This window comes from Erpetoichthys calabaricus, chromosome 12, assembly GCF_900747795.2.
Source record: "Erpetoichthys calabaricus chromosome 12, fErpCal1.3, whole genome shotgun sequence".
Lineage (NCBI taxonomy): Eukaryota > Metazoa > Chordata > Cladistia > Polypteriformes > Polypteridae > Erpetoichthys > Erpetoichthys calabaricus.
Window position 1 is genome coordinate 44,883,703 of NC_041405.2, and position 59,336 is coordinate 44,943,038.

At 39.4% G+C, this 59,336-nt stretch overlaps 1 protein-coding gene across 1 annotated transcript; it reads left to right on the forward strand.

The window, feature by feature from the left end:
• Positions 1-35,482: 35,482 nt before the first annotated feature.
• LOC114662116 (SH2 domain-containing protein 1A-like) lies at positions 35,483-55,322 on the forward strand. Its single transcript, XM_028815456.2, has 3 exons — positions 35,483-35,698; positions 52,263-52,326; positions 54,707-55,322. Exons 1-3 carry the CDS (start codon positions 35,562-35,564, stop codon positions 54,824-54,826), a joined length of 321 nt encoding a protein of 106 aa, XP_028671289.1. The 5' UTR covers positions 35,483-35,561; the 3' UTR covers positions 54,827-55,322.
• Positions 55,323-59,336: the final 4,014 nt, after the last annotated feature.

The window sequence follows — 59,336 nt, forward strand, 5'->3', positions numbered from 1 at the left end:
CACACTACTTCTCTGCTGCGAAGCGCGGGTATTTTGCTATATGTATATATATATATATATATATATATATATATATATATATATATATATATGTGAATGTATGTATATATATGTGAATGTATGTATATATGTATGTCTATATTTATATATATATATATATATATATATATATATATATATATATATGTGTGCATATGTATATATATATATGTGTATATATATGTAGATATGTATATATTTATATGTATATATATGTACATATGTATATATATATGTAGATGTGTAAATTTGTATATGTATATATATGTATATGTGGATGTGTATATGTATGTATATATATGTATATGTAGATATGTGTATATGTAGATATGTATATATATGTATATGTATATATATGTTTTCATAACCTCTTTAACACACTACTTCTCCGCTGCGAAGCGCGGGTATTTTGCTAGTCTATACTAATAAAAGGCAAAGCCCTCACTGACTCACTCATCACTAATTCTCCAACTTCTCGTGTAGGTAGAAGGCTGAAATTTGGCAGGCTCATTCCTTACAGCTTACTTACAAAAGTTAAGCAGGTTTCATTTCGAAATTCTACGCGTAACGGTTGACAACGTCCGCCATGTTAAACTTTCTCATTTATGACCCCATGTTCACGAAATTTGGTAGGCGGCTTCCCTGCACTAACCGAAACTGATGTACGTACTTATTTCGGTGGTATGATGCCACTGTCAGCCGCCATATTGAACTTTCCAATGGTCTTTGTTACTTATGGGCCCATCTTCAAGAAATTTGGTACGCGAGTTCCCAACACTAACTGAATCCTACTTACGTACATATATACGTCCATAGCCTGCAGCTCGGTCACCGTGTAGGGCGGTGTTGGGTCTCCCATCCCCACGCCTCCCATGTAGTTGGCTGCCTGCCTATATAAGAACGTCCGTCGTTCCAGTCTCTTCATTCCCTTCCTTGCTTCGCCACGGTATTCACTGCTAATAACTGCAGCCTTTTTATTTAATCCAAGGCTACTCTGCTGTTTCATTGTTCGTTTATTATGATTAAAGTTATTGTGTAGGTATTTTAGACTTAGTTAACATTGTTCATGTACCCATTTCCTTTTATCGTTCCAACCGTACCCCCACTAACATGTCTATCGAGGTGATCACCATCGATCAAAGAACTGTCACTTACCGAGTGGTTTCCATGCCTGGAGATGGCGACTGCCTTTTTCATTCTCTCTGTTACATATTGCACGGCCATATCAGGCTCACTCTTGATATACGGAGGAACATTGTGTCTTATGTATTGAATGACTGGGACAGGTTCAAGGTGTGGACTGATGACGGTACAGGAGATAATTATACTACACAGGAGCACTATAAGAGTGAAATGCTTAAGCCCTTCACCTATGGTTCTGCATGTGAGTTGATGACTGCCACTGAATTGTTCAGTTGTCGCTTTCAAGTGCACCAAAATGGCCAAATATTTTACACCTTTGGACAACCGCCAATGCCTCTTAAACATCTTAGATTCACAGGTGATGATTTGAGTAGTGGACACTTTGATGTTTATGAATGTTTAAACTCTCAAAAGCTGGATGCGAAGTTATCGATGAAACCCATTTCAATTCAAACGCCTCCAATTTCCAGTAAGGCTCTGCTTTGCAATGACAATTCATAAGTCTCAGGGACAGACCCTACAAAAGGTTGGCATTGACTTGAGGCAAGATTGCTTTTCACATGGCCAACTATACGTTGCATGCTCAAGAGTAAGCTCCGCGCACAGCTTGGTCATATTACAACCGGAGGGCCGAACTGACAACGTGGTATACAAAGAGATCCTTAACAAATAATTATTGGTATATTTTCCCTAAGTTTAAAAAGGTTTACTTTTCCTCTTAATAAAAATTTTAAAGTACAGTAGTACTTCACCGCTGCGAAGCGCTGGTATTTTGCTAGTATATAATATATATATTGTGATGGATGGCTGGGTATCCTGCCCGGACAGGACGCCCTTTCCAGGAGAAGACCGGTGGAATGGGCATACTGTCAGGAGTACCTCCCCCGGGACACAAGAGGGCAGCACCGTTGGTTTACATCAGGGCCATGGAATTGGGGCTTGGAGGCTCAACCCAGTAGCGGTCCGTGGCCACCGCCAGGGGGTGCCTGGACAGCTCCAGAGTCTGGACATGCAGCACTTCTGCCACACCTGGAAGTGCTGCCGGATGTTAATCAAGGGACACCTGGAGCACTTCCGGGTGCTCTATAAAGGAGGACATCTCACTCCATTCCTGGGCCAGAGTCGGGAGGAGGAAGGCAAAGCTTGGGAAGAAAGAAGTAGAGGAGAGTTGGGAAGAGAAGGACTGAGTACTGCTTTTGGAGCACTGTGTTGTGTGCAGGATATTAGTGTAAATAAACGTGTGTGTTTTGGACATACGGTGTCTGTTGTCTGTGCCCGGGGCCTGGTCTTCTACAATATATATATATATATATATATATATATATATATATATATATATATACACATACACTATCTACTATATATCTTGTCATACACGTACACATGGGAGGCAGCTAAAGGGCTTGAGTAAGGGCAGTTCCGAGTCATACCGGGATGTGGCAGAGTGCACTGACTCTTTTTCTCCCTTTCCTGTAGACCATTCATGGGAGATTCCACCTGGCTCTCTTGACGTCACTTCTAGGTCCGAGCCTATGGAAGGAGTCCTTACCGGGCCCGACCCCTTTGACCTCACTTCCTGTCTTCCCCTTTAAAAGCCTCCACCTTTTCTCTATTCCCTCAGTTCTGTTTTGGACTCGGTTTTCTGCATATCAGTGCTGTGTAAGATTTTTATGATTTTGCAGCCAGGGTAGCAATTATACGGGTGGCTGCCCCAAACCTTGCTATGACTTGTGGTCAAGTTTGTGACAATATATAGATATATACACACACAGTCAGTATATAGTATAATATAAAGTTAACTGACTATCTGACTCACTTTCCGTTCAGTTAAAATGCTGAATGCAGGATTATACATCTAAGGAGGAAGGTATCCACTAAGAAATGATATGTCAATATATCAGTATTTAGGGTTTAACCCCCACTCCCACAACGGAAAAACGAAATACCCCAAAAATGTCAGAAAAGCTTTAATTGAAGTTTGGTGATGTTATAGAAAAAAGAAAATTAGTCAATACCTTTTTTATTTGTCAATATTCATTGACATTACACTTCCTTACATGCTCTGTGCTGTGCTGAGAGTGTTTTTTATGAAAAAGCTGAGGCACCAAGAAAAGCAAGAATTGGTCTAACGCAGGAATGTTTACTCCCGGGCAGTCATATATAGCATGTTCAAGAGTAAGCAGCTCCGGTGACATAATAACACTGTACTGTTACTATGACTCGTCTGATATATTTAACCAAGGTGACTTATAACATATGAGTTGGTTCCATTTCTTTTGGTTTTCCAATTGGAGCACAAGCGGGTGACGTGACTTGCTCAGGGTCACACAATGTCAGTAGCAGGGACCGAAGTCCTGCGTCCAAAGCTGTAACCACAATGCCACACTGCCTGTCAACAATAACAAAAAAAAAAATCTAAAAATATTTCATACAAAAAAGTACTTCGCTACATTGTACTTCTGTTGCACCGATTTACCAGCGGCACTAAAACTGATGCTCACTGTTGAGTAGAATGCCCAATTGGCTTTGGGGGGTCTTTTGACCTTGGAATCCCTGCAGATTTTTTTTCCTTTTTTTTTTCTCCAACTTTTCTGTTTTTTCTTTTTTCTTTCATGTCCTCCTGGTCATCTGACCTCATCATTGGACTTATTTTTAGAGTCTCAGAATACAATCTTAATACATAATTCTCCTGCCTCCTCACTCACTCACTCATGTCCATCCAAAGCCGAATGCGCAGTTGCCTTCTGCGCAGCTGCCCGAAAAACCTTTCGAGACCGACATCCAACCCCAACATCGCGGCAGGCGTTGGATTTACGGCCGCAAAAATTCAAAGAGAAAGGCGACTTCGATTAAAGCTCTAGAGGCCTGAAAGGCGATTTCGACTACAGCTCGAGGCCTAATTACGCATTCTGATTCAATTATGCATTCATTCAGTACACCTATATCAGGTTTGTGGTGCTTATACTTATTACTGTTCCATATTGTACTGGAACATTCATCATTCAATATTATACTATAGGCCTGGAAAATTCATCAACTAACAGTACAAGCCTGTACAGTAATGAGTAAAGCGGACTACAATCATTACAAAACAACTTCTTCGTTACTTATCATTTGTTCTTCATACACTGCTGACACAAACTCTTACGTTGTCGAAACGGGCTCTTTGTCTAGTATTTCATAAAAGTACTCTGCTTTGCTACTAATTATATATTTGTTATTTAAGCTTGTATTTACTTTTGATTACCTATTTATTATTATTCTTTCCTAATATAACTTATTTTTCACTTCATGTAACTAGATCTTTGGCATCTTGTAAAGCACATTGAGCTACATTCCGGGTATGAAAGTGTGCTATTTAACTAAATGTTGTTGTCGTGGTCTTCTGAAATTTTGAGGACAAAGCTGGTGTGAGATGGATTGCCTCAACACACAAAAAGGTTTGGGGCAACCACCTGTAAACTTGAACCCTGCTGCAAAAAGGCAAAGTTTTCAGCACAAGTGAATACAGTGTTGAGTCCAAAACAGAACTGATCAAAGGAGGGAAGATGTCTGGTTTTAAAGGCAGGTCAGGGGAAGTGATGTCTTTGGATTCAGGCAGAATTTCCTGTGTCTGGTCTGCAGGGATAAAAGGAGAAGGTTTACTGCACCTACCACCCACCGGCCTGGCGTGAAATTCCCTTCTTTTGGTTCAAGTACCTGGATCCCATGCGCACGTGTGTGACACAGCTAGATCATGTGTGTGTGTGTGTATGTATATATATATATAATATTTTCACACACGTGCAAGTAGGGGGACGTTGTGTGGACCAAGTAAAGGTAATTCCATGCCAGGCCAGGAGAGGGCGGGGTGCACTAAACCTTCTCCTGTTGTCTCTGCAGACCAGCCGCGGGAAAACCTATCTGAATCAAGAAGGTCACTTCCAGTTCCGGTCCCCAGGCTGATGCCAGAAAAACATCACTTCCGGTTACCCTACATTACTTTCTGTCTGACCACTTAAAACCGTCATCTTCTCCAACCTTCATCAGTTCTGTCTTGGACTCTGTACTGTCAACAACTCTGTTGAAAAACAAAAGAAAATCCTTTGCAGCTAGGGACATTATACGGGAGGCTGCCCCAAACCTTTTTTACGTGTGTCGAGTCTGTTCCTTTTACTATATATATATATATATATATATATATATATATATATATATATATATATATATATATATATATATTTTGTATGTGTGTGTGCATCAATGCAGTCTGGCTTCATTGTCCAGGAAAGCAAGCAGAAATGGTGGTGGTGATCTTTGTTGTGTGATGAATGCAGGAAAAGCATCAAGTGAATTGAAAGAAGTAATCACACCATAATACACCATATTACAGATCCAAAATGGTTTCAACTGTGTGTCTCAAGAGGCAATCAAAATAAGTGATCAATGTGGTCAGACCTGCAAATTGGCTTACTGGATATCTGGAAGCGAATGTGTGGATACACAGGAACATTTTGTTAACTGACACAGTAAGCAAAGACTTGCATTAGGGACTTTTGTAGACAATGTTATCTGCCAGTGATGAAAACAATGCAAAGTAAAGTGTCAAGGTGAAGATGATACTGAAAATAGAATAGCTATATGAGGTGAAGGTTGAGTGTGAAGAGGTTTGTGCATCACTGTGTGCAATAAACATGGCACAACAAAATCCATTCAGTGTATGGCCTGCTTGAAATGCATTTGCCAAGGGTGTTAAATGTTAATGTGCAGCAAGCACAACCTTGCTGGAATTGTGTGTGAATGAGGTTGGTTTTGGGGGTGCTGGATTGGTGTTCTAGTTACCCTGCAAGGCTGACATTGATAGAAATAATGGATTTTGATAAGTTATCCAAAATGAGGTTTACAAGTCAAAGTCCTAGATGATGTCCATGCTTCAGACCTTTTAAAGGAGATGAAGATGTGGAACAGCTTTTGAAAGTGGTGTCATGGAAGTGACACATTATTAATCAAAACGCATTTCTGAAGGAATGGGGAAAGGATGATGACGGAGGCCAGACATCAGGAGGAGAAAGGCTGAGAACTTATGGATGAAAGGCAAGATGAGGGCAATAAGTCAGCTTGGATTAAACTCATCCCATATAATAGCCGTTAATACGGTTGGGATAATTGTTGGAAATAAGGGGAATATTAATAACTGTTTTCTTTTATTGAAAAGTGCTTGTGGTGGAATAAGCCACTTGCCAAAACGTTAAAAATGATGAGGCAAATAGAAAGAGTCGTTCTCTGCACGTGGCGGGGTGCACTGCAGGCACGTGTGATATTTCCAGTTGTCAGCCGAGGTCACTGACTCATAATGTGGTAACTGAGTTTAAGCTTCCAGCCTGATTGTTTTAGTCATTTGCAGTTTTTTATGAAGAAGAGTAAACAGCCATAAAAAGGAAACTGACAAGCACAGTGTTCCTCTTTACTGCTGTATTTGTGCAACCACTTATTTAACTACAAATTTACAGTACTATAATAATGAAAAGAATCTGTAAAGTAAGCCAATTAAAGAAAACGAAGAATACATTTTATTTTTAGTATCTTTCTGATAGTCAAATCACTTCATGAGAGCAGATTCTTACTAGAACAGGAGAACAGGAAAGTTTTAAAGGCTTGCCAAATCTGTGTAAGACTTCGGTGAGTCGGTAACCTGCTGCCTCAAAAGAAAACTATAAAATTTCTGGTCTATTTTTTTTTTGTTTTATTTATTTTTCAAACCATTAGGTTTTAGGGTAAACTATAAACAACTTTACAAATTGTCATGTGAGTGAGAAACCGAGCCCATCATGTTGCTCTTTCAGCACAAAAGTAGAAGTTGACAAGACAGACATGACAATGAAAGTGAACTGTCAGCAGTTGCAGAAGACATTTGAAAGCTTAAATGGGATCTCTGGCGTGTTACTGCTGGTAACAATGAACATGGCTGCTAACGATTTACCGAACAGCTTATGACTGAGCAGATCTTTCAGGTGCTTCCTGTTCACAGGCTTTTTTTCTGAGCTACATTTTCATTGCTGTCTTGCCTAATTGCTTAGGGGTCTTTTTCTCCATGTGGTTGGTGAGGTCACCATTGTTCAGTTGAATGTGTGACTTTTAATCACAAGTGTTGCTTTTTTGCTAGTGTTAGTAAAAAAAGGGTAAGCACACAGACAAGAAAATAAATAACCAACACCTATTTGTGCTTTTGTTCCCTAGTCTACTTGGTTCATGTTCACACTTCTATACTTTCTTGCATTATTTCTGCAGCTGCTTAACACAGGTAATCCAGGGCACCCCAATAAAGCCAATTATATTCTATGGCCCGCATTCACTGTGCAGAGTAATTTTTTTTGTAAAAATTGTGACAAACTTTGTAAAACATGAATGAATGTAGAGATACCCTTCTGCACATTAGTGTATTTGGGCTACAGGAAAATGCATGACAAAGACGCAAGGCCCTTACAGTTCTAAGCAACCCCTGTTAAAAGCTGATGAGAATGAACAACCACAACATACGGCTCAACAAATGTCTTCTCATGACAGGATATGATTCTATCATTGTTTTTTTTTGTTTTGCGCCCTCCCCACCATAATCTATCATTTATGGGGGAGAAGCGAAAACATTAGATTTGTAAAAAATTTCCAGTTATTGACAGATCACGACATTTTAGGGTCCCCTGATACCGAAAACATCAATATCTCGCTGGTGTGTGTCTGTGTGTTTGTCTACATGTGCGTGTCAATTTCTTGAGGACGGTCTCAAACTCCAGTCCTGGAGGGCTGCACTGGCTGCAGGTTTTCATTCTAACCCTTTTCTTAATTAGTGACCTGTTTTTGTTGTTAATTTACTTCTTTTGAATTAATTTTATTTGACTTGTTTTTGAAGACTCAGACCCCTCAATTGTTTCTTTTTCCTTAATTAGCAGTAAAACAATAACAAGATACAAAATGAACCAGCAAACTGTGTCCATCACATAATCTATATATATAATTCACTAAAGCAGTCGACCATGGCAGGCAAGACGCAAGACAGAGCCTCGCCCGCCAACAATTCACTAAGCAGCCGTGCGCGCCGATGATTTCCGCACGTCTTCAGTCTCTCTCTGTGCATTCCCTGTACAGCGAGAGAGAGAGACACACAGACACAGACACAGGCAGGCAGGCAGACAGGTGAGAGAGAGACACACACACACACACACACACACACACACACACACACGAGACCATGGCAGGCAAGACGCAAGACAGAGCCCCGCCCACCAACATAATTCACTAAAGCAGCCGACCACGGCAGGCAAGATGCAAGACAGAGCCACGCCCGCCAACAATTCACTAAGCAGCCGTGTGCGCTGATGATTTCTGCACGTCTTCAGTCTCTCTCTGTGCATTCCCTGTACAGCGAGAGAGAGAGACACACACAGACACAGGCAGGCAGGCGAGAGAGAGACACACACACACACACACACACACACACACACACACACACACGAGACCATGGCAGGCAAGACGCAAGACAGAGCCACGCCCACCAACTCACAGAGCCACGCCCACCAACAATTCACTAAGCAGCTGTGTGCGCCGATGATTTCCGCACGTGTTCAGTCTCTCCCTGTGCATTCCCTGTACAGCGAGAGAGAGAGAGACACAGACACAGACACAGACACAGGCAGGCAGGCAGGCGAGAGAGAGACACACACATATACACACCCACACACACACACACACGAGACCATGGCAGGCAAGATGCAAGACAGAGCCACGCCCACCAACAATTCACTAAGCAGCCGTGTGCGCTGATGATTTCTGTACGTGTTCATTCTCTCCCTGTGCATTCCCTGTGCAGAGAGAGAGAGAGAGAGAGACAGACACACACACACACACACACGGGAGAGAGAGAGAGAGACACACACACACACACACACACACACACACAGGCTGGACGCATATGGCAGAGAAGGCAGTTAAAGAATGCACTGGGTTTGATTTTGTTTTCACTTCTGTTTACAGCGATCGGTTCGTAGAGTGCATTGTTGCAATGTTACTTTTCTTGGTGGTTTATTAAATTATTTTTCAAATGTTCATTTTTTTTCCCTGTGCTTAAAACTCATTAAAAAGATGTTTTCACCGAGCGGTTCATAGCACTATAGCGCGAACTCTTGCAGTGTTAAGTTTTCTCTGTTGTTCAAGGTTTTCTCAGTGTTATTCAATGTGTTTACATTTAGTTTACTATTACGATGTGCTTTCTATGGTATAATCTTCTATCTATATATATAATTCACTAAGGCGGCCGACCATGGCAGGCAAGACGCAAGACAGTTTTCAGTCACGGACAATTGTATGTTGCCCTCTCCAGAGTTCCATCTTTTCATTCACTCACAGTCGTATCCTCAAACCCACCCCACTTGGACAACTGTGTCTTTCAGGAAGTGTTCACCCATCAGTAAATAATTCTGTGGCGTATGCTACGCCATGGGTTGGCTAGTATCTAATAAATAAAGAAAGATGAAGTGCTCATCTGCTTAGGACCCTAAAACATTTTACCAGTGCTCTTAGAAAAAGAGAAAATAAGCAGTTTCAGAAATGTCTGCTATTGCACAATGAGAGCAGCAACAAGCCATGGAATTGAAGAACGGGTTTAATTAACAACAAGAATAGTCGCTTAATTAAGCAACTGCTTGGAGTGAAATTGGTTGGAGTTTGAGGCCCTGACTTAGTTGGCTTCTGTTGGCTCACTCACTCCACATTTTATTTCTGTTTCGGTGTCACTTAGGGAAAGAAATGAAGCAAATCAGAGGAATGATGAACAAATTCAGTGGAACAAATCTTAAGAAAGCAATTCAATTAAAATGAAAGGAAAAGGAATTAGCAGCAAAAACTTGTCACCAATTAAGAAAAGGGTTAGAATGAAAACCTGCACCCACTGCGGCCCTCCAGGATTGGAGTTTGAGACCACTGGTCTAGAGCTAAAACGGCTGGATGGAAAAATACCAAACTTGAAACTTAAGCCTGTTATGAGATGACTATGTGCTGAGTAGTTTTTGAGCCAAATTGTGCAAGAGAAAGAAGCACTCGAGAGAAACCTTCAAATACTGTAGCTCTGCCATTCATTAGGAATCCTTCTCATCAATTGCTATTGTAATGACCTCTTTTATGATCAGAAAGATCAGCGTCAGTAAAATAATTACTGAAATGTTATAGCAGAGGTGGGCAAACACTTCTCCCCGAGTGCCACAAGGACACCTCTAAGGTCTCTAGTGGGTGACAAAAATCTAAATTTATTAAATGATGAATGTTATTTTCACAAAAAAATGCATTTATTAGTCATATAACTATAAAAGTTTGGTACACAAAGAAAGCAGCAAATAAAATGAGCTTTTATGCTGGAATTCACTTTCTGATAAATTACTTGCAAATTTATTGTGCTTAGTTTGAAAATGTCTCTTCAAATTGAACTCCCTAAAAACTACAAGACTGTCAAGGCCTATTAGGCACACTGCTTTACTTTGAACATCCAACCATCCATTATCCACCCTGCTATATCCTAACTACAGTGTCACGGGGGTCTGCTGCAGCCAATCCCAGCCAACACAGGGTGCAAGGCAGGGCGCCAGCCCACCGCAGGGCTCACACACACAAACACACTAGGGAACATTTAGGATCGTCAATGCACCTAACCTGCATGTCTTTGGACTGTGGGAGGAAACCCATGCAGACACGTGGAGAACATGCAAACTCCACGCAGGGAGGTCCCGGGAAGCGAACCCGGGTCTCCTAACTGCGAGGCAGCAGTGCTACCCACCCTGCCGCCAACTTTGAACATTCCTTGTTCAATTTTATGTTTTTTCACAGTAGCACTCAAAGCTAGGAATAACAAATATTGAAGTATAATACAGCACTCGGATGATGACAGCCGAATTATTCCGAGCGAGCGATTGAAGCAAACTCGTGAGAATGTGTGAGCTCACATAGCAAGCGGCCTTGTGACTATGTATGATTGAAACGTCTGTGGACATGTACGGTTACGCGCAGTACAACATCCACTTCTGTAAACACAAACTTATGCCTGTACATTTAAAATGTGTTCATGTGTTCCAAAACCCGCACTGGTTATGTATTGAATTTGTCATTTTTGTTAATAAAATCACTAATGTTTTAACACTTGTGCGTGGGCTGCTCAAATTGCCATCTCTGTCATTTTAGATAACTAGATCACAAAGGTTTCAAACTTGCATGTGGCCCACCCTTTTGTAATAGAATAGTTCGAGTAATTTGGTTCCTGGGGCGCAAAGCCTACTGATGCTCATGTCCAATTTTTTTTTTTGGCTAGAGACCTTTGTTTAAATACAAAATCAAGATAATACATGCACACGAAAGTGCATACAGTAATCCTAAATGTGTTATGATGTGTTAGAAAGAAGTATAAAAAAAAAAACTCATGGAAAACACATCTCTACACACACACAGGCGTCAATAAGAACTGCTGCTGACGAGTAATTTTACTATTAATTCTTACAATGTTGTGGAAGGTTCTTATTCTTAATAGTAACAGTTCCAAGCCATCATATACAAGCAAATGTAAAAAAAAACAGTTTCAATAAATATGCAGACTAATGATTTGTTCAAAAATGTTCCGGGGATAACGTGACCAGCTAAGTATAAATAAGTCCCTAGCCACCCAATACTCTCACAGAAAGGTGAGCCATCTTAACAGTTTATTCTGACTCTCAATGCCACTGTTACAATATCAACACATATGCAACAGTGCCAAATTTAAAAAGTACAAACATGAGATGAAGTGAAGTAACATGCATCAGACCGCATGCTTGTAGTTAATATGTAATATTTTACTAGCAATGCTGGCGTTATATGCAACTGTGCTCTTATTATAACATTTAATTGGACGGTATCACTTGTTAGATACGCAATGTGCAGAAACGCCTTTTATTCTTATTATTATATATAGAAAACATAAACCTTTTCAGATTTCATTCTAGGGATACATTAATCGGTAGGAAAAGTTAGGTAGGTGTTCAGTATTAACAATAACAACTGTGACCAGTTAAGAGTGTGGAAGAAAATTACTAGAGTTTACTGTAATCATCATCTAACATTTTCAGATACAAGAACAATGTAAAAGTCCAACATTGTCCACGGTAATTTGAATATGATTATTTCTCTGCTGTAAATAACTACTGCTGTCGTAGTACTACTGCCTTTCATGGATATTTCCTTCTGGAAAAGTCAGGCCTGTCTTCTTTACTGCCGGTGTTCTGACATTTCAGCATACCTATCAGAATGGCATACTGTGGGCTAATGCGCAGAACGTTAACACGGTATTTGCGCATGCGCTAAGCTTTGTTTTGCTCTTGTCTATCATTTAAGGATACCACCAACTAACGGTAAGTAATTGCGCATTATTAGTACCATTTTTACTGTCCATTTGTTATATAGCTACAGTTTAAGAGCAGTTCACTCATAAAAATGTAGTTGTACTGTTTGAAAGTGAAGTTTTACTATAGTTTTCTGAAGTTGTTTCTTGCGAGTTCAGCAAGATACTTCATGCGCATTATGCGTCTGCTCCAAACAGAAACATCTAATGTTTTCTTATTTTTATTAAATCCAACATGTCAGGGAAATTGTTGAACATTATCATTACTATTGTTGCCATGCATCTTTTATTTAAATGCAGTTTGAAAAAAGCCAAGAAAAATGACACCTTCTATTGGCTAACTAAAAAGATTACAATATGCAAGCTTTCGAGGCAACTCAGGCCCCTTCTTCAGGCAAGATGTAATCTAGAAGGGGCCTGAGTTGCCTCGAAAGCTTGCATATTGTAATCTTTTTAGTTAGCCAATAGAAGGTGTCATTTTGCTTGGCTTTTCTCTACATTCATAATGGCTAACACGGTACAGCACCCTAGTACTACAAATACAGTTTGAGTAAATCTGACCGCAGATATCACCGTGTGGTTACACAAGCTTCTTTAGGTCTCTTACACATGCACTATAGCATCCAGTTATTTGATTTGTCATGTAATGTTAAACTTTACAACATTGATTTAAAACTTTTATTTACATTTCTAGATAATATCTTAAAACTTGGAGAAAAGGTGGGAGGAGATTTTCAGTTACCTTTCTAAGGGTTCATACCCACCAGAGCTGAGTAAAGGACACAGGCAAAGCCTTAGAAAATACACTTCAAAATTCAGCATTCACGGTGGGTATATAAAGTTTAAAAATCTTCATTACGATGATGATAATGCTGTTAGTGTGTTACTATTAAAGTATTAATGATTTGATGATTTTCAGATGAAAATCTTTTCTTCAGGGGTGCACGAAAGAGGAGGCCATAAAACAACAGGTAGGTATGTTATTTTGATAAAGTATCTTGAATTAATAGATATCTCTATCAGTTTGCACTACCGGTATGCTATTCTGACAAAGTATACTGAAATGTCAGAACACCTGACTGGCAGACGTGCGCGGTGACGGTCACTGCTGCACCAAAGATAAGTCATCTTACAATCTCTCCGGGACAAAAAGAAAAAAAGAGTGCATTTTCACAGCGGTGTTTAAGTGTGACGTTGACTTCACCTGATAAAAATGAACTCCTCACTAACACTACTCGAGATGATTAGAAAATGTTCAGAGCATTCACCTGTCACACCCTTCCATTTTCCTAACCTCTGTGTGTCTAGGTCCACATTAACATAATAAAATACCATAAAACAAGTTTTTAAGTAATAAATTATTTAGACATGGGTCATCCTCTTCAAACACGCTATTCCCTGTGTATAAATGGACTTTACCTTGTGATCATCCGGCGTATTCCGAGTTTCCGTAGAGACTTTTTGAAGATTCTTCTCGACATTTTAGTGGGCGGGTACAGGCATTCGTCTTCAAGCCTGGGGTGCAAATATTGAACGGCAAGCTATTTTTGTGTAATTGTGTTATCAGTTATACGTTCTTTGTAACATACTGTATGTGCATTTGGCAAAAAATTATGAAAAAAACAACCTTAAACAGTTAGCCGTGCACATTATTACATCAGCGGTATAGTTTAACCAGTGTACCACTTGCTCTGCCATTCCCTCAACCCCCCCCTAACTTCCAATCCATTGCAGAATTGGCCACTTAAAACTATACTGAAAGCATGGAGCAGCGACTCTGCAAATAAACGACAGTCCGACGCCTCTCATTCAAATAACGTGAAATGCAAATATGAGCGTAGATTTGGGTTTATCGTGGAAAGGTATGCATTTCACTTACAGGCTTTCGGCTTTTGTGACGCTGGAATTCCTCTTTGTGATGTCACCAGGTGACGTAAAAGGAGAAGAATTGGGAGGGGGAGGCTCTGGCCGTGTGTTTTTTATTATTTTTTTGGCTATTTTTTAAAGTACAAATATCATCCCTAAAGTTGTACTAAGCTCAGTTTTCATAACGTTTTATGGTTGCAATAGCATAAGAACAACAATCTGCAGAGCCAGTCCCTTGCCGTGGTAGTAAATGGTTGCGTACTGGGAGCGTACTCAACCCCCTAGCAATGCCGATGTTATTCATTCATAGGCCCAGCACCGTTAGGCAGGTTTTGAGCTGACTTTGTCAGGGAATTTTTGCAGGAGTGGGAAACATGAAACGAGTTAGAGAAGGTCAGTGCAATAGACCCGTGCTCTGTCTATTTGTGCTGCCTTGTCGAAATAATCAACACATGCAAATATTTCACATTTAAAAGTGAAAACGTCTCAATGGACGTAAGATTTTTATGGTATTACTCACCATCAGCCAAAATTTTTTTCTTAAGGTTGCACATACCAATCATATTCGGCTTTCAATCACAATAATGTTGGACAAAAAAACAGGTTATAATGGGAAAGGCATTGGATTTGTTTGCTCCTAATGGCTTAATTAATTTTAGAAACTTGTTTATTGACCATTGTTTTAGAATAAATGTATACTGCTCTTGCGCAGAAGCACATTTCAATAGGTGGTGTGGTTCAACAGCATAGAAAGGAGTACTGGGTCATTATTAGCGGTCCGTTGTGTTTAAGAGGCAGTGACAGAGACACAAAGAATGAACAGAAGCAGAGAAGATGGCATAGGCTTTCTGGAATTGAATTGTTTTGGTGGCGTCCACCAGTCCCTGACATCAGGTAGACAGCAGATCATACAGTGACAACACAATGACAATGGCACAGCACACCAGAAGAGCTGAAAGAAATGACGGTACCTGATCTGAAGCTGCACTGGTCTTCATTCTGGTAAGTCGCTACAGTATCTTTGGAGCTCTTCAAAGTATAATCAGGTGGCACATCTTGATAAGCACCAGTGTTTTTACTTTCCATTTGCATTGTTGTGTATAATAATATCACAATGACAATAATTAGACAGGTGTTTAGCTCAAATTAAGTGTCAGTAAAAGATCAGCTTGTAGCTGCAGCTTACATAAAAGTCAAAGTGGGCAATGCCACGTTATCCTACAGTGCTCAGTCCGAAACCAAGTGGATTTGTGTGTGAGCCCGTCCTGAGTTGACTCCTGCCTTGCTCCCAATGCTGAAAGCACTGGCTCCAGCCCTCTGAAATGACTAAATGGCTTTAGAAAATTGACGGCTCTTCACTAATGTGATTATTTTTCTGTATGGTGCATATAAAAAATTTGTACTTTTAAGTCCAGTTTCTTGAAGACATTTTGCCTTTCATATTTCAAAGTTAATTCTAGTCTATTTTTGTTCTTTGGAATGCTTAATCATCTCAGTTAGCCTGTTTTGATACTTTAAAGCATACTAAGTTCTTGAGTCACATTTCCATTCTTTCTTTGTAATTTGTTGTACATTTTTCTTGTCTTTTTTATGTAAGTGCTTTGTTTATTTTACTACATTGGCACATTCTGGTGTTTTTAGCAGGTCACATCTTTTTTACAGGAACATTCTGCTCCTCTCCTCCCGCACAGTGGGAACAATCTCCTGTGCAGCAATTAGAATTTTTGTTTTACCCGAGACTGATGAATAACAACAGCACTCCCCGGAGAGTGGAGGAAAGCTGTTGGACTGATAAGACTGCACTTTCTTTGATCATCACTTTTCCTCTTTCATTTGTTTTACTGCCGTACACATGAAGGCTGCCGTTCCAGTGGACCTCTTACTAGCTGCCTGTTCACTTGGATGAAGGCCCTTAGTTGGGTTAAAAACACATCTGCCAAGGGACGCTGTCTATTGTCAAACTGAATGCTGGGCACAGAAGGCTTTTTATCTTATGACGTACACTTTAACTTTGTTCTTTTAAACTGTATTATTTGACACAGAGAACAGCAAAGTCTGGTGTGGGGTTGTTTAGAGTTTATCAGAATATCTTTATTGTCATTGTAACAAATACAACGAAATTAGGTACAGTCCCTGTGGTGTCAAAATATAAATAAAATATAATTAAAAAAAGGATAAAGGGTAAGAAGAAATAAGGTAGAACACAAACATTCAACATAAGACCGTGATTGCACATGAACACTATTGCACAAGATGTCATCTATTGCACTGCTGCATTGGGGGTGATTAGGTGGCGTTCAGTGCAGTAACAGGGTAGAAACTGTTATTCAGTCTATTAGTGTTAGTGTTTGTTTTGATGCTCCTGTATCTTTTGCCTGATGGCAACAGTTGGAACACGTCATCGCGGGGTGTGAGGAGTCTTTTAAGATATTTTCCGCTTTCCTGAGGCAGCGAGAGCTGTGCTGTTCATCCAGAGGGTAAAGAACAGCCGATGATCTGCTGGGCAGTCTTTACGATCCTCTGAAGTGTTTTCCTCTGTGCTGGGACAGTAGCACAGGATACTCTCGACAGAATAGCGATAGAAGGACACCAGCAGTTTTTGGGGGTTGTTACTTTTTCTGAGGACTCTCAGGAAATAAAGTCTCTGCTGAGCCTTCTTCACCAGCTCAGCTGTATTCACACCCCAGGACAGGTCTTCCATGATGTGGACTCCCAGGAAGCGGAAGTCTGACACCCTCTCCACACAGTCCCCTCTGATGTAAAGTGGTTTGATTTCCATTTTCTTTTTCCTGAAGTCCACAATGAGCTCCTTGGTCATAATTGTGTTCAGAAGCAGGTTGTTGTCAGTGCACCATGCTGTCAGCCGCTCCACTTCGTCCCTGTAGGTGGACTCATCCTCCCTAGAGATGATCTCCACCACAGTGATGTCGTCTGGAAATTTGACGATGGTGTTGCTGTGGTAGTGGGGGTGCAATCATGTGTGTACAGCATGAAGAGCAGGGGGTTCAGCACACAGCCCTGAGGAGAGCCGGTGCTGATGCTGATGGCCGAGGAGGTGTGAGGGTCCACCCTAACCCTTTGTGTGCGGTCTGTGAGGAAGTCTTTAATCCACATACAGGTGGAATATGGGATTCCCAGGGCTAGCAGCTTCCATACCAATCTGTGAGGGAGGATGGTGTTAAAAGCAGAGCTCAAATCAATAAAGAGGAGACGTGCGTAGCTCCCCTGGTGCTCCAGATGGGGCAGGGTAGCATGGAGAGCAGCAGCAACAACGTCCTCACTAGAGTCCTTACACCTTGCAGCATATTTTAGTCATTGTATTATCTAAGAGAAATATTTTGTATTTTGTTAAAATATTAACTCTCAATGTTTCAGAGTACATTAGCTGTTTTTAGAAGATTTTTTTCTTTAGCAGAATTGCCCTGATATTTATATTTTTGTACATTCACATACATAGTAAATGTGATACAAATATAGCTGTTATTTAAAGGAATAAACCACCCAAAAATGACTTTTTTTTTATTTGTTACATAGCTGGCCAAAAACAGAATGGAGAGAAAGAAGTTTATGACATGACTGAACTCAAAGGTGAGCAGTGCTGTACAACAGCAAATGATGTGAAAAATGTCCATGGAAAAAAGAGAAGATCACTTGGCTTGTGCCGCATAATCCACATGTCTGTCATCCAGTCTCTTACTCAAAATATGCAAAGCACATGCTTCTTAATTTCAGATTTATTAATATTTTATTTATCAGTTCATATATAAACTAGGGGGCTCCGCCCCCTGCTCGCTTCGCTCGCCAACCCCTGGTGTTGGGAATGACAAAGAGCGTGATGTATGAATGAGATATAGAATAGTGTGATGGTGTAGATGATGCAAATAGAAAGCAAACAATAAAGTGTGTGGCACAGTGTAAAGGTTTATTGGAAAATTTCTTTGTACATGCCGTTTAAGTGTAAAAGGTAATTCCAGGTCAGAACTTGAAAGGTCAATGAAGATGGTCATTATCGTGATCAGAGTCAACTTTGTTGGAGCTTAGAAAGAGTTGTGTCTCTCCAGGAAGTAATGGAATGACTTGGGTATTTATGTTTTCCACATTAATATTTTTTGGACATAATATAGTGCGTTGTGTTAAAAGGGGCATTTGGTCTAATGAGATTGCTGTTCCAAATGTCTCTGTAACTAAGTCGTCGCAGATAAAGGCTTGAGGAATTGTAATAATATGTGGCTGAAGTCCATCTGTATTGGTGAGTGTACCATCTCTCAGTTGTAATAAGCAATTGTTATGATCTGGTTCTGGACATCGTATCTTTTTTACTAACTGTATCTTTTGAAAGCAATGCCAATTGTCTGCGTATTTTAAGGTGCACTGAACAATAGCTGAGTGCATGGCATCTGGAAGAATAGCTAATCACTGTTTAAAATCTCCTCCTAATAAAAGTACCTTTCCTCCAAATCGAATATTATTATTCATAAACGTTTGTAGAAGTTTATAGTTTATGAATGGTGTTGAGTAAGTGACTTCATGCCATTGTACATTCATCAATAAACAACATTTTTTCAAGACGGATGTCACGTGCAGTGCCACCGTTAATGTTCATAGTGGATACCGATTTGTAGGATCTAATGCAGTTGATAAAGATTTCACTTTCAGGTACATCGTCAGTTAGAATCTTCTGTAGATATTCAGTATATGAATGTAAAGAAGGCAGTCTAATTTGACTCTTTTGACAACAACGTCTAAATGTATTACTTGTATTGCCAGTTGTTTCTTCAAGGAAGTGAACTGAATGACAATGATTGCAAATGACATTCATTAATCCGAATGAATTTTCCCGGTGTATGTTTTGCTTGTGCCGTTTGAGAGGCGCGTTGTTGCATGTGTAGTATTTGGGACGTGTTGTTTTGGAGCTGTAATCGATTTGCCTGTGCTGTGTGAGAAGCCCGTTGTAGCCTTCCTTGCCGTTAACGTATGTCTGAGACGGGAGGTGTTTCGTTTTGAATCCGTGCCTGTTGCGATGCAGCACTTTGATTGATAGATTGCGTCACGTGGATCTAGGATGTAGATTTGTGCATATTTGCGTTGTTGATTTGTTTCAGGGTGCACTGTTCCAATGCGATGCAGTATTTGTGCACATATGGGAAAGCAGTATGGGCCATTGCCTTTTGGTGGCCTGATATTTACTAAAAGCAAATGAACTATTGTAGGATCTAACGCAGTTCATAAAGTTTTTACTTTTAGGTACATCGTTAGTTAGAATCTTTAGTTGAGCTTTGCGTTTTTGGAGTCGAGACATTTTTTCTTTTAGAAATATGGATAAGTAATAAGAAGTATTGCACTCACTGTTAATATGGAGCCTTTTCTGCGGTTGAACGGTTAATAGTGCCTTATGGTAATGAGATCCACCTATGCTGCATAGCCGTCTATTTTGTTGTTTCTTTCGTGTTCATGTGTTTGTTCCTGTTATCCTTTCCTTTTCGTTTTGTACCCGTGACCGTGTATTCATGACTTGTTTCTTTCTCAGCATCCGAAATATGGATAAGTAATAAGGACGATCGCAGTCACTGTTAATATGTTTCCTTTTCTGCAGTTGAACGGTTAATAGTGCTTTATTGTAAGGAGATCCACCAATGCTGACACCTATGCTGTCTAGTGTGAAGGTGCTGACGTTCACTTTAGAATATGTGGCTTTGGGTGTGACTTCTTATGGATGTGGGGGGGGGGGGGGGGGGGGGGGGGGGATTGTTGAGGATTGTTGTCGCGCGAGCGTCTTCTTTCTTTTTGTGTTCCTGTGTCTTGTTGAATCCCCCTCTTTGTGTGTGTCCCGTCCCTCGCTTGTAGGGTCTGTGGGGTGGTTTTGTGTTCTTTTTTTTGTGTTCCATGGGCTTGTTGAATCCCCCTCTTGGTGTGTGTGTCCCGTCCGGTGCCTGTAGGGGGGGGGGGGGGCCTTGCTGTTGTGCGCGAGCCTCTTTTTTTTTTTTTTTTTTTTTTTTTTTTCGGGTCTAGTTTCGTGTGCAATGTGTTTCGTGCTTTTCCTGCGTTTGACTTTGCGCCTCATTTCTCCTTTTTGTATGTGCTCACTCCTTTTTTCTGTGGTCTTGTCCGCCACTCGCGGCCCCTCATCCGCCTTTGTCGCCCTCTTTTCTCCGCCTTTCTCCGACTCTCGCGGACTCTTTTTGCGCCTGCGCCTCTCGCGGCCCCTCATCCACCTCTCTCGCCCTCTTTTGTCCGCCTTTCTCGGCTCCTCAGCCGACTCTCGCGGACTCTTTTTGCGCCTGCGCAGTACGTCTTTTTGCAGCTACGGCCCATGGCCGGATGTGCCTGCGTCCATCATCCGGTTTAGCATTCTCGGTTAGTAATATGGATAGTAAACCCAAAGACTCACAGCAGTGACTTTTTGACTTGAAGATCTGTTCGGGTTTTTTATTTATATAAGTGCTGATAATTCTAGAAGTAACTATTTAACAATATTTTAGCAAAAAAATATTCGTTTTGCATGTTTTGAGTAAACGCCCTTATACCACACACGTATATTCTGCCATATGAGTAAAGTGAGATCTATTTATTTATTTTTTTCATTTGTTTTTACTTTTTTGCTTTGCTCCCTCCCCCACCATAACCTATCGTCAAAGGGGGACAAGCAAAAGCTTTAGAATCATCAAAAATTTCTATCTCTGGTATTCAACAGATCTCAATATTTTAGGGACCAAAAATATCGATATTCTCAAAGATGGGTGTGTGTCCATCTGTGTGTCACAAGTTCTTGAGGACGATCTAGGCTGAGCGGAAAAATATCAAACTCTAAAATTAAGCCTGTTATGAGATGACGAGGTGCTGATTAGTTTTTGAGCCAAATCGGGCAAGACAAAGAGGCACTCTAGAGGAACCCACAAATACCATAATTCTCCGATTCATTATGAATTCTTCTCATCAATTGCAATCATAATGACCTATTTTATGATCAGAAAGATCAGAATCAGAGCGGTAAATAATTACTGAAATGTTATAGAATAGTTCAGGTAACTCGGTTCCAATGGTGCAAAGGCTACTAATGCTCATGTCTGAATTTTTTTCACATTGTTTGCCATTGTACAGCACTGGTCACTACTGAGTTCTGTTAGGTCATAACCTTCTTTCTCTCCATTCTGAATGGAATCATATGATTATAAATTTTCTAGGCCACCAGTGCAAAGTACATGGGGTAAGTAATATATAAAATATCATTTTTTGTGTCAAGTATTCCTTTAAATGCCTCACTATTGTGGGTCCAGCTATTTCATAGTCTACTGAATCAACAAGCTAATTTAAACGGCGGCCTCAGTTATGGGATGCACCCTGGACCCCTGGAGGTTGTAGTGATAGACAGAATTAAAACAAACCGAGTACCATTATGAATAATTCTGCACATCCCCTCTCTGATACACTAACACTGAGGACTTTCAAAAAACAAATTATTCAGAAGGGTGTCAAGAAATGCCATGGGGTCTCCATTATACCAACAGCAATACGTCTGCATAATGCCTCACTGGGGCTGTGATAGCCAAGTCAGAACTTTTCTTTCTTGTGAATTTTCTTGCTTTATAGTCTTTCTGGTGTGTGTTCAGATCAAAGCATGTGTGTATATTTATTTATTTACTTATCTAACTACTTTATATATTTATTTAAGGAGCTTCTGTAAAAAAGTCAAATTTTCACATGGGGACAAATAAAATTTTGCGTCTAACTATCCAGAGTTATTCAAATTGAAATTGAAAGTAAACTGAAGCTTCAAAATGGCCCAGAAAAAAAAATGTTCATATGGTAGCAATGATCCTTAGTTAGAAGTGCTACTCATTGAGTTACAGGAGCAAGGAGAGGTGTTTCATGATTCATTATAGAGTTTCTACCAGAGTTATGTGGTAGGAGCAAATCTGCAGGCAAAATTGAAGCACCTTTGAGTTAGGATGACTCTTCTGGACTGATTCTGGAATTATTCAGGAATTTTTCTAATCTGCTGGTGATGAAATCAAATCAGTCCTGCCTCCTGCTACAGTCTTTGGTATCACTTGAAGACGTGAAATCAATAGATGCAGTCCTAGATGGAGAGGAAGACTTTAATTTTCACATGTTAAGTAAATGTGCCACTGCTTCACAAATCCAGCATCCTGAGTTTGAGTCCTACATATGGACGTACTCTGTACAAAATTTTGTATTTTTGGTCGTATCCGATAAAACACAGCTAACCAGAGAGAGTGTATCTTCTAGAGCTGAGCGTTGCCTCTAAACAGAGACATTACAGGGAGCATACGTAATGTGTAGCTCAATGTGACTCAATGGGAAACTTTAGTATTTTGGGTAAGAGATTGTAATTTGGCCTCAGGCTTTGGAATTTAAAGTTCCAGGTGAAACTGGACTTTTTTTTAAATATCATCTTTTAGACGCTTGAATAACATTTCTGTACTTACAAATAGATTGTGAATTTGCAGCTTTTTACTATATTTGGTCATGAAGGCATCAAGCTGAAACTTTCAATATTTTCAATATTCTTCCAATCATAACAAATCCCTCTTAGACTTTACAAGTAATGAACAAATAAACTGATGTCTGCATTCTGAATAAATTCCAATCTTTTTAAAGACATTGCAAAATATGTCAAAAATTGTGTCTTTGAAATAAAACAGATGGGGAGGAGTGAAGAAAAAAGCCCAGTAGTATCCACCTTAATAAAAGAATACATGTCTGTGTGTCTATATGTCTGTTTGGCACCATCTAGATGCTATGTCTCTGTCATTCCAACAGATGGCGCTTCACAAGCATTTTTAGTAATAAAATGCATTGTATTTGTCGTTCCAATAGATGGCACATCAAAAACATTAACATTGCTTTTAAGAATCCTGTATGAAATGGCATACTGTATAACCGAGATATAGGCATTGCAGGGTGCACTTGATTATTCAGATTTCAACCCATCTTAGACAGGCCCTTGAGCAAAGCTCTTAACCTACAATTGCTCCATCCTGGGTATGATGTTAACCTACATCCACCTTACCTCCAACTTACATGGAAAACTCGGGGGTAGGTGGCAGGATTGCCACTCCAAAAAAAGTGTGATGCTGAGGTGTAACCCATTGCATGGCTGCTCTCGGGTCCTAATTTAGGATCTTGAGGTGGTTTGTCAGGTGGTGGGTGCAGCAACGTGCTGTATCAGTACATGCTCCCCACCTCTCTTAGACAGGCACAGCTAATCAAACTTAAAGCTAACAATCCAGCTGCCTCTCTGCTTCTACCTCCACTTGTGCCACTTACCCACCTTAAAGCTCCATTAAAATATTCCTTTCCCTCTCAATCCCAGCCTCCCTTACTCCTGCCAGTAACCCGTGTCCCAATTCACTTACAGACTCCAAGCCCAAAGGGCCAGGTGCAGTGAAACAGCTTTGAACCTCTGCCTGGGGTCACCTCCAGGGTCAGGTATATAAAATTTCAGGACCAAAAAACACAAAATCAGGAACTGAACTCATACCTGTATAGTTTAAAGCTCATTATCTTAAACACTTACCACACTGCCAGTGTAAATTGGTACCATATTGACAAGTGTGCCCAACCTGCAATGGACTGGCTTCTCATCCAGGTTTGGTTCCTGTCTTGCAATCAATAGTGCTAGACTAGCCTAGGCTCTGCCTCTCCAGGTTAGAGGAGTTTAGAAAATGCATGAATGAATTTGCATGAGGACAAAAGAGAGTAACCTGTCCAGGTCATTTTTAGGACACAGCCCTGCCAGAAGCATTGAGCTGTCAGTTTAAAGTCCTAAAATGTGTCAAATATCAGTTGCTTGATATGAAACATCTAAAATTTTTAGTGCTCCATTCATATCATCTCCTCCGTACATCATATTGATCACTATTTTACATGATCATAAATAATAATCTCAAACCTGCAAAACCCAAAGGAGGGTCCTATCCTGACCGCAATAACCATCCCTGGACAGAGCACCAAACATATGCTGTTCTCTTTGTCGAACGATCTCTTTGTCACATTTCCTTATTATCTGTATCCTTTACAAGCATATATAGACTTTCATGAAGTAAATTGCTTATTTTAGATTTTTTTTTTTTTAGAACTTTCACTGCTAAACAGCACAGAAACGATAGACAGTTGGTACAACTACGGTAGCTATAGCATAGTGTTAGTAATCAAATACAAAAGGACTAGAAATGATCTGGAATTTTTTATTGTGCACATTTTTCAGGCAGGACCTCTGTGTTTTTCCCCAGTTGATTCTGTGGTTCATCAGGAGTGTGTTTTTGCTCCTACTCTGTTCAATACTTATATGAACTGGGTGTTGGGCAAGGCTGTGGGGTCCAGCGGCTGTGGGGCATCTGTTGGTGAAGAAAGATTCACGGATATTGACTTTGCTGACGATGCTGTGATCTTCGCGGAGTCAATGAAGACTCTGATCAGGGTGCTCGAGAGACTGAGCGAGGAGTCTGAGTGTCTGGGCTTGTGAGTGTCCTGGATAAAAACCAAGATCCAGGCCTTTAATGACCTCTTGGGCACAGCCATCAGCTGTGTGTATGTCTCTGGAGAGAGTGTCAACCTTGTTGAGAGGTTTACTTACCTTGGCAGTGACATTCATGTCTCTGGTGACTCTTCCTATGAAGTCAGTAGACGGATTGGGAGAGCATGGGGGGTCATGAGGTCGCTGGAAAGGGGTGTGTGGTGCTCCTGATATCTCTGCAAAAGGACGAAGGTCCAAGTCTTTAGAGTCCTGGTGCTCCTGTCTTGCTATATGGTTGTGAGACATGGATGCTATCCAGTGACCTGAGACGAAGACTGGACTCCTTTGGTACTGTGTCTCTCCGGAACATCCTTGGGTGCCGTTGGTTTGATTTTGTGTCGAATGAGCAGTTGGTCATGGAGTCCCGAATGAGGCACATTACCTGCATTGTGAGGGAGCGTCAGTTACGGCACTATGGCCATGTGGCGCGTTTCCCTGTGAGTGATCCGGCTCGTAAGATCCTCATTGTTGGGGACCCGATTTGCTGGACCAGGCCAAGGGGTCTCCCACGTAACACCTGGCTGCGGCAGATAGAGGGTCACTTCCGGAGAGTGGGACTGGACCGCGTGTCTGCCTGGGGGTTTGCCAACCGGGATCCCGAGTTGTTTCGTCGTGTAGTGGGTGCGGAAACGCACTGTACTAGTGCATGCTCCCCAACTTGACTTGATTTTTCATTATTATATCCACACTTGTATCATTTTCTTTAGCATAATAAAGCACTGTAAATAAAAAGTATAATTTAGTTAGGTCTGAGCACGCAGACATTACACAGAAAGCCACACTCGCAGTCATAGGCCAGTTCATCACAGCCATTTTAGTCTCACCTCCATACATTTCATTCTTCATTTTGAACAGTATGCTGTAGTTTATGGCAAATTTTAAAACTATAAATGCAATATTATTTTACCATTTATTATTTTAAAAAATATTTTACAACACTCTGTAGGGAGCTTTGCTGCAGTTCTGGAGCTTAAATCTGAAGGTTTACTACAACTAGCAACAAGTTATGCATCACCTCGTATTTGGCATGAAATTTGTCAGAACAAATTTCAAAATAATATTAAATGAACAAACCGGCATCCCTAAATGTGTTAGCAAATGAGAGGTTAAACCTGAGCCCTTAGCTGGGATTGAAATAAAAAAAGATTTTATCTACTGCATCGAATTGATCTCAAAGTTATTAGGAAGATTAATGGTGGGGGGTGTCGCACATTCAGTGCTCCTGATTTCGTTTCAGTTACTTCCGTTAAACGTTAGGCCCTTTCAAACCTTGAACTGAACGGCCTTCTTAATTAGTCCTCATCTTACTATCTGCGCATTTCAGCCGCAGCTGAGCAGGAATCTCGACTTGAAAAAGGTGTATCTTGATAGCATGAATGTTTTCCACGTAGTGTCCTGTGATTCCTCAGTTTGTCACGTCTCTCTTAATTATGCTGTTCTACAAAACTGGAAAAATTCATAAAATGTAGCATAGTACATCATACTACGTGCACTCTTAAAAATAATGGTTCTTTACTGGGTTGTATGGTTCCTCGTGTGACTCATGCTTGATTAAGTATCATTTCATTCTAAGACGGCTTCTTTGCATATGAAAGTTAGTTCTTTGTGCTTTGAAAAACGATCTAATATAGAAAAAAATGAATTTTTAAATGTATGGTAGGGTATTTAGCAGGAGGTTAAGAACACCTGGACTACATATGTTCTTGTATTCAGTACGAGTCCTTATAAATCGGGACCCATTGCTATTTCACAAATCTGTTACCACTTCTTTGTGGTTGTTCACTGTATGGAGCCTGTTACAGCTCTAAGTTAATAAAGGTTCTTTCTGGAGTCTTCCTGTGCACGGGTCGTTTTGGAACCAAAAACGGTTCCCCTATGGCACAAGCTTTGAAGAACCACTCTGGCACCTTTATTTTTAATGGTGTGCTAATACACAGAATGCCACATTCCTGGAAACTGCATTATATTTAAACAGAAGTGTGAACAAACTATCTTTGCAATAACTGGCATCACTAAGGTTGGTGCTACACCCTACTGTACCAGACATTACAGAACCCTCAGTCATTTTTTGTACTACATAAAGGTGTCAGAGTGGGTCTTCAAAACTATGCCATAGGGGAACCATTTTTGGTTCCCTTAAGACCCATCCACACAAAAGGTTACAGGAAGAACTTAATTTTTTTAGTATCCATAACAGGCTCCATACAGTAAATAACCATAAATAGATCATAGCAGATCTGTAAAATACCAATGGGCAATGATTTTAAAAAGACTCTTGCTTCATATGTACATAACACAGACTAAGTTTAGGTTTTCTTAATCTGTCAGTGTTCTGCTAGGTAGCCTCCAACAAGTTTTCCGTATTAGTTTCTACATATGAGGAAGTTTTTCAAAGCACAAAGAACCAACTTCATATGCAAAGAACCCATTTCAGAATGAAATGATACTGTATTAAGCAATAATTCCACAAGAACCACACAACCCAGTATAGAACCATAAAATGCCATTAAAGAACCAGGATTTTTAAGAATGTAATGCGACTCGTAGATCCCGTATATCAATGACTAATGGCAATAGTAGTGACACATGGCCAGTGAAATTAAAAGTACATCCTCAAATATATTTGCATAGTTTCATGTGGTTGAAGTGAAAATTTGGTAAGAAAACAGTCTTCTTCTTCTTCTTCTTCCGGCTGCTCCCGTTAGGGGTTGCCACAACGGATCATCATCTTCCATATCTTTCTGTCCTCTGCATCTTGTCTTGCTCTGTTACACCCATCACCTGCATGTCCTATCTCACCACATCCATAAACCTTCTCTTAGGCCTTCCTCTTTTCCTCTCGCCTGGAAGCTCTATCCTTAGCATCCTTCTCTCATTATACCCAGCATCTCTCCTCTGCACATGTCCAAATCAATGCAATCTCGCCTCTCTGACTTTGCCTCCCAACCGTCCAACCTGAGCTGACCCTCTAATGTACTCATTTCTAATCCTATCCATCCTCGTCACACCCAGTGCAAATCTTAGCATCTTTAACTCTGCCACCTCCAGCTCTGTCTCCTGCTTTCTGGTCAGTGCCACCGTCTCCAACCCATATCACATAGCTGGTCTGACTGCCGTCCTGTAGACCTTCCCTTTCACTCTTGTTGATACCCATCTGTCACAAATTACTCCTGACACTCTTCTCCACAGTAAACAATCAAACAAAAAAAAATTAAACTATAATAAAAAGTCAATTTTAAGTTAAACTTTACTGGTACATACATGGTTTGCATAATCAATAACAACTTCATAATGTGGAAGTTGTAGACAAATTCATATGGAAATTTACAAGCATTTCAGCACTTAGTGAACATCTCATCATGACAGAAGCAGAACTTCCCTTTTCCTGGCTGTCAAAGCTGCGAACTTGTGAATCATTTCATCAAAATCAATGCCTTGCGTTAACTCACTTTCAACTGATAATATCGGAAGGTCTCAACTGTCCTATGTTAGGTCACAAATAACTCTAGCTTTGAAAAAAACTCCTCTCGCGTGAAGCCACAGACACACAGATTGGTAGAAATAATTTTAGGCTTAGTGAAAGGGTTGGGAGAGATTCTACGAAGTCACGTTCAGTTATAGATATATCAAAACATCTAATGTTGCCCAATCTTTGCCTTCTTCCAGATAAATCTCTGCTGATTTCAAGTGCTTCCTCGGCAGGCCTGACTCCAGGGGATAATTTAGCTGGGGGTAAGCCCCTGCGATTGTGCAGGGTGATTCAATTAAGCGATTGCCTCAGGAAGCATGGCGGCATTGCCATGTAACTTTAACATAATAATAATAATTCTAAAAAGAAATGTTATTAACTGTAAACCCTAAGAATTACAACACATCCAGTGTCCTGTTTATATACTACCTTTTAAAAATTGTGAGAAATGCTGGAGCGGTGCTACAGAAAAACAACAATGGGAAAATTGCACCTAACGAACATTTAGTGCATAATCATCGCATCATTGGTAACGGTGGACAGAGGACAAGATTTGTGGAGGTTTAGGGCATGTTTTAATGTAAGCTCGTCTGAGAGCTGTTAATACCACATGCACTTCACCCACTTGAAGCTAAGCATCTTCAGGCCTGGCCAGTACTTGGGTGGGAGACCATCTAGGAAAAACTTAGGTTGCTGCTGGAAGAGGTGCTGGTGGGTCCAGCAGGGGGCGCTTACCCTGTGGTCTGAATGTAGATCTCAAAGCCCCAGTGCAGTGAGGGGTACACTGGACTATGAAAATGGCGCCCTCCTTCGGACGGCACGTAAAACACAGGTCCCGGTGTTCTAACGAAACATTCTACCCATCGAAATGATCTACTTACTGATACTACGCATGCGCAGACCAAAATTACGCAACTTTTCTCGAAGCTTACCAACTGCTTGTTGATCTGTCCTACCTAGTGTTGAAGTTTGAGGTAAGTGTTACTGTATTTCAGTAATATGTATGCTTTTCTAAGCCTTACTACATTAATGCATTTATTACAGTTTACTGCATAGGTATTTTTAACTGATGACATGGTATAACGTTATAAGTTTAATGCTACGATTTACAATAAATGGATGGGTGTAACATATACGGTGTATATACCATTCATGCCAAGTAATCTGTTGCTTTTGTTGACATAGTGTGTAATAAATCCATCCATCCATTTTCCAACCCGCTGAATCCGAACACAGGGTCACGGGGGTCTGCTGGAGCCAATCCCAGCCAACACAGGGCACAAGGCAGGAACCAATCCCGGGCAGGGTGCCAATCCACCGCAGTGTGTAATAAATAAACTGTTAATTTAATGTGCTAATTACAACTTGTTTATTTTGCTTTTTTAAGCTATGGAAAAAAAGTGGGAAGAAATTTATAACTCACAAAAGGAGGGCTAATGGATGTGTTAACCAGTGAGTCTGCCATGAGAACTGCAAAGATGGACATAGCCTGTGCTCTCCTTGAATACAGAGGTAATACAACGATATGATTCACATACAGTAATATATTTTATCATACAGTTCATAAGGATTCTTCTGCAAAAGTTCTGTTAATGTGAAAGGAGCATCCCAATGTTCTAAGGTCCAATACTTGTTTGTAATGATATCTGATTAACATCTTTGATATTGCATTTTGGAAAACCTAACATGATGCAACACACTTTCAAATTTTAAGTTAGGTTTGCTTGAAGAATTATTTTGTCAGAAGCCGCAAATATTAGCATACTAGCAATAAAATAATTGAAAGTAAATTAAATATTGAGTGAAGATTATTTTCTTATTTTGAATAACAGCAGTGTGTTACACCTAACACTACTATTGCTTTTTCAAAATACTGAAAATTAATCAAATGACTGATGTTAAAGCTTGTATACTAATGAGAACAACTGTGATTATAGGCAATGCAGAAGGTTATTGCTTGGTTTGTTCCAAGCTGGAAGATGATCCCAACAAAAGCACAATTGAAATGGTAACAATATTTCAACATGTACCATCCACAATAATATAATATCCTACTATGCTCATTTTCACTCTTCATAATTTTGTTCTTGGGGTCTAGTAATATAACTTAACAAGTAACATATTAACTGCTTCTACACCTGCTTGGCCGCATAGGAAGAAATAGTTAATTGAATCAGTCACTATTATTACTGTTTCCATGTTCAGACTAATCGTTATGTTTTATTTTTCAGGTGCAGTGTGATATGTGCAGTCGCTGGGCACATTTTGAATGTGAAAAATACAATGAAAAAATTGAAATAACATATGTTTGTAAAAAAATGTGTAGATAAATAATTATTGTTCTTTGGTCTTTGTTGTTGGAGTGTTTTATTGTTCACAAATGTATGTAAATTAAAGCCTTTCTATTCTTCCTATGATGTGCTATTGTTTTATTTGAAATGCACTCAAATAAGGTGCTTTATGGACCTTAAAAGTTTCACTTAATATGTTCAATAGAAAATATTACACATACTTTATAATGTTGTATGTAATACAGTTGTTGTTTATTTTGTTATACTATACTGTACAGCAGGGATGTGCAAAGTCATTCCTGGAGGGCCGCAGTGGCTGCAGGTTTTTGTTCCAACCCAATTGCTTAATAAGAAGCACTAATTGCTCTAGAAACACTTCTGCTTCATTTTAGTTATCTCCCTCGTTAAGATTTTGAACCCTTATTGCTTATTTAAGTCTTAAACAGCTGCATTCTTGGTTTTTAATTGCTCCTTATTAGCAATAAGATGCAAATGACAAAAGAAGCCAGCAGTTATCCATTTTGCTTGTTACCCTTTACACCTGTGTGTATTTATCGTGCACTATTTGGTTTAATTAAATACTTGGAAGGAAAGAGAAGACAAAAAAGTGAAGGATTGAGAATTACCCATCCGTTTTACACTTCAAAATATTTGGATATCTTTAGAATGGAAAAAAAAATCTAGGATTTGAGAATGACTTGACATAGCAGAGTTAAAGCACTAAAAAGCCATGAAATGTAATTATTGGCAAGGATTGTTTTCTAATTAAACAACTGGGTTGGAATAAAAACCCGCGGCCACTGCGGCCCTCCAGGAATGGCTTTGCACACCCCTGCTGTACAGTATATAATGTGTCAGCTTTGAAGTATATTTCAGTCCTTGGAAATGTGTTACTGATGTACCCATATGCATTATGAAGGTAGGATGTTTAGTTAGTGTTATTTACCCCATCGAGATGATCTACCCATATGCATTATAAAGGCAGGATGTTTCGATAAGGTAGCACCAATCGATAGATATATCTGTCGAAATACACTACGGTAGGATACTTCGACAAAGTAGGACAAATCGTCAGAACACCGGCTCTCGGTGGTCATAAGAGATCCCTAGGGAGCCTTCATAAAGGGAAGGATTTATCCCGCTGTTCAGGCCATATTGCCCTCCATGTCCTAGTCATTTTGCCCCCCAAATCATCCCCCATCTGTAACGGGCTCTCTCACCACCTAACGGCTAATGTATGGTGAGCGTACTGGCGCAAAAACGCCTGGCGTCGCATCATTCAGGTGGATGCTACACATTAGAGGTGGTTGCAGTGGCTTCTCGCTTACTGTGAAAAGCGCTATATAAATATAAAGAATTATTACAAATTTAGCATAAGGAAAGCGCTCTATAAATACGTTATTATCAATCAACGTATTCAAAACCGTTGCATTTGTGTTGCCATGTTTATCATTTGCTTGTACTTTGCGATGTCCGCGTCTCCTATGCTATGCCAGTTTGAGGGTTACTAGTATGATAATCTGCATTGTATCCCCTCCTTCCAATATTTATGACTGATCGGTGCCACATTGTATTGCAACGACCCGGAGGAGTTCGCTCCTCGAGCCCATTCCCAAGGACGCGACACTACACGGATGATCGTTTTATTCAGTTTCTTGAGTCTGTCACACTGAGCATGCTAAAAGTCTGATCAATTCGCGCCTTTCTTAACTGAAATTGCCCAGCAGGAGCAGATGCCCAGTCTCACAATAACATTCGCTGCCATCACCATTTTAATTACCCGTTGGGTTCGGTTTGAGTCTAAACAATCTGTGCACCTTACTAATCAAATACGATAAACCCCTTTGAAAAACCCTTTTTATTAAGAAGAACTGGGGTGCCTTACGCCAACACAATACAAAGAAGAATACAAAACCACACACAAGTCTGCTACTTAATGAAAACAAAGTACCCTTCTGACTCATTAATAAGAGTGCATTACAATCAAATCATGACGTCCACTATCGTTAAAAAAAATATCGCGTGCACAGAACACACACGCCCTCCCCAATTAAATCCACCCCGCCTTTACTCGGCCCCTCCCAAAAAAAATATCTCGCACGCCATAATTAAAAACTCCCTTCTTTTTTAGTCAAGCCGTCACCTCGTAGAATCTTACGGGCACTCCTTAAAAGTTTAGCTTCACTAAGACACGTCGGGGTGTCTCATCAGTGACCATCTTAGTTCAAAGTCATTTAAAAGGCCAACCCAGCAGCCATTGCTAAAAAATAAAAAGTCCCAAACTTTCTAACCGTTTGGAAGTCTCAGCTCGGCCAAATCACGTTCGTAATATCTCGCTCGGCTGCAAAGTCACACAAGTCCCGCACCCTCAGCGGCTTGGAGTACCCAGTTTAATCTTTCACCTCCTTCAAGGAGTATCATCTGCAGTGTAATTACTCCAATTAATCAATCAATCAGTTTATCAGCCACGTCAACAAGTTCATTACCGTTTAGTTTACAGGGCAGGATGAGGTTTGAAACAGCCAAGGTATTCAGAGAAGCGCGCAGGAGGAGGACGATGACAGAGTCACGTTTTGTTTCTCATTCAGTTTCGTATCATGAATTTTATTGTTTTTAATACCAATTGTGTTTTTTATTATTTTAAAGCTAATCATTTTTAATATTTTACATTTTTCCAAAACTATATATTTTTTGTTGTTCATAGAATGCACTGTTTCGCGAAGCTTCTACAGCAATGCATATTTTATGTGAATTAAGCGCATCATACTAAGGATAATATATCAAGGATATTATGGGGGTTGGTACGAATGGGCGGCAAACATGTACCTTACCTCAGTCGGCATCACGAAAAGTTGTGTGCTGTTTGCGCTCCTTTTCTGTTGCTACCCATTCGTATTACTGTGTCTGCCCTGCAGTCGGGTATATCGATTGTTACATGTTGGACTTTGCGACTTAGTCGCACGGTGCCCGTCCTAACATTTAAAATTGTCTTCTTGCCGTTTTGTTCTGGAGCCGGGGTTGCTTCTTAGCCTTGGCATTTAAAAAAAAAATCTCACAAATGTTATCTATATTTGTTCACAAATCATCCATCCATCCATCCATTATCCAACCCGCTATATCCTAACTACAGGGTCACGGGGGTCTGCTGGAGCCAATCCCAGCCAACACAGGGCGCAAGGCAGGAAAGAAACCCCCGGGCAGGCGCCAGCCCACGGCAGTTCACAAATAATAATCGCTACAATACTATATAGCTAAAACATCAAAAATTAGACAAAATACACGACTATAGAAACTACCGCAGCAACAAAAACAACAGGCCGTGCTGCTGAAACACTGCAGAAAAAAATATTTTGGTGCCCCCCCTCTGATGATGTACCCCGGTGCGGTCTGTACCTACGTAGTGACGCCCACTGCTAATAAACACAGTGTGTTTGCTTCATTCAGCATTTTACATATTGTCAGATTTAGAGTACGATGTGTACTGTTCTGGCACCATGACACTGGCCCGTAAAACGTAACAGTGTAGTACACTCAATGCCCTAACCCCGTCTCCTTGGAATGTAAACGTTTTTGAACGAAAAACAGCCGTCAGTTTTCAAGTCGACAAGTCTGTCTTTTTTTTCCTTGTAAAAAATCATGGAATATTGTGATACGATGTTTTGATTTAAACTTAGTGACCTTATATGTAATTTTTTTTCTCTATTTAGTAGATCTAAAATGGCACGTCAATCAGTCCATAAAGACATTTGTGATCGGAGTTCAGTTTGCCCTTTCTCTTCCCTCCTGTGTGCTCTGTTAATCAGCAGGTAGGCTGAATTAACTGCAGTAAAATATGAGTGGAGTGCTGGCTGAGTGTGTCTTGCGACTGACAGGCGTTCAGACCAGAATTCGTTCCTGCCTTGCGCCTAATGCTGCCGGGACCGGCCCCGGATCAAAGCAACCCTATACGGGATTAAGCGGCGCTATTAATCGATGGGAGGATGCGCGACTGAGGAACGCACGTTGGGAAATAACTTCTGATTTACGACCATCCTAGTATAGAAAAGGGTAAAACACACATAAATGTTTAATGTTTTTTAATCGACTGTAATTAATAATAATATTGTAATATTGTTTTGTATTAAAGAAATAAGACGACAAGGTAGAAACGTGCTGCAGCGCGGTCATTGTCCGTGTTAAGATTGCACGTTCTCTCCGTGTGCGCGAGGTCTTTTTCTCTGAAGAGTCTCTGATTTTTCAGCGATATTCCAAAAAGAGAGTGTAAGAGGTCGTTAAAACTGGCAATCGCAAAATAATTCGTGTGTGTGTCCTGAAGTGAATTGGTGCCAAGCCCAGGGATTCACCAAGTGCTGCATCGCATTGGCACAACTCCAACAAGAGAACTGGAACTGCCATCCCAACTGTAAAAGGTGTAAGAGCGTGTGCCTGTCACATTGTAAAATTCTAAAAGGGCCGAGATTTTCACGGACACTGCCACCGGCTTCAGTTATGGCACAGGAGCGATACCCTCCCAGGTAATGGGCCAGCTGGATGGAAACGATAACGTGATATCGACCTATAAGTTAAACACGTAGAAAGGATAACATCCAATGAGAAAAACTGGTACGAATCCCTTCCTAATACCAATTTAAGAAGCAGTAGTTTTCATTTAAGTCTTCGCACCCTTAGCTGCACTATGCTCGTTTAGCCACGTGCCCATCTTCCTTCTGTCACACTCCGCTGTCTCCTTCGTGACGCGACATCCTGTTTTTTTTGTCACCTCACCCCCATCCTCCTATGCACCCCACTGATAAACCCGCTGCTTACAATACGATGTCACTGTAAGCGATGGAGTCACTCGAGTATTACCACGGGAACATCAGCCGCGAGGCAGGGGAGCACCTGCTCAGCGCAGCCGGAAAGGATGGCAGTTATCTGATCCGCAACAGCGAGTCGTTTCCAGGGGTCTACTGTCTGTGTGTGCTGTAAGTAGACACTGGGGGCAAACGGGGGATGAGGATTGTGTGTGTACGTGAGTGTGGAGAGCAGGGTCTTAGGTACCAAACAAGAATATTTATTTGGGGGGAAATGTTCGAGCAAGCATTAAGATGGAAATACAACTCCTGGAAATACAAGTGCTAATTCGTTTTAACTAAATTATAAGAGTCATCTTGTATCTCATTGAGATTTTGCCCAAGACAGTTTAAGTCAATAATGTTTTCCCAAAGTGCTAGGGGGTCATTAAACGCGCTTCAAATTAAAAGTCGCCACTCAACTGAACCTTCGTGCCTTTGGGATGCGGGATGAAGAACCGGCGTTCCATTTTGAAGCAAGCAAACGGATGATTTAAACCCAGAACTCTTATGTTAATCAAAAATGACACATTTTAAAAACATGTACTATTTGTTCTTTGCTTGCTTTTAAGCAAACGAATTTAAATGGTGCAGCATGGGGCAGTGCTGCAGATAACTGAGTCTGTATATGTCTGAACCTTACTCTTCTGTGGTTAGGATTTTTAACTGAATTGTTGTATCCTGAAAGTCCTAATCAGATTAAATGATAGTTAAAAATAAGTGTTCTGTATTTAGAGGTATGAGTTTTTAGGCTCCGTTCCTTTGGATATGTACGGTGTCAAAATTCATAGTAAAATTCACGGCGGGGTATTTTCTCCAATTAAATAAAGACAGATTTAAGGATTTCAGCATTTTTTGATTAAGATAATTCCATTACTGGTTGTTCTGCATATCTATCAATATATGCCGTATGGTATATTTTAAGCGTTTGGTTGCTTTATTGTACATGGTCATGTGTGTATATGAACAAAATGTTTATTTTATTTAAGTGTTTCTAAACATGCGTGTATAAGCAACACCAAATTTCTCGGATTCTAGCTGTTTATGTAAGGCACTAGTATGACATGTTATAGAGGCCTGGCAGAATACTATGTCCAAACTATATCAAATCAACAATTATAATTCATCCTTTTTCTATGCTGCATATACACATTCTCAAGCGTTCAGTAGATTTCAGATTTCCATGGCAGTAACTGGTGAACAGATGCAAAAGTAACAGCATGAGACTCAACTCTTCACCCAAAACGTTGCTAGCTTTTTTTTGTTGATATTGTCCAGATTCTGTTTACATTATCAAAGATAAAATATAAGATAATACAATAAGATGCAGCATTTGCTAAATTAGAGGACACAATAAAGATTATTCCATCATGTTCTTTTGCTCAAATAAATTGTGTCCAGGATCAAAAACCATTTGCTCATCTGTCTGTTTTATGAACTTGATTTGCACTGGCCAAGGTTGTGCCTGACCAGAACAATGGACACAATGCAGTTGGAAACAAATACCAGAATGGAAGACAGGTCTTAACTTTATAAACAAGTACCAAACAGTTAAGAAATGGCTGATGCAGACCTTTTGTGTGGCTGCCAAAGAAGTCTCATACATGAGGGTCGTTCTTTGGAACAAGTGTTTCCTTAAGAGGCATTAGCTCTCTGGAAATGTGTTCTTTTCAATTGTGGCGTTTTAAATAACCTGAATTTAAATAATTATAAATTAAAAAGGTATTCTCCACCCCCAGCATGCAATATGATGGTTACAAGATTACATGAGAAGTATAAGGATAATGTAGCTCACTTTACTGACGGGTTCACACGGTATTACAGACGGGACACTTATGACAGACTCTATCAAGCATGTGGGGGTCTTGACCTACGCAGTCTTCCATCTTTCGTCGCCACGCTGAAAGGATTTTCCGGACGGAGGACATAATCTTCCGCCCGTTAGCTTCAAAGTGTATTGGCCGTAGGTCCATCCTTATATACTGGTTGCTCCACGTGCAGGCTCTTTTTCTGGATCCAAACAAGGACAGGAAAGGACTCAAACCCCACCTTAAAAAATACAGGAATAACACAGAATGCCTCCATGCAGTTCTCATTCTCCCAACAAGGAAAGAGGATTTTGTGCTGACAGAGGACAGAAATATATTAGTCTGTCTTTAGGCTGACTATTTAATTCTCCAGTTGTCTTTAGCTCTCTAGTCCTGTGCTTGGCTCGGCAATTCTAAATGCTGATGCTGTGTACCATACTTGGTCTGCCTGTATGAATGAGTCTATAATAGTGGGCACAGGGACAGTGACATTAAACTTAATAACAAAACATATTATAACAACAAGCAGGAGGTGGCTGTCATCATTCCTTCGCTTAGCCAACATGGCCATCTAGATGATCTCTGTTTCTGTTATTTTCTACACTAGCTAGTGTGGGCAATGGATTTTGTCTTTTTGCCATGTAGAAATAGTAGAACATTTTTTGTAAATGAGTCATTTACTTTGTATCAGAGTTGTGCATTTCTGATATGAAACTAAAAGTAGCTGAGCGGTAAAGGCACAGGGAATATTTATGCATGAGTGCAAAATCCAAAAAGGGAACTTGGCTGAAGCTGAAATGTTAATCTAAAAAAAAAAAACCTATTGATGAAAACAATATTGTCTTTTTTGCTGCAGTATTTAATATGTAATACTGGGCAATAGTTTCTTCAGATAAGTGTGTTAGTTTAACCAAAATATGATTGCACACGCAGGCACAAGCTGCATTTATCATTTCAGTCCCATTAAGTTAAAGCCAGGCCTCCATAATTCCTGGGCCATAAAGTTCCATAAAGCTTCACCTGAGAAATAGCAGCACAAGCATGAATTTATACCATTCAATTTACATTTCCAATATTTTTTAAAAATGCAAAACAAACCAGAAAAGAAACAAGGTTACAAAAATGGAGCATTTGCTCCTGTTTGGGTTGTTCATAATAAAAGCAGAATTCAAGATTGATCAATTTAGTAGAGGCATTTCTGGAAAGTCACATCTATGCCGATCACATACTATTTTGTAAGAAAAATGTCAGCCCTTCTGATCCTACTAAAACCGTCTCCTCCAGCTGTCTTGAGGTTTTAAAACACAGCTGATGATCTGCCGCAGACTTTGTAACTGTAGCCTTGCAGCTGTACTAGAGGACAGACAAAACAGAAATGATTTTCACCTCAGAAGCAAGATTGAAAATAACTAAGCATGGAGGGCCAAAGGTTATGTGCCAGCTTAGTGAGCTCCTCTTGCTTAGCAGAGAGAAGGAAAGTTACAATTCGGAAATGATATTGAGACGCTGTATCCGCTGGAAGTTATGGCAAGCACAAAAAAAGATGACTTTGTGAATTTCATAAGCACTTTCCAACTCTACAAAAAAAATACTCTGAATCTGTTGTTCAGCATGTTTGTAGTATGTGGCAGAGTGGGGGCACGGGTCTCCTTCTGGGCTGATCCCTGGCATGTTTTGATCAATCGCATAGTGCAGCACAACTCTACTGGAACATGCATATTTAGAAAATAGGATTATATTTAATTGTACAGCTTAGCATAGTATAGCATTTTCAAACCTCCTTAATCATTTCAGGACAATGAGAGGACAGAGCCTAAGCAGACAGTAATGGGCCCAAGGGGTCACTAGGTCTCAAAGTGTCCATTTTTTTAAAAAGATTTCATGGAATGGGGACATATTATATAAGACTGTTGGATCAAACTCGAAGCTCAGCGTTATACTGAGAGTTTTATAATTATATAGAAAACTAGACAAAGAGCCTGTTTCGACAACGTAAGATGAAACGGGCACGAGTTTGTGTCAGCAGTGTATGAAGAACAAATGATAAGTAACGAAGAAGTTGTTTTGTAATGATTGTAGTCCGCTTTACTCATTACTGTACAGGCTTGTACTGTTAGTTGATGAATTTTCCAGGCCTATAGTATAATATTGAATGATGAATGTTCCAGTACAATATGGAATAGTAATAAGTATAAGCACCTCAAACCTGATAAAGGTGTATTGAATGAGAATGCGTAATTGAATCAGAATGTGTAATTAGGCCTCGAGCTGTAGTCGAAATCGCCTTTCAGGCCTCTAGAGCTTTAATCGAAGTCGCCTTTCTCTTTGAATTTTTGCGGCCGTAAATCCACCGCCTGCCGCGATGTTGGGGTTGGATGTTGGTCTCGTAAGGTTTTTCGGGCAGCTGCACAGAAGGCGACTGCGCATTCAGCTTCGGACGGACGTTAGTGAGTGAGGAGACAGGCGAATTATGTATTAAGACGTGACAGAATATGACCAAAGCAAGACCACGCTAATGTTTAGTAAAAAGAAAAAAAAAATGCAGGTTATTTTCTGTAGAAGCTGTGGTATTTGTGCTGGTGCCGTTCCTTCTCCCATACTCTGTACCACATCTGCAATAAATGCACTTAAGCAGCCTTTATATGGAAATGAACTACGTCTTTGTCTGTCTGTCTATAATAACATAACATTCCTAGTTCTACTTCGGGGTTGAGTGGGACAGGGCAGGGTCATCATTGTACAAGGAGCCAGTCCCACTGTCACACACCATCCATCCATCATCCTAACACAGGGTCACGGGGGTCTGCTGGAGCCAATCCCAGCCAACACAGGTCACAAGGCAGGGAACAAATCCCGGGAAGGGCGCCAGCCCACCACAGACTGTCACACCCGTACACACAAAAGCCAGTTTAGAATTTTTATTTGTTCTTTATTTCACCTTATACAATTTCATGTATCAGGAATTTGTTATTTCTTGCATACCCCTTGGGGTCAGAGCGCAGGGTCAGCCATTGTACAGCACCCCTGGAGCAATTACAGGTTAAGGGTCTTGCTCAAGGGCCCAGCAGAGTAGGATCTCTTTTGGCAGTAACCGGGATTTAAACCGGCAACCTTTTGGATCCCAGCTCAGATCCTTAACCTCAGAGCCGCCACTCAGCCAGTGCACATAGCGGCTACTACACAAATTTAGACCCATCATTCGTGTATGGTTCACATTACTATACTCCAGCCTGAAGCTTCTCTTCATGTAAATAATGAAAATAGTGACTATTTCGCAGAATGAAGAACCAGACAGGGTGTCCCTTTATCAGCAGTTCTATTTGCTGTTGTAGTTACAAGCAAGGCATCATCTAAGTTTAAAATTTATTACTGGGTTCCAAGTGTAGATATTCTAGGACTATGGATGGAGGCAGAAGGAAGCGTCCAATAACAGGTATAAAATCATGTGCTTGGACAACTCCTGAGGGGGTGTCGGAACAATAACCTGGACACAAAACAGCTTCTAGTGGACTTCTGAAAGTATATACACAAACAAACTGTGGAAACAGCTTCAGGTCTGTAGAATTAAATATTTGGCTTGGACTGTAAAATAGGACAGAGTCGTCAAAAAAGCCCAACTGTGCCTGTGTTCATGAGATGTCAGTGCATTTACTTATGATTAAGTGTTCTGATCTATGGGATCGTTGGCCCTCAGCCTGAGAGCGAATGGCATTTCAGAGGACTATGAGCTAGCTAGCTAGATAGATAGATACTTTATTAATCCCAAGGGGAAATTCACTTTGGGAGTGAAAATATCTTTTGTTTATTTTTGCCCTATTAAAAAGCCCTAAGCAATTCTCCTTTGGCCATGCTTTCCATTCACAACATCGCAGCTGCCACAGAATATCATTGGCAGTGGTCTTGCTTCGGTTAAACAGCCTTCACAGATGACATTCACCACCAGGCTCTTTACACCTCACCAGGAGCTTTTGTACATTTGGCACCCGATTCTACCACAGTTTCCACCCACAGTTACTATGAAGGGTGAACAGTCTACTTCTTAGACATCTGACCACATCTGCACCATTGTCTGGCTGTGTGCTTACACTTGTGTGCTCATAAATTCTTTGCACATGGAACTTTCCACTACCATCCCCGGCTTCATGTGTTTTTTTTTCTCACCTTCTCCATCACTATGTGCCTGCCCGCCCACTAAAGTCCTCTGATTCTGGCAATCTTGTTGTGCCCAACACTAATCTACACTCCATGGGTGACAGGGCCTTCAGCTGTATAGCGCCCAGACTCTGGAATGACCTACCGAAATTAATCAGGTCAGCTGACTCCATGAATTCTTTAAAAAAACAAAACTCATCTGTTCAGGAAGGCTTTTAGCTCTATTTGACTTTATTACCCTTCTCTCAGTTTACGTCTCCGTCAAGATGCTCATGTGACCTGTGTGTGTGTGCGAGACCATCAATTATGTTGTCTGTTTGGCTTTTTCTCTGAATTCACTGTCGTAATCTTCTTTATTTATTTATCTGGTTTGTACAATGCTATATACTGTATACCCTGCCGTTCTTTCTTATATTCTGAAAGTGCCTTGAGCATGGGAAAGGCGCTATATAAATAAAATGTATTATTATTATGCTGTCGTCTCGTCTGTTCATTTTGTTTGTCTAATTTACACTACTGGTTATCATCTGCTTTTTTGAGATTGCCTTGCGCTTTAGGAATACTGTACTGTATACGGTGTAGTGAGAATTCCATCTTGACAACATTTGTAATGCCTGCATATTGCAGTGAACAACTTTGTTATCAAGTTTGTCTTGAAATCACAACTGCTTGGTTAGCTGCGGATAGAAAATCTTGCTCAAAATTTTCTCTGTATGCTTGCAAGTACAGTTTGTTGCTTGTTAACCAGTAATTCAGTGTTTCATCACTCGCTTGAAATATAATACCAATATAGAAGACACAGTAAGGCAAAAAAGGAAGTATTTTGCTCCTGAGCCTTACAGTCATTTAGAAAGTTTATTACATAATGTATTTAATTCCTGGAAATCACTTGGTTTGGTATCTAGATCTTTAGTGATCTTGATGTTGACAATATGTTTGCATCCTTTGATGCTTTAAACACACTTTTTTATTATGCAGAAGTTAGGAACCTGCCTAGTTTTTAATAAAATTAACCTTCATTTTTTACGATTGAAATTCAATTATCTAGTAACCAGTAACGCCGCACTACACGATAACGTGCCGTGAATCCACTTGACTTGAGCATTCCTAGTTTTCATCCTCTTTCTCCGTACGTTTATCATTTGCTCAGAGGTTGATGCACTTGCTGCTTGCTGAGCAGCTCTTCTTTTCTACCCTAGTGGCCCGCTTCTTCTCTTTCTTTCGTTGGCAAATTTTCGCATTAAAACTGATTAAGTCAGTGTTTGTGTTGCAATTACTTAGTATGTTTTCTTTAATTTTTCACTTATGCTGGCACTTAAGTCTTCAATCTGCCTCAGGAATGATGTAAGATACGAAGAGGTAGGGGAAGTGATGGCAAAGGTGGTAGGGAATGAGAATGGCACCCATACGCATGTGCCACACGACCGCCCTGCTGGCCGCTGCTGAGAGTTGATACTACAATAAAATAAAAATATCTTTTGTTTAGTTTTGCTCTATTAAAAAGCCCTAAGCAATTCTCCTTTGGCCATGCTCTCTTTCTCAAGGGTGGGGTTTGATTTGTCTTCAATTCTTTTTTGTATAAATTGATCTATTTGTATGGAATGATTACAATAAAATTAATAAATTTAAAAAAAATAATAATAAAATAAAAAAAGGAATAACCTTGGAGGTCAATCATCACCCAGAAAGCAGATGGTAGACGTCACGTAGTATATGTGGACCAAATTTCAGGTCAATAGTTCAGTTCGAACGGTTTGTGAGCTACAGGTGATTTAAAAACCTGGACAGACAAACGAACAGCCACGGTAGCGTATTATATATAAAGATTACAGTGACATAGGCGTCACATTCTGACTCTACCAATTTATTTCAAAGTGTGCATCTCTACATAACTTAAAGCAGGGGTGTCAAACTCTGATCACAGAGGGCCTGTTAGTTTTTGTTCCAGCCGCTTTCTTAATTAGTAACCAATTACTTCTGCTAGTGAGCATGATGTTCTTTGCTTTAATATTAAATGACACGTTTTTTGTTGTTTAGAACTCTTAATTACTCATTTTTACTTATCCAGCAGCTAAACAGTAATCCATCCATCCATCTATCCAGAGCAGGCTTGCAGGGCAGCAGGTGCCTATCCAAACAAGTATTAGACACAAGGCAGGTGGCACATGGTGAGGACACACATTAGCTAGGGTTGCCATTTCACCCAACCTGAATGTCTTGGACCATAGGAGGAAACTGGAGCACAGGGAGAAGACGCACAATGTCACTGGGACACCGTGTGAACTCCACACAGGGAGAACCCATGATTTGAAACTTGGTCTCTTACAACACGGCTGCAGTGCTATCACTATGCCACCATGCCACCCCTCCAAACAGTAAGGAGAAGTGAAAAGCCAACAGGCGACAAACTAACTTGATCCCATGTACACCTATACTGTATGTCCATCACGCCATATGTACTGTAAAGTAAAGTGAAGGTCTGTGATATATCGATTTGTTCTGCCCTAAAAAATATTTCGATGGTACTCTCAGAATTAGAGAAATCAACAGTTTGTCAATGTGTGGTGTGGCAGAATGAGAGCACTACAAAGTTCTAAAATTAATTCACATATTTCATTAAGAACTTGTTTCTAATTAAGAAAGTGATTGGAGTGAAGATTCAGAAACTTGGTTTGAGACCTCTGAGTTAGGTGATCATCTGTTGGCATGCTTTACCTCTCGTTATTATTTGGTTGTGTGTTCTGCATTTTAGGACATAAGTTGATTTAAATTAAGGCAAAAGAAGGTTAATAAGTTAATGAAATGAAAACCTGCAGTCATCCAGGGTTTGAGTTTGACACTCCAAGCTAAAGAATCTTTGCGATGAGACCTTTTAATCTCTTAATTACAGTTTCAGATAATGAATAGAATTTAGCCATTAACTGGCTTTGCCTCATACTCATCTTTCTGTTAAGAAGATTTACAGCAATGGTTTTCAGCTTCAGTCCAGACCCCCCCCCCAAAAACTGCAGATTTCTGCTTGCAATTGGATTCCTACCCTTAGTTAAGCAAGCTGTTACTTCTAAGTTTTTTCATTTTAGTCTCAGTCCAGAAATTTCAAAACTAGGTTCACTTAACGTCTTTTGGAATGTAGCAAGCATTTATGTTACATGAACGTTATTTCAGCTCTGTGTTTTGTATCTTCTTTAAGCTTGTCAGTTCCATCATCATCATGATGATCTTCAATCTGCTTTTCCAAACGTTCTGATTATTTAAGCCATTATTTTACTAACGGCACGCTAGTGAGTCTAACACTGAAGTAGCTGTAGCTGTAGTATCATTTCCTGGGGTTTCTGCTGCACTAATTGTTAATTGTCATTATTAGTATAAAGTTAAGAGAACAAACTCCATAAAAAAGCCAATCAATCAGAATGTTACAAAAGAAAGATACAAATTTTAAACTACAGGAAAAATACAAATATTTCAAAATTTCATATAAATGTAAACCTTAGACTACTCCTCTGAATACCAGCTAATTAAACAATGCAAATAATTTAGAGGCAAAATGAATCACTGATTGTGGAAATTGTTGGAGCAAAAAAGGGGGGGTCCCCCAGGACTGAACTTGAGAAACCGCGATCTAAAATATACCCGAGGAGAGGGCAAGAATTATGAATGATGCAGTTTCACATGGTTGTTCGATCTGAAAATGAGCTTCCCTTTTTACTGTAATTGTCAGGCATTTCTGGACTCAAAACTACTTCATATCCGTCAAGAGTATTATTCAGAATAACGTCCTGAAAGGACAAAATTGTCTTATGAAAATTCTATTGTTAAATTTAACTCATCCTCTATAACTCAATGAGAAACAATGTATCTTATTTTACTTAAAAGTGGAAACCGTAATATTTTCTGTAAGAAGATAGGTTAGAAATTTTCGTGAAGAATTTTTAATAGTATTCTAAAACAACCCAGCTGACCCTTTTTGATATCTCAATATCCTTGAGGAATTTCTTTGTATTGGGTTTTTTGATGACACGGTCCTCCGAACAGGGCTGGGAGTGGGCACTAAGACTGATCGTAAAGCATCAACATATGGGATACAGTGCTGATCGTATCTTGGATTAATTACTGTCTAGTTCTATGTATTTAATTTGACTAAATTTAGGGTAACAATTAAATGAAAGAAAAACCTTTCCTATAAAATTACATGTGTATAGTGTGTGAACATTCTGTTGTTATATTAGGGCTGTAATGAAAATACTAGAAATTGATATTTTAATTGATATTCCTACTAGAACTATTGATTATCAAATCTGTGTAGTGTTAATAATTAAAAGAATGCTTGTAATGCAAGTCACATTGGTATATATTTTTTATATAACATATATATATTACTGCGGTGGGTTGGCACCCTGCCCGGGATTGGTTCCTGCCTTGTGCCCTGTGTTAGCTGGGATTGGCTCCAGCAGACCCCCGTGACCCTGTGTTCGGATTCAGCGGCTTGGAAAATGGATGGATGGATATATATATTATATTATATTTATATAACATGTACTTTTTCCTTATAAACCCAATATGCATATCACTATTACAAATATAATACAGTTCTAACACAAAATTTAACAAAACAAAAGTATAACACAAAAAAACATATTAAATACATAGAAATATTCAAATATCTACATTTAAAATAATAATTATTAATAAATTTATATAAAAAAAGAAAAGAAGAAATATACAAAAATCTACATTTAAAGTTGTTATTAGTAATAAGTTTATATTAAAAACTATTAAAAGGCAGCAAAGAGTAGAAAGGCAAAACGCAAGTCCCTAATTCCAGGATGAGCTGGTTGCCCAACCTCGTAATGGATGCTCCACAGGACACGCAGGCCACAGTCCTTGTGGACAACAATGAGAGTCCAACACTGGGCCCATCACTGGTCATGGCCTGTATGCATTGCAAGGTACGAATAACAGCCCAAGAGAGATAAGATAACAAGATGCAAATCTCCAGTAACAGCACATCCCAAGAAGAGAAAAGCAATGGTAAAGACTTGCAACAAGATGCTACAATTGGGAAAAGATGGGAAGAACGTTACAAACAATGATGTAAAGAAAAAGAACAATCTCAAAAGCAGCTTCGGCAATGGAAGGGGACTATTCCTGAACCTTAATTTTAAACTTCAGATACTGATGGGGCTCCTCTGTCCTGGACAGGGAGATCATTCGGGAGTTTAGTGTCCTTATCACTACCTCTTACATTTGTTTAATTCACCCTGGAAACTCCGAACAGAACTGCATGTTTAATCCCTCCTGGGTGCTGCCATTTAAACATTCTGTAGGGTGAGGTTTCTTTCCCTTGCACACATTTAGTGTAAAGTGAGAACATACATTTATTGATGTACTTTTATTGAATTGATTTTTGACTGTGTATTGCTAGTATTCCTCATATTTTCCAGCATGCATTCAGAACAGACAAGCCTGTTGAAGTAGAGTCATTTATTTTCAGTTTGTCTGAGGTATGATTTCCTGCCTGTGAAACTTAAGTAGTGATTGCATCATTTTAGTTTTAATACATTTTTATCTTCATTTATTTTGTCTTTTCCTCACACATATTCCAAAGACCCACATGTTCAGGTTAATTGTCAACTCTAAATTGGCTGGGGATGAGTGAGTTGACCTGCTTGTACTGTGGCCTCCTGTCTTATACTGGTTACTGCACTCTCTCCAATGAATTGGATGTTTTATTATAACCAAGTTTTTAAAATCTGAAGGAATAATATGTACACAGTATGTGCAGTGAAAACCTAAGGCTTTCTCAGATAAATATTCATTAGCTGCCACAGAGAGAAGATCAAGCAAGGAACTGTTCATTTCAAAGCAGATGCTGACCCTCTGGTTCAGTGAGTCCAGCTGTGATGATTACTGTCTAATTCTGCATTATTAAAACTAACCTACACTGGGTAATGTACCACTGAGCCATCACCAGTGAGAAAAAGAACAAAAATGAATTTCCTTTTTATTTTTTTTTAACTTTGAGCAATATGTCACAGTAGTGAAACCTTAATGTAGCAAATAGAAAAAGAAAGCACATCTTATATTAACTGAGATGCATGGTGTGACAACTTGCCTGTGCTAAACGCATTGCTGAAAAAAAAAATAAAAGCAGAGAAAAGAAACAGACAAACCAACGAACTGTACCTCATTACTGCAAGTCAATCAAAGTCTGCAGCTCATTGAAAACAAAGCAAAACGAAGCATAAAAATGGCTTCAGAATACTGTGAGATTTCTCTGCTAGTATGTTACTCCTTCCTTCAACAACTACTTGTAGGACGTATGCTCTGAGTGCTTGGAGAAACTTCACCCTGATACCTGAATGACATTCTTAGGAAAAAGAATAAATGGATGCCTTGGTATGGCGGCATCTCCTTTCATTCCAGGATACATTCTTGTTTAGTTTATTAATATTGAGTGTCTTATTTTATGACATTTTTCATGGTCAGTGATCTGAACACATGTTGTGATGTGGAGTGCTCTGTATACTTCATTTGATAGTTTCAGATCCACTTCAACACTTGATATGGACAACCACCACATAGAAAGCCCATCCAGTCCTGCTGTGTAGTCATCCTATGGCCCCCATTGCACATGGCAGCATCGCTGCCCACTATTGACTCTGAGTTTTGTGCGCCTTTTGCTGGCCTGCTGCAATGACAGGGGAGCTGTGACCGTCTGTGCTTAAGAACAAATGGGGCACGTTTACATCTTTCTTTTTTTTTGCCAGTTTCTTTTAATCCTTGTGTGGAATCCACCAACTCTCTTGTGTTGCTCCAAGACAGTTCTATATTTGGTCTCCATGTTGGGCTATAATAATCGTAATGTGGGTTTGGGGGTTAATGGGGCAAATGTAGTATCAATTTTCTGGTACAGTATTTTTATTGAGAATTCTAGAATAACAGGGCGGCACGGTGGCGCAGTGGGTAGCGCTGCTGCCTCGCAGTTGGGAGACCTGGGGACCTGGGTTCGCTTCCTGGGTCCTCCCTGCGTGGAGTTTGCATGTTCTCCCCGTGTCTGCGTGGGTTTCCTCCCACAGTCCAAAGACATGCAGGTTAGGTGGATTGACGATTCTAAATTGGCCCTAGTGTGTGCTTGGTGTGTGGGTGTGTTTGTGTGTGTCCTGCAGTGGGTTGGCACCCTGCCCAGGATTGGTTCTTGCCTTGTGCCCTGTGTTGGCTGGGATTGGCTCCAGCAGACCCCCGTGACCCTGTGTTCGGATTCAGCGGGTTGGAAAATGGATGGATGGATTCTAGAATAACAACATTTACAATACTTATAGCATATAGTATATTTATTTTTTGATAGAATATTTATTTTTTAAACAGTATATTTATGTTTTTATCCCATTTGATATTCTTGTTCATTCCTCTCCCTTTGCTAAATGCCTTATAGAGGACTGTATGTTCTTGCCTTTCACCAAGCGTGGGATGTTTTTGTAGAAGTCATGACTTCTCATGTAACAACAAATACATTCTAGCAAAATAATCACATACAGTGGATTCGGAAAGTATTCAGACCCCTTCACTTTCTGCACACTTTATTGTGTTTGGATTTAATTTTAAAGTATTTGCTGTTTAATAAATGTGCAAGCCTTTCTGAAGACATGTTTTCAGTTTGTCCCTTTGGGTTACTGAGTGTAGATTGAAGGTTAAAAATGGCAAATGTATGCATTTACAATTAAATCTACAACAAAAGAAAATGAAGGGATCTGAATACTTATTGTGCATTTTGCAATTGACATGGTAGTGACTGCATTACTTATCCAATCTCTTATAGTGATAAATTAGATAAGTAGGAAACTAATATCAGAGGCTTTATTTGTTATTTTTTTAAATAAATAGTTAAAGAAAGAAATACAGAGCATACCCATCATACAGATAAAAGTGTTATAGAAGGTTTTTAAAAACATTAAATAGCACAGGGGTGACATTGTGGGTGGGTGATGTGTGGAGAATAAGACACGCTCCATGATTACTGTATATGATAAATGTGCTCTCCATTTTCTCAGTTGTATTGTTTTTTTTTTCTTTATTAGTATCTTGAGCTGCTAAGGAATGTAGAAGATTTGCCTTGCAAAATTGACAAATCTGTTTTCATTCTCTGTAATAAATTAAGAGTTTATGTGAGGAGCAAATAACTTAATTTTAATATATTTCTACTGTTGGCAAATATTGGAGATAGCAACAGCATTTTTTGTTATTATTTTTTTATTAAAATTCATACTCACACTCCCAGTGAGCCAATTTAGAATTGAGAGTAAACCAAACACATTTGTCATTGAAGATATCATAGAAGATCAGAGTGCCAGGAGGAAAGTCCATGCAGACGGGACAAACATGTGAAGAAATGGGATGCTCGTTCTGTGAAGCAGCAGCTCTCACCACTTTGCCACAATGTAGAAAACAAGTTGAAGAAGATAAATTCTGGAGGGATAGTGTTGCAAGAATGACTGCATAGCCATCCATTTTTGGAGGTACTTTTTAATTACAGGGTTGCTTAGAGAGATTTAGCTCAACCCAGCATGTCAGGAAACAATGCTGGATAGGGTGCCAGTCCATCCCAACGTCACATGCAAACAGTATTTGGTAGTTCAAAATTGCAAAAAATTTGCTAAACCAGGCTGAAAAGTTATCCAGCCTTTCCTGGACATTCAGTATGACATTATCTGAGTCACCGTCAGACATAGTTTAATGACATCAGGGTTGCATCAGAGATGCCAGTGATGCATACCATAACATTATTGAGAAACTTTGACAATGGTGCGGTGGCATATAGCATCAGAGCAGGACCTTAAAAAAAAAAAAAAAAAGACAAGGGGTTAATAACTAATGATAATATGAACCTCCGCAGCTTTTATTTCCCACTTGAATGCCACTATACACACAGTATAGTCGGTCACCTCAGCTTTTAAACTAACTCAACTACAATCACTTCTATACGTAAATAATAGTTTTACTTGTACTACAGTATATGTATGTCTTATTAGTTAAACTAGTCCAAACTATTGGTGCACAAGAACAAAACCTCTGTACTCCATTCGTGCTTCATTTCTGGTACGTTGAGAAGGCCAGCAATTGAAGGTCATAGGAAACAGTGTAGGCCTGAGGGGCTGGCATTCTGAAATTTATGATGGTGAAAGGGTCTCGTAAGCAACTAAGATCTTTTCAAAAAATCAACCCAAAAAGATACTGGAAGCCAAGGCAGTGTGGCTAAACCTGGTGTATCTTCAGATTCTTGCATTATCTAATCAAAAACGAAAGCATTTAAGATGTAATTATTACTATTTCATTTTTTTAAATGTCTAGACATTAACTTCATTTCTGAGCATAGAGGCAAGAACAGTAATTAGTAGTAAATTAGTAATTTGCAAGTCAGACTGGTAAGATCATGTCTTCTTGGTATGTCTCATAACTCGTGTTAATGTTAAACTGATTTACGTCTAGCAAAGACAGTAAAATGTTGCAGTTCTACTTGTTTATCCAGTCTGCAACTCAAAAGAAATTTAGAATATGTTGACTAACTTCTAAGTAAACACAGTGCTTTAAAATGACTAAATGTGAGTTCCCACTTGATGAAAGTGTGCTAAGATATACGAATTAAAGAGGACAGTTATACAAATGCTACCTTTCAGTCATCCATCCAACTGTACTCAGACCTGTAAAATCAAACAGAGGGTCATTGAGCCTTTCTTGTCTTTCCATGAGCCACTTAACATTAAAAAGTACAGTGTATGGGGTACTTGTGAAAATATCCTTTAGGAATGAAAAATCAATTAATTTGGTACACCCAGTTTTTGCAATTAATAACTCTAAGGTTTTCCGTTGGACCGGAGCAAATACAGTAAATAAAGGAGTTTCTTTATCAGATAGATAGATAGATGTGCTTCAGGTGCCAAAAAGAAAATTTCATAGTGCAACATGGGGCACCAGAATATTAAAGTACTTAGATAGCAGCCTGAGCTAAACTGTGTGACCCTAAGGATGTCACATAACTCATCTGCAATATGCATCGTTGTAAGGGTTCACTGCAGAGGGGCAACAGATAAAGTGGTAGTCACTGGCGTCGTGGACTCTGTTCAGTTTGTGGGTGGGATGGCTCCTCTGATATTCTCACACACTTTAAAGACATTATGATTGGGTAACGTCCATGTCTATATTCGTCAGTTTTGGTTGTTTGTGTGGGTTTGTCCTGTGATAATGTGGTGACCCCTACATGGTGGGCTTCTGTCTTGCTCCTAAGAGACCCTGCCTTGTACAAAGCTGGGCCAGAAACAGTTGTTTCTCTGTATGTTGCATTATACTGTTCATATAAATTGTGAGGCATGTATGGCACCATATGAAGGATACTTGTAAATTGATATTTGAGCATCGGGGTCTTTATTGTAATCTGAACTGCCAGGTTTATAAAGTACAGGAAAGGAATCTGTGACATTATTTTTGCCTGCTATCTTACACTGTAGTGTTGCTCCTATAAACCTGATTAGTTCTCTTTCAAGTGGCTAAACAGAGTGGGTGCAGACATTTCTTTGTGAGATGCATCTTTTTCCTGATGTTTGCAAGAATGGTTCATTTTTAAAGCAGCATGTACTTTTTGCAGTTTTTGTGCATGGTTTTGTCTTCTTTAAGAACCTAACAATAAGGTTAAATAAAAGCATCAACAGAGTCATGAGTCAGGCATTGTGTGTTCTGTTTCACAGGTGCCAAGGACTTGTATACACCTACCGAGTGTACAAAGTAGAAGGAGGCTCTTGGGTGGCTGAGGTGAGCTGTTTATTGCTTTAAATGTCTTCATTAATTATTTTTCAGAAATTCTGTGTTTGAACTCTTATATTGAATTAAACAGTGTGGGCTGAAATATCAGGTGCCACTTTTATTGGTGAGCGTGATTGCTGATGAGTCTGTCTATGACCCTACTTACTGTCAAATAAAAACATAAAGTATTCATCCTCTTAATATTATAACATAAAGGAACCTTGGGGGAGACAGCATTTGTTACCATTCTCCTGTTTCACTGTTTGAGAATTATTAAAAGATCCACCCCAGGACCAAAACAGACAGTCTACCCACCATATCTTATTTTTTATGATCCAGTCATCATAATCATTTTTTAAAATTATGAACACAAATGTCTTGTTCTCACTTCGTTATTTCTAACAATGTTTAAGCACAGGGTTATTTTCTCATTTGTTCCCAAAGCATTATTATTTATTTTGTAATAATTTAGAACAGAAGTATTTATGCATTCTGTGATGCATTTTTTAGTCACTTATTGGTATTTAATTTTATTTTTATTAGATATACTTTATTAAGCATGTTCTCCCCGTGTCTGCGTGGGTTTCCTCCGGGTGCTCTGGTTTCCTCCCACAGTCCAAAGACATGCAGGTTAGGTGGATTGGCGATCCTAAATTGTCCCTAGTGTGTGCTTGGTGTGTGGGTGTGAGTGCCCTGCGGTGGCGCCCTGCCCGGGGTTTGTTTCCTGTCTTGCGCCCTGTGTTGGCTGGCATTGGCTCCAGCAGACCCCCATGACCCTGTAGTTAGGATATAGTGGGTTGGATAATGGATGGATGGATACTTTATTAATCCCCAAGGAGAAATTGTCTCTTCGCAGTCATTGTTGGGACTCAAAGTGCAGGTTCAGCCATTGTACAGCAACCCTGGAGCAGTTTTCAGGTTAGGGGCCTTACTCAAGGGCTCAACAGAGTAACACGATTAAGGCCTTAGCTAAGACCTTGGGGCACGGTTGGAAAAACAACAATGTACTGTGGATGTGGAGAACAGATAGAAACTCCAAACAGTAAGCTGACTCTGTCTGCTGGAGATTTGAGGAAGCAGCACTAACCTCTGGGCATCTCTGAGGCTCTATATATACATCTTGCCTGAAGAAGGGGCCTGAGTTGCCTTGAAAGCTTGCATATTGTAATGTTTTTAGTTAGCCAATAGAAGGTGTCATTTTGCTTGGCTTTTCTCTAATTGATTTGGTATAATTCTAAGAATAAAAATGTGTCATATATATATGAATACCACAGTTGTCTCTGAAACATAAACCACAGCATTACGACCCCATAGCATCACTTCCTTGACATCCGTAAAATGTGTGATCCATCCGTACAAGTTGTAAGTCACAAAAGAAGAAGAGTTGAGCGCAGAGTGAAACAGGCAGATAAACTAGCTAAAATCGGGTGAGAGTTTCTATGCAATATAATAAAACTGCTATCCCCCATTGATTTGTTTATTTTATCAAGCATTTCCTAATTTAGGTGGCCCTGCAAATTAATATTAACATTTAGTCCAGACTGACTCCTTTGTGCAAAAAAAAAAACCAAACAAAACAATGCTTAAAAAAAGAGATCAAGAAGGATCTCCCATGGCTTTTCTCCATCAGTAAATATTTGTCTGTTTAATAGTTTACTGTTCCAGAGTACTGTGGTGTACAGGGTCCCTGATCTGTGGTTTCACTAATGGGGCTTTAACTGCATAGCAGCTAAATCACTTTGTCGCTGATACAGACATCTTGATGTTAATTTCTATACCATCCTCTTGCTCCTTCATCAGTTCTTTGTGTTAATGTATGTCCCTGTTATCAAGTGTACAGAAATGCTGTCCAGGCCAGGATCTTCAGGCCCGAAAAACAGCCATGAAATCAAGCAGCACAAACACTCCACAGAAACTACTTAGTGATGTCCAAGGGGGAAAAAATGCATTGACTAGTCACTCCCACCCATAACAGGACTACATCAGTTACAATTGAGTGTATGACAGAGCAATGCAGAGGGAGAGACCGCAGATGATGAGGTTCACTGAAGCAGGCTGACATTTTTATCTGGTGTTTTCAAGTGTTATCAGTGGTGTGGGCTTGGTATTTGAGAAGCCTTACACTAGGCCTGAGGACAGAGGAGACATACAGGCGCTAAGTGCAAAGAATACTGCAATTAAGGTAAGGAGACAATAAATTGAACTCTGGGTATTTAAATGTAATTCATTTAAAGATAAAAACTGGAATATGTGGTGCAGACTGTGAGATCGATTTAAAATGCAGAGCTTTTATCGGGAGTACTGAAACTGTCCCATTCATAGCTTTGAGGTTTTTTTTTATCTGCTTTATGACATTTTCTAAGTAATCCTTTGTCTGGTTCTCTTTCAGACTGCCCCTGGCGTAAATAAGCGTCTCTTTCGGAAGGTCAAGAATCTGATTATTGCATTTCAGAAACCAGGCCAAGGATTGGCAGTTCCCCTCATATACCCTGTGTATGCCAATCGCTAAAACTAAACGAAACTTTGTAGGCTATGAGGGGTTCAGACTTCTTACATTGGATTGCCAACCTGAAGTTGACTGTTTTTGTTTTTATTGTGGAAGGAGTTCCACATTGCAGCCCTAGTCTGTTACATTACTGGAATTTCACAGAATGTTCTATCTGGACTGTAAAGCAGAGGCGCCGACATGACCCAAGTCTGTTTTGTGTACTTTTAAGGGCTCAGCACTGTTTTTTTAACTGACAGCAAGTTATTAAGAATGTGTGTATATATAAATACTGTATATTAATACTGTATATCAATAGTGATCTCGTGTTAAAGTTGGTGTACTCCTGCTAATTCATCTATAGCATTTTATTCATTGTTACTTCACATTTTTGCAGATGTTTTGAATCATTTTCAAGTTTTTTCACCTTCTCAATAAAGTCATTAATTTAAAATAAATTAGTTTCACACTTAACAAGCAGTAGACATAAATTATAAGTATATAGATTAAATTGCTAAAAGATCAGCTAAAAGATTTAATTTCTCCAAAAGACTAGTTTTATTCTTTATCATATTTATTGAAAACACACAAAACGTTCATGAAAATGAACAACATTTAAAGGTCAATCTATTTGGAAGTTTTTATGTCATTTGAACTGAAGAGCAGACAACTTTTCTACACTTGCAGGTCTATAACATTAGCTCTGTCTTTGAAAATCCTTGAGATGGTTTGAGACCAGTCAAGTGAAGTGGCTTTACTGTCATACCGTCCATACACAGGATTGCAGTCATAGCATAAACTGTTTCTGACTCGTGTCCTTTTTTTCAGTATGTCATTGTACTTTTGATGAGACATATTCCTCTTTCAGCTGTGTCGTTCACTGCCATCGTGAATGTCGACTGTTCACAAAATTCGTTGAAGATTATATCATCTGTCCACCGTTCTGGCGATTTCTTGAGAAACAACTAAGACCTTTCTTTGTTTTTTTCCATAAGAACATCAAAGAAGGATGTTGCTATTTCTGGTTCCAGACCCTCCAACTTCAACTGTTTAGATATACAGTCAGCTTAAGACGTTGAAGATTTGCACAGTCTTTTCCTTTGTCTTCAAAAAGGGTTGAAATAAAAAATTCTACCTACTATTGCTACTACTTAAAAATCCTACTTCATCCTAGAATGCTCAGGAAACTTCCACATACTACTAGAATGTTCTGGCATATCCAATTTAGTACTAGAATGTTCTCTTTCATTTTTTATTGTTTATTAATCACTTAGCAAGTTAAAACCCTACTCAAAAGTACGTATATAACAATACAAATTAAATATGCATAATTCAGCTACCTCTAAATGTTTCACAATCAGGCCGAAATCTCACAGGTAAGAGAGCTATCTCTAATGAACAAAAATAAGCCTTGTGGAGAAATGATACCACAAATGTCAACTCTTTGCATTTCTTTGTGGACCACCCTCCCTTCGGCCTGCAGCCTCTGTCTTCGATTAGCGTGAATATATCGTTCCTGTAAGCAAACTATGATGAGAAAAGTTGCAAAATCAAACGGAATGTTCAAGTAGATTCTAGAAAGAAGCCTGATTTAAATCTGCTAAGTAGTTCTATCATTCGCTAGCTAAGCAGATGTAAAGAATGCCCCGAGGTTGGTGCGTGATTCAGGAGGGCCCGCCCTTCTCCTCTCGGTCTGCTGCGTCTCTCTAGGATTTGCGCAAATAAATCGGTACTGCAAGCGAACTATGATACTTAGTGCGATGAGAAAGGTCGCAAAATCAACTGGAATGTTCAAGCAAATTATAGAAAAAAGCCCGATCTAAATCCATTAAGTAGTTCTCTCGTGAAAAGCAGACAGACAAACAGACAGATTTGGATTTTATATATATACTAGACATTAAGCCCGTTACAATAACGGGCGCTAGAACAGTATTTTTGCAAGAAGCCTAAAGTAAAATAATAAAAATAAAATAGAAACTTATATGACAATACAGTAAGTATAATTAATATTACATTTATCCTCTCCTCTGTGGCTGTTGATTGATGTCTTGTGTCTGTTTGAAGATCTCCTATCCTGCCTCTCTTTTTATTTTATCTTGCTGTGGCATCTCTCCAGCAAGTACTGTGCGGTTCCCCAGCAAATATTTTAATCTGTGCTGGCGTGCAGCTGATTATTGTATGTGTGGTGTCTCCCCAGCAACGGATTTTATGTGCGCGAAAATAAATCTACTTTTAAAAGTCATGAAAATTCGTATATTTAGGAAAACCCCTTCAACGACTAACACTTTACCGGGCCAATCTTCTTAATCGCAAATCTGACATCCTCAGAGTGAACACTCACACAACAACAAACACTAATCCCACCTCTTTGGGGAAGCTGGTCTCCGCGTCTCAGTACGCGATTGGATTTTTCGTGCCTTATGTTTTAGGTGTTATCTCATTTACCGAAATCCGATTGGATCGGCCGTGTGATATTTTATAGGTCCCACCCTCTCTGTCTTGTGTGACGCGTCAGGCAGCCTTTGAAGCATCTGCTAGAGGCCGGTGACTCTGCCACTCATTCCGCCCTTCCCTGTACTTCCGCCTTGTCCGTAATATACGTTTAATTTTCTGTCACAACAGTGGGCAATCAGCAGAGTCTCCCCAGGAACTGATGTAATGTGTGGCGTGCAGCTGATAATCGTGGCTGTGGCGTCTCTCTAGCAAGTACTGTGCAGTTACCCAGCAAGTATTTTAATTTGTGCTGGCGTGCAGCTGATTATTGTATGTGTGGCGTCTCCCCAGCAATGGATTTTATGTGCGCGGCCGCGAGTACCTAATCAGCACTCTCCCCAGCAATAATGTCCTTTATTAAAGAGTGCCCCACGCATGCGCACTTCACCAGAAGACACACACACATGGACACATGGACGCACACAGGGATTTTATTAAAGAGGATATATATATATAGAGAGAGAGAGATAAACTTCTACCCGTGGAAGTGTGTGTGTCTGCCTGTTCGGACTGGAAGTGCGAGGCTACAGCATGATGCTCAAAGAAATCAAATCTGTCACCAAAGTGAAACTGCTAAGAAAAGAGAGAAACTCGCTTAGCCGCTAATACAAAAGCGAGGCGAGTACATCGGCAAAACGAAACCTCAGAGGAGAGAGAAACTCGCTTGTCTGCTAATGCACAACCGATGTGATTGATTGACTGAAGTGCCAGAATCCATGGTTTCTAGGAGCCTGGGCTTTTTACAGCACGGGCTTACACAGCTAGTATATACTGTATATATTATATTATTTAATAGTAATAATATGTTTAACAGCATGCCATACAAAAATATGGTAAAAAGATATTGGTGAACAACATTGTACAAAGAAATATGAAGCCCAGTAGCTTCTGTGTGAATGGATTTCAGGGAGATGCCTTTAATTATATACCATACTAGCAAAATACCCGCGCTTCGCAGCGGAGAAGTAGTGTGTTAAAGAGGTTATGAAAAAAAAAAGGAAACATTTTAAAAATAACGTAACATGATTGTCAATGTAATTGTGTTGTCATTGTTATGAGTGTTGCTGTCTTTTATATATATAATATACACACACACACACATAAACATATATATGCATATACATATATATACATATCTACATATACACATATCTACATATATATATATACATATACACATCCACATATATATACATATATATATATATATATATATATACACATATCAACATATATATACACACATACATAAACACACACATATATATATATATATAAATATTTACATATCTACACATATACACATCTAGATATATATACACATATATATACATATGTACATATATATATGTATATATATATATATATATATATATATATATATATATATATATATATATCTAGACATACATACATAGATAGATTGACACATATATATATACATATGTACATATATATATGTAATTGTGTTGTCATTGTTATGAGTGTTGCTGTCATATATATATATATATATATATATATATATATATATATATATATATATATATATAGCAAAATACCCGCGTTTTGCAGCGGAGAAGTAGTGTGTTAAAGAGGTTATGTAAACATATATATATACATATACATATATATACATATCTACATATACAGATATCTACATATAGCAAAATACCCGCGCTCCGCAGCAGAGAAGTAGTCTGTTAAAGAGGTTATGTAACTATATATATGCATAAACATATATACATATATATACATATCTACATATACACATATCTACATATACATAGGTATATATACATATACATATCCACATATACATATATATATCTTTACATATACAAATTTACATATCTACATATATATATATATATATAAATATAGACATACATATATACATACATACATTCACATATATATATATATATATATATATATACTGTATATATACATATGTACTTATTGGCTCCTGTATTTAGGATATAGCGGGTTGGATAATGGATGGATGGACATCTGTATGCATAGCCCTATTTGCCCGTTTTCG

Excerpts from the sequence above, each read along its gene's own strand:
- LOC114662116 (XM_028815456.2), top strand. The coding sequence starts at position 35,562 with ATGGAGTCACTCGAGTATTACCACGGGAACATCAGCCGCGAGGCAGGG. Across the intron at positions 35,699-52,262 it reads GTCTACTGTCTGTGTGTGCT|GTGCCAAGGACTTGTATACA; the intron begins GTAAGTAGACAC and ends TCTGTTTCACAG. Across the intron at positions 52,327-54,706 it reads GAGGCTCTTGGGTGGCTGAG|ACTGCCCCTGGCGTAAATAA; the intron begins GTGAGCTGTTTA and ends GTTCTCTTTCAG.